This window comes from Carya illinoinensis, chromosome 15 (assembly GCF_018687715.1).
Source record: "Carya illinoinensis cultivar Pawnee chromosome 15, C.illinoinensisPawnee_v1, whole genome shotgun sequence".
Lineage (NCBI taxonomy): Eukaryota > Viridiplantae > Streptophyta > Magnoliopsida > Fagales > Juglandaceae > Carya > Carya illinoinensis.
Window position 1 is genome coordinate 8,873,397 of NC_056766.1, and position 72,089 is coordinate 8,945,485.

A 72,089-nucleotide genomic window follows, 5' to 3' on the forward strand; every position below is an offset into this window, starting at 1 on the left:
ATGATTCTAAAGTTGTTACATATTTTATCAAGTCTAACATATTCTCTGGGTTTGGAATTCCAAGAGCTTTAATAAGTGATCGGGGCACTCAGTTTTGCAATCGAACTATGGAGACTTTGCTGAGAAAGTACCATGTGACCCACAAGGTGTCAACTGCCTATCATCCACAAACTAGTGGACAAGCAGAAGTGTCAAATCAAGAGATCAAGTCCATCATTGAAAAGACGGTCAATCCAAGTAGAAAAGATTGGAGTTTGCATTTGGATGATGCCTTGTGGGCGTATAGGACTACATATAAGATGCCCATTGGTACGTCACCTTATTGGTTGGTGTTTGGAAAACCATGCCACCATCTAGTTGAGTTAGAATACAAGGCTTATCGGGCTATCAAGAGTTTCAACACAAAGACAGACGAGAGTGGAGAATATAGGAAGTTGCAATTACAAGAGTTAGAGGAAATTCGCAATGATGCCTATAAGAGTGTAAGGATTTACAAGGAAAAGACGAAAGCTATTCATGACAAGATGATCTCTAGGAAGGAGTTTAAAGTTGGTCAAAAAGTCATTCTATACCATTCACAGCTTCATTTGTTTCCAAGTAAGTTGAGTTCTCGTTGGATTGGATCTTTTGTTGTTACTAATGTTTTTCCTCATGGTGCAGTTGAAATTCAAAGTTTAACAACTTCCAAAGTATTCAACGTGAATGGCCATAGACGTAAGACTTTCTATGAAGGTTTCTAAGTAGAGAATGTGGAAAAATTGGACCTTGAGGATCTGATTTATACTAATTGAAGAAGAAAGCCTTGAGTCGAGCCAACAACAATAAATAAAGGCGCTGCTTGGGAGGCATCCCAAGAGGAGTTGGTCTTGTTATTCTCACATTTTATTTTGGCATTTTCTTTGCATTTCACCTTACATTGGGGACAATGTAAGTTTTAAGTGTGGGGAAGGGGATTTAGGTTGTGTTTTAATTTTGGTTGGGTATGTCATGAGCTAGATTCAATTAAGCTTGAAAAATTCATAACATGATTGAATAAGTAGTCTTCCAACTTAGAATTAAATAGTCTAATTATTTTCCTTGAGAATGGTAGTAAATAAATTTGGTAGACAAAAGCCGGTGAGATTTTGAGCCTTTAGACTAACACATCCATATAAGTGTCACTATTTTCTTTCATGTGAGATATTATTCCATGGATGTGTTTCTCTAGAACTTTCCTCAATTCTCTTTGAGGTCATATTGACACATGCATGTATGACCATGAACATGATTAAGGCCCTCTTCGTTATAAGCTACATAAGCCAAATAGCCTACCTTGTAATTAATTTTTCCCTTCATTTAACCCCTTTGAGCTTTATTGGTTTTTTTTTTTTTTTTTTTTTTTTTTTTTTTTTCCGTTTATTGTGAACCCACGTTACAAGCTTTAAACCTGAAAAACAATGCCTTTACCCAAGCCATAAAGCTAGTGAAGCATTGTTTATCATTATGATATGTATGGGTGTGCAAGAAATAAATGTGGGAGTGTCTGGATTTGGGGTATGGTTATGACTGGTGAAATGGAACATATTTTCATTCTCAATTCATGAGTTCCATTGTTGATGTAATTTTGGTGAAAAAAAAAGGAAGAAAGGAAGTGATGGAGGAAATTGCTTTTTATATTACAAATTGTCCATGTTCATAATTCCTCCTAAAATTCCAATAAAGGGGTTTATTTATACATGATATATACAAGGTGGAAGCTATTGTGAAGGGTCGTTCCCTGCTGCAAACGAAAAGTGTTCCTTTTGAACGATCTCTTTTTCAATGCAGGAGTTTTACATGGTTTAAATGCTTTAAAGCCAAACTGATGAAGCTTATGAATGGAGTGATTGGTTTTACAAGTCTTATATATTCGAGCTTGAGTTGATTCATTTTTACTCCACTAGTTTCGATGGCTTTTGAGCTACACTCCCAAATATTTCCCACCTTGATCCTAAACCCCGTTACAACCCGTGAAAAGTCCTTATGACTCGTGTTATGCATGTGATCTCAATGGTGGAGAATGAGAAGATATGCAAGCCTATGGTAGATCATTTCCATTGGAATAAATTTGAGCGAAACACATACCCTTCAAACACATTAGAGTCGAGTGTTTATTTCCATGAGGGTCTATGTATTTAGTTTACTCCATCTTTGAGTGAAAATGCTTACTAAGTAATTGTAAGTTGTTTAAGAATGTTTGTTCATGATATGTTATGAGTTTTGAAGAGCTTGGTTGTTCATGGTTGATGGCGTTGCAACCTTGGTGTTCTTGGGAAATTGAATTTAAGTTTTGCCTGAGGACTAGCAAAAGTTAAGTATGAGGGAATTTGATGAGAATAAAAAATGTCATATTTTTCTCCCATAATGTTTAGTATTTTATACTTATTTGGTGCCTAATGGTGAATATTCAAAGTATGAATTGATATATACTTGCATCAATGATCAATTGTAAAATTTCGATGGTGGATTTTGACTTAGATCAAGGTTTGTTCTTTTGATTGATTTCAATACTTTAATTTGAATTGTTCCATAGTTGCACTTCTTAAAATTTTTTTTTGTTATACTCAAAACCCCCTTCCTTGTTCACGTAACATAAAACTTGACTAAAACTTTCCATCGAAATGATCCTTACTTGCACTACTACGTGTATTTTTAGGACTATAGGTTTTATTTTTTGTTGCTTGCAACAACATACCATATGGAGTTTAATAATTTTTCACCAAAATTTAAGAAAATCTTGTACCTTCAGGCAACCAAACTTTCCCTAAATCTTGATATAAATCATTTGGCCAGATTGGATAAAAAAATTATATATAATAACAACTATTTAAATAAGAGCGAAAATAAATATTATATAAATCATACATACATTTTTTTTTTTTTTGGTAAATGGACGAAGGTCACCTATCCATGAGTGACCTTGCCCCAATTTTATTAAAAAAACCCCGCTTATGGCAGAGGAATACCTTGGTAACAAGCCCAGGTCACCGTTGAGTGTTCAAAGAAACCTCAGGTGCCAAAAAAATCCCAAACTAAAAAACAAAAACCCAACCCAACCAAATCACCCAACAAAAAATCATAGTCTAATATAGGGCATGCCAAGTTTGTCTAAATGAATTAATTCCCTAATCCGACCTTGCATGGAAGACACATCACAAAAATCTCAAGTTAAACCTTGGGTTCCTTGCTTTGCCAATAAATCTGCCACCATATTAGCTTCTATATAAATATGATGTAATCAAACATTAAGCTCATGACCCATGTTTTTCACTTCCTCCCAAAAATCCCAAAGGAACCGATATTTGCACACCCCCGATGCTAACCAACCCATTATAAGAGCAAAATCTGATTATACCAAAACATCCTTCAATCCCAACTATATGCATAACCGAAGTTCATCGAGAATAGGTCTACATCCCTTAATCATACCTGCATTTAACAGTAAGAACATGCATATAAAAGAAAAAAAAAATCATATTTTTTTATTTTTTTAAATATAAATAAATAATATTATATTATTTTATAATCTGACCAATTTGAATCTTGACTAGACCGATTCAATGACCTCGGGCTGAAACTGTGTTAAAAAATGTAGGGGCTAGGTCGGATCAACAATAACCAAGGCCTATGGTGCAGGCCTAATTCTCTATTCCTTTTTTTAGGCTAGGCCATAGAAGTGGCCCGTTACTTTTCTCTTATGCTGGGCCAGAGCCCACGACCCAAGGCCCTTAGTCTTTCAAAATAAAACCTCTTAGTTTTTATTTCTTTCTTCTTCGGGTTAGGCGACAATAGTGGCCCTTTATCTTTCTCTCGGGCTATGCCAGAGCCCAAGGCCCTCAACTTTAGGAAAAAACCCTAGGTTTTCTTTTATTCCTTAATAGTGCTGCACCTCACCTCAATTTCTTTTCTTCTTCCCTCAATATTCAATACACAGTCCTGCACCTCATCATCCTTAATACTAGCATGGCATCTCAACAATGGTCCTTGCCGGTAAGGAGAAGATGACATCTCATCCCCAGCCTCCTCCCGCCGTCAAGGTCCACCTCTTTTTTTTTTTTTTTTTTTTTTTTTTTTTTTTGGTTTTACAAAAAATCTCAGAGAGGAGATTCGGGCCATCAATCGAAGAGGATCTCCACAGCAGTAGTGGTGGCGTTCTTCCATCCTAGAATACCCTTGAGGGCAATCCAACCACCTCCCCGCCACCCACTGCTAACCTATATGGTAGCCTCAACTCTCTCTTAAAAGGAAAAAAGTAAAACCCAAGCAACAATTCCATCTATATCAATTCAAAATTTTACACACGTAGAACTAAAACTACAATTTTATGTATATGTGTGACATTCACGTAGCATTTTATGCATATCATATCAAGATGAGCAATTTATGTTTTTTATGCATAATATCAATACGAAACAGTCTATTTTTTTGTCTTCTAGACCGAAAAGAAATATCAAATTGAGGAACTGGCATGTACAATATTTTATCGAGATCATAAAAATCTATAAACTAATTGTAACAACCTGCTTCTACTTTCTTTTATAGTTACGAGCCTTGTTCTGCATACCGAGCATTGATGGTGTGTTTTTAAAGATATCAAGTAATTTTTAAAACAAGTCCACTATTTTAAAACTTACGAATATTTTAATTGTCCTGTAAATATTTATATAGGATATTTTCAATGTTATTGGACTAAGCTTGATTTTAAATAACACAATTATAATATTTTTGAAGAGTTTCAAAAATGTTATAATTGTGGAAAATTATTTAATTTAAATGATTTTAGCCATTTAAAAATATTACAAGATTTAAATTATGTTGAAAACTCTAGATTAATTTAAATGGTTTTATTCTCATCAAGTAATTACAAAGACTTCATCATTTTATCAATTATGAAAGAATATTATTTTCTGAACTTTAGTTTATAAAATAATATTCTATTTTAATTCCTCTTAGTGTTTTCAATTAAATTAATGTTTACACATTTTCAAATCAGTATTTAAATCATCACGTTTAGATCGTTCTGAAGATCCCAAGACAAAAGACTTGGATTAAATACCCAAGCCCCTAGCTTTTTTCCCTCATTTCCTCTCTTTCCCTCTCTCTTCTCCCTTTCTCCCAACTCAACAGAAGCCTCTCTGTCCCTCTACCTTGGCCTTCTCTCCCCCAGCCCAGCGTCGCCGCACGCCGTCCAACTTTACCACCACCATCAGTGTGTTTCCCTCATGCCGGTGAATCCAACCTCACTGGTGGTGAGTCCCACAGCAACCCCTCTCTCTCTTCTCCTTCCTCCAACCAAAATGGGTTTCACCTATTTCTACCCACCGTAGCACTGCCATAATTGGCCATTACGACCTCCGACCACCACCAACAGCTTCACCACTTTACCAGCTCCACCTCCATGGCCTTCCTTTCCCCCAACTCTCTCCCTCTCCATTGGGTTCACCTCACTCACGCACACACATCATGCATGGATTCACCATACCCATGCCGCCGTACACGGTAACCCAAGTTGCCAGCCACCACCCACAGCCTCCCTTAACCACCATGGCTCCTCCTTGCCAGCCAAGCTATCCACCTTTCTCATGCTCTCTCACACACTGACGGCCTCCCCTCCACCTCGATGCCAAATCTGCGGCCTCTAGCCACCGTACAACCACCACCTCGCCACCATAGCTCGACCGCACCTCTCTCAAGCTCCTTCAGGCCTAGCCAAGTTCCCTTATCTCTCCCTCTCTATTTCCCTTGGTTGAGACCCATGGCCCAAACTCCATGAGCCACCGTGCCTCCACCGTGTGCCACCTCGACACCACCACGAGGCCACCACTCTAGGACCACGACCAAACCTTTCCTCGCTTAGATCCACACCTATAGCCACCTCTAATAGCCTAAACAGCCACCGTATGTGGTTTAACCACCATGTACGACTCTTTCGACACCTTTGAAAGTGACGGGCAGTGAGCAATGCATAGGTTATCCCTTCGATGGACCGTTAGTTGGTTGGTTGGATTACAGACTGTGTTGTTAGTATTGTGGAGTTCGATTGTGAAATGTGGCTGTGTAGTGAAGTATTGGGCGTAATTGTGTAGTGTGTTGTAGTAGTGTTGTGTTGTGGTGTGGCGTAGTATGAAGGGAGTACATGTGGTGTGTACTCTATCACCATGTGGCGTGTATCATAATGGTGCATGGCGTAGTGTGGATGAAAGAGAGGTCATGTGGAGTGTACTCTGTGTGGTGTTGTGATGCACCGGATGGCGTGTCACAAAGGTTTTGATGGCGCAGTTGAGGAGCATAGAACGTGTTGTGTAGTGTTTGGAGCTGTGGAACAGTATCTCAGAATAGTTGTGACGTAACCCTGTCCTAATGACGGGTGTCACAATGTAGCTTGAGGTTAGGCTCAAGCTACATGACGAGATTAAGGCATAGAATGAATGAGTCTTGTCATGTAAGTATTGGGATGAACTTATAAAGGGGCCGGAAAGTAGGAAGGTCCTGTGGACTGGGTTTGAATAGAAATTTGTATCAGAGTATGGAACTTGTTTATACAAGCGGGTGTCCAACAGACTATAAGTTAATCTTAGGTGATAAAAGGTAAGGTACATGTGCATCTGGTGAGACACGTGTACCAGATGGATTTACCATATATAATGGGTAATCCATCCTAAGCATGGTTGCACAATGTTTAAGCCTTAGAGTTGGCTTAAAGTCATGTGGCATGTATGGATAGGAATAAGGATTGAGTATGGGCTAGGATACATGAAGGTAGTAATGGATATGTTGTCTAGGATTGAGATGCCTGACTTAGTTAGACTGAGTCATGCCTCAGAATGTGCTTAATAGGATAGTAAGACGAAGGTCTTAGTGTCTTAACTCTAAGGTGAAACATGGAGGTTCACTTTAAAGGATAAAATCTCAAAATAGAATGTTAAATTCGGAAAAGGTGACCCAAGTGGGTCCCAAAAAGAGGAAACGTGGTAAGGAAGACATAAAAGATGGAGGTAGTAATTGTAAATGGACTCAGAAGGTTTTAGCATAGTAAATGGTACGTAAGAATATAGGGATTGATGGATAGCATTCCAAGTTAAGTGTAGTTCTATTTCTAGTATAATTGCTTATGTACTAGATAGAGAATGATGTTGAGATTATGTGTGCATGTAGGTTGCCATCTAATAAGCACATGAATAGACTGTATGAAATGAGTATGGGATGGAGTCCAGGTAAGTCTTACGTTCATACTCTTCTAGAGTTTTCTAAATAAATGAAAATGAAAATGAAATGATTTTTCTTTATGATACTTTACGAAACGATACGAAACATGTTTTACGAAAGAACGCTAAGTATAAGTTTTCAAGTATAAGTATGTAAGGGCCCACCTTGGCAACCCTTTTTTATGCACCCCAAGTATGTAAGTGTATGCATGTGAATGGATGGTATACGTAGTAAGTACTGGATGTATTTTCACGAAATGAAATGTGAGGCTAATGCCTCATGTTTTAAGCGATGCTTTGAAGGACGCAAAGAAAGTTTTTTAAAAGGCCCCTACGAAAGATGATGATTTAAACGATGCCATGAACTGATGTTTTAAATGATGCCATGAAAGATGATGTTTAAGCTCATGCTTCTAAATAAATTTTATGAATGAACAGATTGAAGGACTGAAAGAAATGAAAAGAACTTAAAGAACTGAAATGAATGAAAGGACTAAATGCTTTAATATATGAAAATAAGTAACGGCTACATGAATGAACGGATAAAGGTACCAAAGGATTAGATTGGACAGATTGCAATGTCTAGTAAGTATTACTGGTAGTGCACCCAGTGCTAGACCCTAACGGAATGGATTCCTAACCCGTGGCCACCGGCGGAATCAAGCTCTAAAAGACCTCTAACCCTTACACATGAGGCGTAACAGTGTGCAATGACCAATGAAAGTGATAAGAAAGAATATATGCATGTTAAGAAAGAATGTATGTATGCTAAGACTCTTTAAGAAATAAAGGCAACAAGGCGTGGGGAACCGTTTTACATAAAAAAAAAAAAAACTTATTTTAAAGAAAAACCCCACCTCATAATGTTTTAAACGAATGAATGTCTATATATGATATGTATGGAATGATGACTGCATAACTAAAAGCCTATGTTATTATATTTTAACTGTATGAAATAATGCTTACGAGTCATTGACTCATTTTAGTTTTTATGCGTGCCCTCCCAGGTACAAGATGAGCACGACACATCAAGACGGACACAGCCCAAGAGGAAGATCACAGAAGCCTAGGCATAACATTTTGTGTGAAAGACTTTAATTATAAAATTTAATGTTTTCCACTGTAACCTTTTAAATTAAGAAACACGTTATATTTATAAACATGGAGTCTTTCGTATCCTGGCATGGAAGGAAAAGAAATTTCAAAACAAATAGTAACTCCAGTCTCTTTTCATAAAACCATTTTCTTAATGACCCACCACAAGGACATGCATTACACTAATGCTCTGATAACACATGTTAAATATTTTAACATGAATATTAATTATCAGATCTTTGACTTTCTTTGATCCATGATAATAAATAATAATAGTTAGAAAACATACCATCCTCTATTATAGTTTGATAATGAATCTAACCTGACTATGAAAGAATGATTACCTTAGTAACTTTATCCCAAATGTCTCACGATAGCTAGAGCACAATAATATTGTAGGTGAGAGAACCCTTTAATCTCTCAATGCTATTTATAAATTTATAGCCGTCATAAAATGTATAAACTTTGTTTTCCACTTTGATTAGATATAGAGGTATTCTTTTTTTTTTTTTAAATGACTTAATTTCATTCACTGAAATTGAAGTTACATATATGACTAATCAATACAAGAAAATCCAGATTATCAGCCAAACTACACATCTGTTAGGGGTTCCCTCGCTAATAAATTTCTTTGTGACAGACATTGTCTAAATTTCTATACCTTCTCTCCTGACAATAGTTATGAGAGAAAGCGCTCTGTTAAAGCAGAGTTAAACGACCTTTCTTCCAAAGAAGAGAAGTACACCCACGCTCCATTCTCCCAAGGAGGAGGAGTACAACCACACTCTCTCCTCCCAAGGAGAAAGAGTACAAACACCTACCTTCCTCCAAATGAGGAGTAGGACTAACACCCACCTTCCTCCAAAAGAGGAGTAGGACACTAACCTATTTCTTTTTTATTTATAAAAACTAAATTAAACCAACAATTGCAAATACAAAAAAAAATAAATAAAAACTGGCTATGGGCTGTAAGAACAAATGGACCCAACCTGAGACAAAAGGCCCAACTTGTGTGCTTGTGGGGGCCCAACCCGTTAGGGTTTCCAAAACTTCCTTCTGCCGCCGCCACCCATATTTTCTCTTTTCTTCCTCTGCATCTTCCCCCGCTGAGTCCCCTGCACCAACGCACGAGTAAGGGACTCCTCACAAAGTTCACTGAAGTTTCACCCCGGCCCTCGCCCTCATGCCGCCGTCTCTTGCCCAGCCTTACCCCAGTCCGGCATACGTGCATAGCATGCTTCGGAAATCATCGAAAAATAGTCCGGCGTAGCATGCTTCGGTTGGAGTTCTTCACAGTCCACTCACAAGCGACTTCAAAAATCATGGTCCACCCGCAAGAGACTTCGGATTGACTGGTAGCATGCTTCGAAATGGCTGGTAGCAGGCTACGGTTTTGCTAGGTCAATCTGCTCATGCCGCCTATCTCAACCATCTCGGACGTGAACAACCTTCTATTTTTCAAGATGAGAACAGAGCTCACGAGCTCATGCTGATACCCAGCTTCGGAGGCCAAACAAACACCAACACAGAAACACCACCCTAGAGTAGAGGTGGTCACTAGAACCTCTACGTGAGAGATACACCAAAAAAGCCCTTAAGCCACCATTAAAATAGCCACCTCAAGCCTTATTATTAGTACTTAACCGACCTAAACAAAGACAAGAGTAACCAGAGAGATGGGAGGGAGGGGGAGCCAAGTCTCCCACCTCCCTCTTGGGAGGACTATCGGCTTTGTTCTCTAGAGAGAGAGAGAGCAAGAGAGAAATGCAACTTTAGATATAGAGGTATTCTAGTCTCACTATGACTCATTAAATTAAGCGATAAGATTGAGCTAATCTAAACCCACTAGATATAGGTGTGTAGGACATAGAGTTTAAATAAAACACTTACACTCTGAGCTGCATTTAATGTGACTGATCTCATGGGGGATACAATCCTAACTTGACTTTCTCCCATTAATGCATCAGGACTGGAGAGAACCATCGGTTGAATTCCCTTATTTTGGGCCTCCTTTACCATTCTAGTTACAATTGTTGATATCATCTCTAGACCAAGTGTCTAGGTTTGTCTCAGGCTTAGTCCACCATTTTCCTACGGCATACCACACATATTCATCTAGAGATTGGAGAAAGGTCCTTATTCAAACATTCCAATAAGTGTAGTTGTCCTCATGAAAATATGGAGGGGCTAATAATGATGACGACATGATCTACAGGGATACAGATCACACACGAATGAGTAAACCACATTCTGATGCCAATTAAAATTACCCAAATACCCATATACAACAAAACTTCTAAATATCTACCAATTCTATCAATTAATTAGTTAACCAATATTCATGCAATTATTCAACAAGAACAATATTAACATAAAATAAATCAATTGCATAACACATAATTTAGTGATGAAAGAAAACCTTTTAAAGAACTCTTTAAAGATAACACCCTACGGGGGAGCCTACCCAGCCTACCGTTTGTCTCTACCACAGTAGCAACAGAGTCTCTGACTATATTTAAATATTGACTTCTCTACCGAAACTGAACTTTAGTGGCTGAAACAATCACACTATCTGAATCTCGGATCATGATCACACTTTTTGAGTGAAACAATATAAAAATTATCAAGAGAATTTTCTTACCAAAATAAGCATTGGAAAGTGCTCTAAAAAATCTTCAAAATTGAATCTCTGTTGCTCCGAATTAGTAGGACAGTTTAAATATATTTCTAGAAGTAATTTCTAAGTCCCAGTGAAATTTTTCCGACGGTTTGAATATGTTGTGATAGTTTTACTAATAGTTTGTTAACTGCAAGAAACTATCTCCACAGACTTGTAGCCGTTTCAAATTTAAACTCTTCAATGGATAAGAAAAGAACCTTGGGATTTGGAATTACATGTTTTGACTTAGCTAAAATACTTAATTATAAACTCCAAACAAAGTCAAAATACTTTACATTCAATAACTCACAAAATTTAAACTCATGACAATGTCTATTATCTTATTAACCCCCCCCCCCCTTTTGATGTGGTTACAAATCATCCACCCGAGGGTTTACATAAAGTCAAGAAATAATACCAAAACCCAGGTGATCAACAAAATTACCAACCTAATAAAATTAACAGTACTTACAATGAAAAAGGGAACAAAATAAATTATAACCCTAAACAAGGAAGTCCCCAAAAATCCGTATGTAATAAGACTCGAAGAATTCCCCTACCAAGGTCAGAACCTATAAAATACTTACACCGATTATAAGCACCTTCTTTAGCAAGATAATCTGCAACCATGTTGGTTTCTCTGAAAATATGACCAATGGAGCAATTTAAGTAAGAAAACAAACTATTTATATCACCCCAATAGTCCCACAAATACCATAAGTTGCATTTACCGGTCTCGATCCATCTCATAATAACTTTAGAGTCTAACTCCACCATTATGTCTCGAATATCCAATTGTTGTGCTAAATTTAAACCATCAAGTAAAGTCCTCCCTTCAGCCACATTGTGGGAAACCTACCCATAGTGAGCTGCAAATCCCTCAATCACTTGGCCACAATAATCTCTCAAGCCAGGATTTTCGTGAGAGCTTCCATTGACTTTAAGTTTATAATTACCTCTACTTGGCTTTATCCAAGCCACAACTTTCATATTTTTATTAACAACTTGAGAGATCAGACAATTTAGATCATATAAAACTTATCAAACTTACGATGCGGGGAAAAAATATCTATTAACATCAACTTAATCCACCGCACCACTCCTTTCCAATCAATTTTTTTTCCCTTCCATTTTATCATCACACCGTGCTTTACACAATGCACATGTGATAATGATAGGCAAAATTCCACGAAAATATCCTTCTTAAGAAGATGCCGATGCACGAAGCCACATAACATTTATAACAACATGCCATCTTCAGAGTTGAGGCAGTTGAACACCCAAAATACCTGCAAAATAATTCCAAACCCTAACAGCCAAGTCACCACTACAAAGAATGTGGTCAATAGATTCTTATTGTGGTAATACACAACAATGACACTTTGATACTAGAGAAATGCCTAGCTTAACAAGGATATCATCCATAGGTAACACTTATTTTTGAGCACGCCAACTAACAAATGACATTTTCTTGGGAGCAAATTTATGCCAAAGCCATAAATTTAGTAGAGAAACTTCCATCTGGATTAGTCTGCCAAATACGCACATCAGTGCCACTTGTTATCTAAACCGACGAAGCAATTATTTTCTCAACCATCTCTTTCGACACCAACGTACATAATTTAGAAACATCCCAACTGAATTAGTTAGGATTCCAGCTACTAATAAATCTTCATCTCCACTAATATCTTCCAAATTTGCAATGACTCCATCCCCAAGCCAGATGTCAAACCAAAAATTGCATTCACCATTTCTAAGCAAGATTCTTGAATTGTTTATCACTATCGGCATCACTGACATAATGCCTTTCCAAAATCTTGAGCTTGCGGAATTAGAAAGAATTGTAGGGCGCTTCTCACCCACATATTTAGGCTTAAGATTCTGAATGCCCAAGCTCCTTTCCTCAACCGGCAAGCATATATTTTTCCAAGACACCCATTTTCTTTTCTTTTTATCATCAGTCGAGCTCCAGAGAAAATTAGAGAAAATACTCTTAAGAGCTTTGAAGATACCCTTATTACATTCATAACAGATAAAACATGAATTGGCATGCTAGATAAAATATGTTTGAGAAGCGTAATTTTACCCCCAAAGGATAGAATGTTACTCTTCCAACTAGCCTTTTTTCTTTTCTTTTTTTTGAATCTTCAACAACAAAGGGTCAAATAATTTGATTGTAATCCATCCCACATGCAACAGAACAACAAGATAATTACACGACCATTTACCATCCATAAACCCCATTATCCTCAATATCTCTAATTTCCTAGCAAGCAGAAATTTAGAGGAGAAAAAGATAGAGGACTTAGCCAGACTAACTAGTTGCCCTGACATAGATTGATATGCATGTAAAGTCTTCATAATCGGCACTAGAGATCTTTTACCGCCATTTGAAAAAATCAATACATCATCAGCATAAAGCAAATGAGAAATCAAAGTACCTCCATTAGCATTAAAAGGCTTGACTTTCTCCTTTTGAAAATCATCATTAACCATCTGAGAAAGAAGCTCTTGTGATAAAATGAAAAGATATGGCGAAAGAGGATCTCCTTGTCTAATGCCACAAGAAGGTTTGAAAAAGCCCTTCATCGAACCATTAAGCATAACGGAACACATAGGAGAAGAAATACAATTAAAGATTAGGCCCTTCAAATGATCTGAAAAGCCAATCACTTCATTACTTTCATAAAAAAACTCAATTTCACCCTGTCATACGCCTTTGCCATATCAATTTTAATCATGGTATTGTCACCTCTCACTTTCATGTTATACTATGAATCATTTCTTGAGCAATAGAAATATTATCAAAAGGTTCATTGATAATATCCTAGGCATGATGAAAAAACTTGCAAAAACACCATCAGGCCCCGAACTACTATCTTGCGGAATCAACCATAGAGCCTCCTTAATTTCTATCATCTAAGGGACTCTGCATAGCAATCGATTATCGACCTCAGAAATAATAGAAGTTAAAAGGTTCATACCAGGATCCTCTAGGAAAACAGTCAACGTCAATAACTGCTGTTGGAAAAAATCTACTACCCCCTCAAGGACTGCTTCACCTGATTCAATAATGCAGCCGTCTTCAAGAGTCAGATTCTTCAATGCTTTAAATTTCTTTTTGCATCTATGAGAAGCATTGAAGAAAGCTGTTTTTTCATCCCCTTCACAAATCCACTTAATTCTTGATTTTTAACACCTCATAGTCTCCTCTCTATGCAAATATTGAATATGCTTTTGCTTGCATCTCAATTTCCATATCCTGTGAATAGTTTTGCTAAACATTATTTTCTAGTTCCAAAAGTTCCTCTTCAATGACTTTAAGATCCACATCCACTCTACTGAAGACCTCCATATTCCACTTCATCAATACTTGTTTCAATTTCTTTAACTTGCCACTGAATTTCACCATCAGACACCCTTGAATATCCTATTTCTAGCAATCATGCACCATAGCTAGGAAATCATCATGATAGCACCACATTCTTTGAAAACAAAAAGGCTTAGGACCAACACGACTGTCATGCAATAGATAACTAACCATTGGACAATGATAAGACGACGTGCAAGGAAGATACTCCATACGACCATTAGGGAAAGTCGATACGAAAATTGTGTTCACCAGTACTCTATCAAGTCGAGCTCAGATTCTTCCACCCCCTAACCTCCCATTACACCAAGAAAACCAATTGCCAGAATAAGGAATATCAACCAAACCACAAGCTTGAATACAATTATTAAATTCATCACGACCTCGGGAAGAATGACAATTACCACCAATCTTCTCTCCTTTAGACTGAATAATATTAAAATCACCTCCAAGAAACCACAGTAAGCCACCAACATCAATATCCTTAAGATAATTCCAAAGAGTACTTTGATGTTCTTGAAAACAACTGGTGTAAATAAAAGTAGTAAAAACTCGAGAATTACCATGGGAAAACTAGCTTGAGAAAGCTTGAGCCATCACCAAGTGCAGTTGGAAGTCAATTCCATCTGCCCAGAACAACCAAACTGTACTGCCCACTTCCACATTATTACAAAAATTAGGAAGATGTAACCACCATGCCCAATGGGCACACTTATTGATTGAAAGAAAATGTTCTCAAATTGCTACAACCATGGACATTATTTGTTAAGAATATGTGGCAAACTTGCCTTCGACGAACAAATCCCTCTAATATTTCAAACAAGAATATTCATCAATTAATCATGTTTATTGGAACGCGTTGTCCATTCAAGAACAACAATAGGTTTCTTCGTTTTTCAACCTCAAAATTTCTGTTTCGAAACTTCAATCTCACTATCTGAATCATAACATTTGGCTGCCAACTCTTTAATCTCATCTTCATTATCATTATCTGACAACCAATGAACTATCATCGGATGATTCAAGCAACCGTTACCCAGCATAACATTCTTGGTAACACTGTGACATACTTCACATTCAAGAGTTTCATCAATCAATTTTAAGGAACTTTTGAGCAAACCACAATCTCCTAACAATTCATCAACAACGACATTATCATCCATAGTCTCAGATTGCTCAAACCAAGATAGGAACCCAGTGCTAATAAACAATCCCAAACGCCTTCATCACATTTTTCCTTCTCACTATCATTATTTAGATGACTCACTAGAATATCCACATGATTAACATCTAGAATAAATTGATTCTTTGAAAGTAAAACACCATTAGGATCAACAAAAAATACCTCCATCATATCTTGAGATTCGGAATTGTTTTTGTTCCAAATACGTTCCAAAATAACCTCCCTCCTTGCTTTCAAATTGTCCTTCTTTCCCTCTACAGCCTTCTGAAATTTCTCTTCTACTTTTTTCTCACCCACCACTTTCCACACCTTTTTCTCCACCACCTTTCCTTCCTCTTCCTCTACTACTTTCTTCTTCCCCTTCATGATATTCTTTTCCTTGGATTTACATTGGTTTTCCACATGACCCTATTTTCGGCACCAATTGCAATATGCTGAAACATGCTCAAAAATAACTTCCTGATAGTGACTATTCTCGAGCCCAAGCAGACCAATCCAAAAATGGGATTTCAACGGCACCAAAACATCCATCTCCACACCTATTCTAGCCGCTTCCGGTCTCTTAATGCACAAGGTTGCATTATCACACTTCAAAAAGCATCCAAAACCATCTCCAAAACTTTTTAACATGGAATATTGAAAATAATTTGATGGATGTCCTAGTCACATGATCCATACGGGGACCAAAGGAGATTCATCATCTTCATTAAATATCGGGGTCCAATGGAAAAAATTGTATGGAACACCATCAACATCTAAATTTCCTCTAGCCATAACAGTCACAAAGCCATCTTCGTTTATCAGCCGAACGAGTATATTACGAGGATTACGTAATTGCCCAACCACTAGCATGGATTTTATACCCCATCTATTTTGGATAAAACCTCTAATATGATCAATAGATGGCCAGCGTCAGTGAAACTTTAGAACCATTGCAAATCGAAACAGTACCATCGATTTTGAGATTTCAGCCTGAGAAAACATAAAGAACATCTCCTCCTCAACAAATCTAGGTTCACGAACCAGAATGCCCGTGGCTAAGGTTGTGGTCAATTAACCAAAATATCTGCATAGCCTCTCTATAAACCGCCTCTAGCAACGTTCTTCAAAGGTTCTTGAATGCCTCCGCTCTCCTTCCCATTCATAGCAGACGGCTACGCCATCGAGGAAGACGACGGCTCCACTGGATTCCCCATGTAGCAAACCCTAGGCGACGCAATCTCTCTCCCTCTTCTGTTTATTTCACTAAAAGTATCTTAGTCACCTATTGCTAGCCAAACTCTTTGAAATTCACATTTTTAAGGTACATCCAACTTAATGAGTTTTTGGGAGGATCTTGCTCTTCTGGTATACAAATCTCTCCCTTAAACTATTATATAAAATTAATATATCTTCAATGGTTAGGTACTCAACTTTAAGTTTTTGTATTCAGATGGTGGCAAAAGAAAATTATTGCTTTAGTGTGATCCTGCAAAGATGCTTCATTTTGTTTGTTGATAGTATTTCCAAGATTCGTTGTATCAAAATAAATATCAATGACCAATGAGAAATCATTGTTGCCAGAAATATTTGAGGGCAACAAATTCTAGTTCTGTAAGCTTTTACATGATCTATAACAGATATATAGTAAGTATTGAATGCGAAGAAGTATTTAAAATCAAACTAATATATAAAAGACAAGAATATTCTTTGCATAGATATTATAGTCTATAATAGTATAACATAGATTATATCATGATTTAATAAACTAATTTATATCGCAACAAGAATATATCAATATTTATAAAAGAGAAACTTATAGTTCTGTAAATGTTACGTAAGTATCTTACCCAAGGGCAAAGGAACACAACGGGTAGTTAGCGTTTTGTGAAATTAAAGAGACGTAACAAGATAATTGAAAAATTGCAATATAAACTTAGCTCTTCAAGAGCTCAATATTGTTCGATTCTAGTTTCTTATATTATACAAATGATTCTCAATACACCCTTTCATAGGCATTGGAAGATAATTAATATGAAAAGGTGATACATAAATTAATGACATAAATTAATGAGATATATTAATGAATTAAGAATTCAAAGAGTTGATCTATTAATGGGCTAGAATTCTATGATGTGGAATCTAAATGGCCATCCACAAAGGCTTCAACTTTTTTTCAATTCATAACACAGTCTCATGTATTAATGCTACGAAAAAAGAAAAATGTGCCTTAACTTCGACAATATGTCACAGGATGTCATCAGTCTCGATTGCAATATTAACAGTCACCTCTACTATGATGGCATTTGATTTGAAATTGATTCTTTGAGAAGAAATATGAAGAAAGAACAATGTGCCTCAACGACCACAATATGTCATTGGATGTCGTCAGTCTCGATTGCAATATTAATAGTCACCTCTACTATATATGATGGAATTTGATTTGAAAATTAATGATTTATTCTTTGAGAAGAAATTAGAGACTCCCTATACTTATTTGTCATGACTTTTCCACGAGAAATAGATTAACATATTCTAATAAAAGTTGACACGTCATTATCTGTAATACGGAGAAAATAGTAGCTTCCAAATCCTTATTAATGATCATGAGTTGTCCACATTGATCAACGAAGAATTCTTTCCTGAGATTTAACTGCAGGAATTATTAAAGTATTCGTTTCTTTTTCTTTCATTCGTTTCTTTTCTTTCAAGCTTTTTTCTTTTTTATTATTTTTATAGTTTTTTTTTATCCTAAATAAATGTGGATTTCACATGATATCAGAGTATAAATCCTAACTTCAAATTTACGTTTAACTTTTAAGAGCAAACGATGATCTCCCACTTCTTCAATTAATACACAGTATTTCGAATTATTAGCTAGTCCCGATACATAAATAATTATGCATTTAGTGATCTCTTGAAGTGGTGGCTTCAAATAAATTAAATAAGAAATTTCTTCCTATGAGAATTTAGAAGAAATGAGTTTGTCCATTTGATTCTCTTTGTCATGGCAATATATCATGTACATCTGTGAAATGTCATTATGTTCACATTTCACGTTTGGAAAAACCTTAATAAACAGTTAGAATTTGACTTTAAATATCCCCAGCTTAGACTTCGTCGTGCATGACTATCCCAAAAGGATGAAAATATAAAATTTGCTTCCAAAATCTTTAGCACTATGTGCACTTTTACATTCAATATTCTTTCCCTCAGTTTTATATATATATCCACAAATAACCACATCATATTCATTCCGGACGACATTTTATAGCAGTAGTTGCACAGGCCTCTAATATCATGGATTCTCCAGTATTATTCCTTCTATTATCTTTGTCATTTTCTCTCTGGTTCTCATCTTCAAGCCTGGAAACCATTCATGAAGGCACATCACTTTCATTAATAGAGAAATCGGAAGACATTCTGATATCACCAGATGGAGTTTTCTCTTCTGGCTTTTATTCCGTGGGTTATAATGCCTATTGCTATGCCATATGGTTCAATAAGCCATCCCGCGGCAAGAACCTAACTGTAATCTGGATGGCAAATCGTGATGAGCCTGTTAATGGAAGGAGCTCCAAGCTCTCTCTCCTCAAATCTGGTAATCTTATCTTAACCGACGCTGGGAAGTTTACAATTTGGGAAACAAACACTCAGTCCCTCTCCTCAGTACACTTATCTCTTTACAACACCGGTAATCTTGTTCTACAGAACATGGAAGGCGTTACTTTATGGGAAAGTTTTGATTTTCCAACAGACACCCTTCTTCCCCAACAACTACTCACTAGAAACACAAGGCTCGTCTCCTCCAGAAGCCAAACCAACCACTCCTCAGGTTTTTATAAGCTCTTTTTTGATAAGGACAACCTCCTCCGCCTTCTTTATGATGGTCTTGAGGTTTCCAACGTATACTGGCCAGACCCGGGGCTCGTGAGCTGGGATGCTGGGAGGTCCACGTACAACAGCAGTCGGATCGCAGTACTTGATACATTTGGGAAATTTAGTTCTTCTGATAATTTTACTGTCATGGCAGCCGACTATGGGCCGAAGCTTCATAGAAGACTAAAAATTGATTATGATGGTGATGTTCGATTGTACAGTTGGGACGAGGAGGGGGAGACGTGGTTTGTGTCCTGGCAAGCCATTCAGAAACCTTGCAAGATTTATGGTATTTGTGGGGCAAACAGTCTTTGCAGCTATATTGTTGGTTCTGATAGGAAATGCTCTTGCCTTCCTGGATTTAAGATGAAAAATCTCACAGATTGGTCTTACGGGTGTGAGCCTGAGTTTCATCTTTCTTGCAATAGAAATGAGTCTAGCTTCCTGTTGTTACCCAGTGTTGAATTCTTTGGTTATGATTATGGGTTCTTTCCTAATTACACATTTGATCAATGTAAGAATTTATGTTTGCAACTGTGCAATTGCAAAGGATTCCAATTCAAGTTCTCCCAGGATGATGGTTTTTCAAAGTGCTTCCCCAAGACATTGTTGCTTAATGGATATCGTTCCCCAGATTTCCCCGGTGACCTCTATTTGAGACTACCTAAAAGAAATCTCTTCTCCTATGCAGATTATATACAACATTTCACACTAGTTTGCTCAAGTAAAGGTACAGTGCAACTAGATAGAACGTATAAAAGAAGCCGGGAAAATGGGATAGTAAAATTCATGCTCTGGTTTGCATGTGGAGTGGGAGGACTTGAAATCATCTGTATCTTTTTGGTGTGGTGTCTCTTGAGTCGAACTGAACAAACTTCTGATGCAGACAAACAGGGCTATCTTGTTGCTGTCACTGGGTTCAGAAGATTTACCTATGTTGAGCTCAAAAAGGCGACAAAAGATTTTAATGAGGAGATTGGAAGAGGTGCTGGAGGAATAGTGTACAAAGGGGTATTGCCTGACGATCGAGCTGTAGCAATCAAGCGTCTCAATGAACTTAACCAAGGAGAAGGTGAATTTCTAGCTGAAGTAAGCATCATTCGGAGGATTAACCACATGAACTTAATTGAGATGTGGGGGTACTGCGCAGAGGGAAAGCACAGGCTTTTGGTGTACGAGTACATGGAATATGGTTCTTTAGCCCAAAACCTGTCATCGCGTGCACTTGATTGGAAGAAAAGGTTTCACATTGCCGCAGGCACAGCAAAAGGCCTAGCCTATCTGCATGAAGAGTGCTTGGAGTGGATTTTACACTGTGATGTAAAGCCACAGAACATACTCCTAGACTCTAACTATCAACCAAAGGTGGCAGATTTTGGGTTGTCTAAACTACAAAATAGAAACTTTGAGAATGCAAGCTTCTCAAGAATAAGAGGAACCCGAGGGTACATGGCTCCAGAGTGGGTTTTCAATCTTCCTATCACCTCCAAAGTGGATGTTTATAGCTATGGAATTGTTGTATTGGAGATGGTGACAGGAAAGGGACCAACTAAAGGTGTCCATGCTACAGATTGTGGAGGGGAGATAGAACCCAAAAGGTTGGTTGCTTGGGTGAGGGAAAAAAGGAATGTAGCGACTGCAATGGCTTCTTGGCTTGAGAAGATCGTTGACCCATTACTAGGAGGCAATTATGAAAAGGATAAGATGGAAATTCTAGTAACAGTTGCTTTGCAATGTGTAGAAGAAGAGAAAAACGCAAGACCCAGCATGAGCCAAGTAGTTGAGATGCTTTTACGACAAGAAATTGATAGTCACAGTGATGGTCATGGTGTTAATCTCTAATTGGGAATGGTACCCATTCTCAACCATAACAAATTAATAGTTATTTTCATTGTAAATAATTAATTACGAATAAGTGTTTTTCAACTTGTAGTAATGAAGTTGTGTACTTGTAAACGTGATTGTGTATATTATCCAACGAAGGGTGAAATCGTGTGAATTAGTGTTTTGTATCTTTCTTTTCATTTTTTACGTCTTTCCATAGTGTTAATTGATTTGGCCTCTAGGTTGTAGTGAGTTCAGTAAGTTTAGTATGGGAGCTTGGACCATTGAGACTTTGGTCATGCTTAACTAGCTATACGTTAACTTCCAAGGATCACAAGCAAGAGATACCTCTGTAAATCCAAGGAACACTTTTTTTTCCCTAATATACAATATATCTCCCCATAAAAACCGGTATAACGTATGTTGGATCATATGTGTTAACTTTCTAGGTTAGACCTTCTCATCCTTTCAAAAAAAAAAAAAGGTTAGACCTTCTCATAAATTTGGATCATTACTATATATCTATAATGCGGCAAAACAATTTTTGTAATGCTATTGATGGAGAAGGATTGCATGACATGTTACAAGAAATGAATAAAATATTCTTACATGTATCCAAAAACATTCGTTATAGCTAGTTTCTTGATCATCACACAGTATAGCACAAAATGACAAGGACCAAGAAAAGTCCCCTCCAAAGTTCCTTCCAACTTACCACTTCTTATCATCCATGGGTGAATGCTAATGAGGTATATAATTTGAAGCACTTACCTTAAGTGGTAGATATATGAGCCACTTAAAATGTATCATATCAATAGATATGATAGTAAATGAAGTATAAGAAAGTTGTCATCGTGATGTGAACAATTTGTCATCGACCATTTGGCCATAAATAATTTGTTTTCCCTAATCGATGATAAACTTGGCCTGTAATAAACGTCCAAGCATTGCCCGATATTCGGCGCAGGCAACGCGACACCTGGGTTGCAACCTAGGCTTGAACCAGGTCAGCACCCAAACATTTCCTAGGCGCAACAAGGCCAAAATTGAAAGCATAGACACTAAGAACCTTAATATAAGATATAGAGGGATTGATCAATCCAAAAACCAAATCATAAGTGCTATATCTGTATATATACATGTTTATTCTTCTAACTTAACAACGCCAAAATAGAACTCCTTTTTGTAAGGTGATAATTGAAAGATCAATTTGGATAATTTACTCCTTAATTTGAAACTTTAATTATGACGTGCACCCATCTTTAGACTTGGACTTTTAAGTGGGAAAGAAACCTAATTACGTGAAAAATTAACATCGAATTGCCATTGTTTCTGGCCTTCAAAAACAATAACTCGAGTACTACAAGTAATTGAATAATTTGAAACCTTTGAAACAGAGATGTTGTTTCACCTAACCAAGTTTATTCCAAACTTAGTATCTAACATTGATCATGAAGAGTGCATGCACATGTTTCGAATTGAAGATTAACCAAATATCCTAACTAATTATACTTTTAAGGGATTAAATGTGCTTTTTTGAATATTCTTCATGTCATTTTTGAAATATAACAAGTCATCATCATAGTAGCAAATGACTTGTCAATTCTCTGGCATCCCATTGGACATGGTGTTGATTGTTGTTTGGAAGAAAATTAAGATATAATGCTTTATTGACAATATTTACTTGATTGGATGTTACGATCTTTGTTGAGGTTTTCCCTTCCGCAAGAAAGGAGTTCTAAAGAAGGCACCAAGTTGGAAGAATAAGATATATAGCCTTCTCTAAAATGACGACATTTGACTAGGGTCATTTCTGGTTTACTATATTAGATTAAATTAGAGGTTATTTGGATTGGAAAAACATTCTCAATCTATCTTATCTCATCTCACTATCCAAACAGCCTCGTAGCAGCCTTTTAATATCTGCATTATTGCTTGCATATATATATATATAACTTGGTAGGACCTGAAATTGGCAACTAGCTTAGACCCAATTGAGATATTATGTGCATAAATTTGGGTTTTCCACCGACTGAAGATTGAAGACTATTTGCTCAATTTAATATTGTTTAAATTTATGGGTTAACTTGTGACGATTGTGTTTGGATTTATAGAATTAATTTGTGATTTTACAAAGCATAATGGAGCTTTCAACTGGATTTAGTGGTTGGACTGTCACCTTCTCTATTAAGTAGCGTCTTTAAGTTTTATATAGAGGATGTGATAAATCGATCAAGATTTTTTAAGTTCTTAGGCCAAATTTAAAGACTTTAAATATGAGAGATAGACATATTTAGCGAGCTTAATAAACAATATTTATTGTTGCTCATATAAATTTTTCAACAGCATTAAAATTTAAATGAGTAATAAATATTATATACGATTTACTTGATGTGTATATCTCTCTTTCACTTGAGAGCTAGACACTCAAATTTATTTTTCGAACTTTGAGAAACTTTTTCTGTACTGCACACACAAAGGGATAAATTGAAGACTGAAATTATGTGCCGACATAGAAGAAAAATATATCCAAGCAGATGTGTTACAAGGTCATGCCAACTGTCATGAAGTTGGAGGCGGGGGGGCGGTTTGGGTTTTAGCATGTGGGCTGCTGCCTATTATTCTACTTACACAATACCAAGACTTTATATTGTTAAATAGATTAAGCCCTTAATTACATGGTCGTGCCAAGCTAGCTAACAAATTAATGCAGGGCAGCTCACTATTTTTTAGTCGTCGTACGTAACTGTCGTGGGTGAAGAGGTATAAGTGAGTTTGATTTTAGTCTCAATACCATATTTGTCAACGATGAAGGGTCGGTAGTAATTGGATTGATGCCTATTCTTGGTTTTGTTGGTTGGGATTTTTTTATATATTTTGAAATGATTTATTCTATTATTAAGTCTTTACACCACATACTACCGATGATGTAAATTGCTATCGAGCAAGAAAACAGATGATGTAACTTAATCAGATGATGTATGGATCACGATATACATACAACTATTTTACAATCTATTTAACATAATGTCACATTAATAAAAATAAAATTTAATTTTATAAAACTGACATTCATTTAATATAAAAATAAAATAATTATTAAACAGTTGTAACTTAATTAGTTTCCTATACCGATAATTTCACAATATCCATTATAACTTCCACGCAATCAATATTCGCTTTAAATAGTACATTAATTAAGACTTTGTATTAATTATTGATGATAACAATTAGACCAAATTTTTGTAATTTTGGTCAATAACAACGACAATGAAGTTTGGTATTTTTTTTGGGTGGAGGCTCAGTGTTTGAATTATGACAATAATAATTCTTGTAATAATTGTTATAAAATTAAAGAGAAATAGCAAATGATTCAAAGTTTGCAAAAGAGAAGTAGGAAGGTTAAAAGATTGCAATATATTTGAATTTTTAAGAGCTCAATATCATTCAATTCTCTTTCTTTTCTTGTATATTACAAGTGATCCTCAAGACATCTTTTTATAGGCAACTCCCACAATACGGAATGAGATGGAAATTTTGCAATTTGCTTTTGCTGCTAGTAATGGTATGAGATCTAATAATAAGGCTGAATTGATGGCTTTATAGCTTGGCTTTCGTAAGTGTAAGGAGTTTGGATTTAGTAATGAGATAGTTGAGATGGACTCGCTGCTGGTTATCACCTAGTTGAGGGCTTGTAGGTGCATCTTATGGTATTTGAAGGACTTTTGGGAGGAAATAAAGAATCTGATTTCGGTACTTTTTTTCTTTTCTTTTTTTATTTGGTCAAAAGGAGGGCGGCATCTCCGACACTTTATTAAGAACCTCACTTATGGTGGAGGAAAACCGTGATTATAAACACAATCAACTTATTAAAACCAACCAAACAAATTCCAACCTTACTAATAAACTTACCCGGCAAGACCAAGCCTAAACAAAATTACCGACTTTAACATAAAAAGTTCCCATCATATCCAACCTATACACCCCCCTCACATCCTGAGATAACTGGGCAACATCAGAAATAAAACATTCATCTCCCATAGCACGACCTCTAGCTAACTCATCTGCTACCTTATTTCCTTCTCTATACAAATGATTAATAGAAAAATTAAAACCCTCCAAAAGAGTTAACAATTGATCCAAAAAATTCTAGAGATACCAACATGTACAATATTTACCCATCAACCAAGAAACCACAATTAAATAACCACATTCAATATCAATGCAAAAATGCCCCAGCTAATGACAATATTTTATTCCTTTCACAACTGCACGTAACTCAGCTTCATTATTAGTAACTGGCCCAAAGAACATTGAGAAAGCAAAAATCAATTTCCCCTAATGGTCTCGCAAAATCCCTCCACCTCCACCCACACCTGGATTTCCAAAGCAACTTCTGTTTAAATTCAGTTTCAACTGACCCAAAGGAGGTCTCAGCCATCTCACAACCTGCAAAATCAAACCAGTTGTCTTTGCATATATTGGAATATCCAGATTCTGTAATACCCGCAGGTCACCACTTTCCATATTTTTTTCCTCAAAACTATCTGCAATGGTCCCCACCTAGTGTTTTATTGAAGCCCACACTTCCATCACATTTTCTGATTTTCCTTCAATCCTTGCTACACAACGACGTCTCCATAATCTCCCAACCACTATACTCGAAATTAAGCCCAACAATAAACAACTCTGTGATTGCCGCCTCGCTCTATTCGTTGAACCTGCTCCCTCCAAGTATCATTAACAAAAACTGGAATTTTAAGCTCAGCTGAGCATTTCCTCCATATTGCTTGAGCAACTCCTCTTTACACAAGATATGCTCTAAACCGTCTTCCTTGCCATTTGCACAACAATCACAGCTCAAAACCATTGGTATCCCTAATTTCCGTACCTAATCATCCACACTAAGGCAATTTAAAGTTGCTTTCCACATGCAAATGGATATTTGTTTTGGTATCCACTTGTTCTGTATCCACTTTGCCCAAAGGAATTCAGGTATTCTGATTATGATACACTCCCATGCCAATTTTGTTGAAAAACACCCATTTTTTTTCAGGTTTCTAGACTAAGATACGATTTGCCTCTCTCAAATACCCCACTTTCTCTATCACCTTATAGGCTCTTTCAGTACCCAGCAACAATTGAAGCCTATCCACATCCCAAGTATTATTCACAACAAAATCCCGACTCACGATTGACCTCTCCTCCTCCCTAACAATCAATTTATCACAAAGAGGACTTGACCCCATGAAATTATCATACCATAGAGACACCCAACCCTCTCTTATCTTCTAGAAGGAACTACTCAACAAGTCGGACAAACTAGCCATAATCTTTTCCAGAATGGCGAACCAGCACCATCACTTCTACAGAAAGAAACATAATTATTCTTGGCGTATTTCGCCCAAAAAATTTTTTCCCACAACAAATTGTAAGTCAAGACCTACCATCTGAATTTCAAAAATAAAGACCGTTGCACCTCACTCAGCTTTCGCACCCCAATCCCCCCTCCTCCACTGGCAAGCATAAGTTCTTCTAAGATCGCCACTTCCTTTTATTTTATCTTTGGTGTTCACCCCGGAAAAATTTTGAAAATAAACCATTCAGCTTTTGAATCACCATTTTAGGAACCTACAAAACTGATAGAAGGTGAATAGGCATACTAGAAAGCACATGCCTTAGTAAAATAAGCTTCCCCCCTGTGACAGTAATCGGCATTTCCAAGCTGAAATTTTCTTCCTCACACACTCCAACAATGTATCAAACTGACTAATTCTCCAATGACCATCTACTATAGGAGTTCCCAAATAAGTGAAAGTGAAACTCCCCTCTGAAAAGCCAATTTCCCTCAAAATCTCCCTATTTCGGCTATAAGATAAATGTTTTAAGAAAAAAATAGCCGATTTATCAAAGTTCATACATTGCCCCGACCAACATTGATACTGTTTCAATACACCCATCAAGCCTCCTATCGACCTTCTAGATCCATTAGCAAACACAACCACATCATCGGCATATAGGAGATGAGAAACTCTTAGGAATTGGAAGGGTGTGAGAAAGGTAAAATACAACCCTCTATCATGGCTTTATTCAGCACCCTCGACAAAACCTCCTCCATAAGAACAAATAAATATGGAGAAAAGGGATCCCCCTATCTAAGACCCCTCTTAGATTTAAAAAAAAAAAAATCCTCTATATGTTCCATTCATCATCACTGAAAACCAAAGCGAACAAAAACAATTATTCACCAATTTCTGAAAAGAATCTAGGATCTCTAGAGTAAATAGGACATGGTCAAGAAACCGCCAATCGACTCGGTCATACACCTTACTAATATCAATTTTCAACAATATATTTCTCCCCCTAATCCTCCGATGTAACAACTTTTCATTTCTTGAGTAAGAGATATACTATCAAATATGCTTCGGCCATTAACAAATGCACCTTGCTCAGGGTAAATAATCTTCCTAAGAAACCAAAAGTTTAGAGAAAACCTTATATATGATGTTACATAGACTAATAAGCCTGAACTTGTCAAAACTCTGTGGATAATTCACCTTTGGAATTAGCACAAAAGAGGAAGCTGTCTAAAATCGAGGAAGCTCACAACCCCTAAAGAACTCCACCACCGCCTCCATGACATCCACCTTCACTATATTCTAGCTTGCCAAATAAAATGCATAACCAAATCCATCAAGCCCTAGGCTAGAATCAGTACCGATCTACGAGAAAGCCAACTTTACTTCCTCCTCCAATGGTTCTAGGATAAGTTTCTATGCATCATCAGCTGAAATACCGTGAGGAAATAAATGCTTGAGATCAAGCAGCTCAACAAAACTTTCTTGCATAAGAAAAGTCTCAAAATACTTCACAACCTCCTCGTGAACCCTTTCTGCAGAGTCCAAATATCCACCATCTAGAAGCTACATTTAACAACTGAATTTCTTCTGCATTGTGCAATAACTGCATGCCTTTTTCTTTACCTGTTGAGCTAGATGCGTGTCCTCTCTCTTCAACCAAACCTCTAGTTTAGCCTTTGTAGCTAGGAAATTAGCCTTATCCTCTTCATTATAACCAGGTTGCGAGGACTTCTTAAGGACCTCCAATCTCTCTTCTAATTCTCGAATAACACCATCCACAAGACCAAACTTCTCTTTATTCTAGGTATGGAGAGATATCCTCAATCATTTCATCTTCTCGGCTAAATTAAACAAACCCGAACAAACTATAACAGGTTCCACTCAAGAGCTTGCCACCACATTCAAAAAATCCGCATGAGAAACCCATATATTTTGAAATCTAAATGGAGAAGGACCATACCACCTGAAATCAAAAAATAACTTCAATAGGAGAATGATTCAAAGTTGCCTCTTTAACAATTGAGCAGAAGCATCCCCGAATTCAGCCAAAAAAATATTGTTCACGAGCACCCTCTTAAGTTTGGCCCAACTCCTAGCCATACCAAGCTGACCATTACACCAAGATAATTATTTCCCTTCCAACTTTAAGTCAAGAAGACCACACCTATCAATACAAGCACTAAATTCCTCCATTGCCAAAGCAGGTCTCAACCTGCCTCTCTTTCTCTCCTCATCTAATCAAATATTAAAATCTCCCAAAACAACCCAAGGTAAACCCACACTAGAGATTTCACCCATGTAACAGCCTGCTAGAAATTCAATGGTAGAATTTCTATTGGCTTTAGGAATCTCGTGAAGATTCCATAAGTTTTCACGAATTAACCAATCGCATAAGCTTTAGTTTGATCACATAGTTAGTGTTATCACTCACTATGGTGTCAAAAGTGCATTTTTAATTAATTGAGGTAGTTAGAAGTGTCAAAATGTATTATAGTCTGCGCCATTAGACTCAATTGATTATTTTGGATTTTATGGCATAACAACCCATTTTCATATTTTCGAATGAAGCACTTGTTCGAAATTGTGAATTTATTTTTAGGGGCACTGAAGGGCTTAATTTTGATAAACGATTTTTACTGTAGGTTCGTATGAATATTTAGGATTTTTTGGTACTAAGTTTATTATGCACTTTTTCGGAATAAATAGTCACCTTGATAAGCGCACCAAGTGCAGTATTTTCAAAATTACAGCGTGTGGAATGTCCAAATTAGGTTAGAGAAGTTTTATTTGGACACTTGGGAAGATCTTAACCACACATGATGAATAGTATTAGACTCGGCACCATGAGGAATATTGGTGGATTTGAAGGAATCAAGGTGTGAGATCATGCCACCTAAGCAAAAACTCTATTCCATCCGACCAATTAAATTGTGCCAAACCAAAGAGAATTCACACCCTAGTAAAACACTATATGGTTGGAATCCAACTAAGAACCCAAAAGCATGGTTAAAACTGAAATCCTAAACAGTTTTGTCCAAATCCTAAAGTTGCCCTCAAATTTAATCACTTGATTAAATTACATCCACATGCTATTAATCTTTCAAATTTATGTTAGAACATAATGATCCAACCTTTTTAACCTTGGATATTTCATTGGGCCAGAAGAAATTGGTTTTGGGCTTGATAGCAACCCAAACCCTCTTAAAACTCCAAATTGAGGCTCATCCAAATTTAGGCCCATTAAGGCCCACGAAATTGGGCACCTTAGCATTGCTTTTGGCCAACGAATTTCATCCCCCACATGGCTAATCAGATGTCTTCAAGAGGGCCTAGAAGTTTCTAGAAGGAAAAAGCTAAAGGGCCACCTCACTCTTCCAAGTCTACACTTCACCATTAGGAAATATCTTGGGCTGATTTTTGTGTATTTTATTGGGTAAGAAAGGCCAACACTCAAGCCTCACTTCAGCCTCATCCTCTTCCATATCTTGTGCAAAATATCTCCAGCCCACTCACCATGAAATTTATTTTCCTTTACAATTTTCATTGAAAGAACACCAAACACTCTCTTAGACAACTTTTTGGAGTTCTTTTGCACTCCTATTTTGGGGCTCTTGTAGGTGTTTTCTCAAAACGCTACCTTCATAAAAGTTGTTCATTTTTTAGTCTAGTTTACATTGACATCTTATTTTTTCCATCTTAAGATCATTTGGTTAGTCAAATTTTGTTTAAAACCTAGAAAGGTCATTATGGGTGATAAACTATGTTATATTTTGAAGTTTTTGACCAAGCTAATGGATCAATCTTGTTTCAAAATTTTTATGGAGTATTGTTAACAAGTGTATATGATTATTGTTTTAGGATTTTTTACATGATTAAAAGTTTTGATGAAAGATTTTCTTAGATCTAGGAACTTAGAAACTGGAAGAGGAAAAACAGTTTCTGTTTTGAGAAAGTTTAAATCTTTGGTGGTTTAAGCCTATTCCAATGGCTTTGATAATTTTATTGGAGGATCCTAAGCCTCTTGTATACATGTTAGAATATTATTTTGAAGATATTTGATGTTAGTTTCAAAGATATGAAATTTTATGCAAAGAGATATTCAGATAGGCCAAAGTGTGGATGTTCTTGGCTAAATTCATGTTTTGGTTGATTTTTAACATGTGATCTGGAATTAGAAGCTTATATCTATTTTAGGACAACTTTTTAAATCATATGATGGTTTGGTTTGAAGATCACATCTTTATAAGTCATAGATCAAAAGGTTGATCAAAACAAGTTGAAACAAAAATCAATGGAATTAACATAAGGGAAGTTTGGCCCTATAGAGTTTTCATAGTTGTGATTAGTTTTAAATTTTTTTAAATTGATATTTAAGTTTAGGATAAAATTTACATGAGGCTGGTGACTTTTGGAGTTAGCATGCAAAATTCTTAAGTTATGGGTAAAATGATCATTTTCCCACATATAGAGAGCAAAATGGAAATTTTACTCTTAGTACTTTTTTCCATATTTCAAATTGTTAGTAATTAAGTTCTAACTTTTAGAATCACTATTTACAGTTTCTCGTGATCACGCTTGAGCTTTCATAAGAAACGTGGAGATCAAGGTAAATTATCTTTAAACTTACTGACAGTTTACTTTGTATGTATGCTAAGTAAAGGAACTACAGTATAGATGTGTGTGTTATCATATATTCCATGCCATGCCAAGTTATCACATATTTTTCTATTATACAAAATTTATTCTGTCATGAGTTATTCATCTGTTACACAAGATATTTTGTCACGTATTACTATACATTGCAAGTACATCATGTTAAGTATGTCATCTATTACATATATGTTATGTCATGTTCACTGTTGCAAGTATGTTATGTTAAGTATGTTTTCTGTTACATGTGAACCATGTTATGAAATATTGTCTGTTCTATGTTTATGTCATGTTACGAAATGTTTCTATCTCAAGTTAGTCATGTCTTTTGAGTTATGTTCAAGTCACGTTATGTTACATTACGGCTTCTGTCCTTTTGTATTCTAGTCACATTTCGTCTTGAGTACAGTGTGTGTATTTCAAGAACAATCAAGTGACCCTAAGTGCTAGGATGGGGTAATATCCTAGTGAAACTCTTTTGTTCACGCTGGAGTGTTTAAATAGTTGTGAAATTCCCTGAATTGATTAAATATTGTCAATAGGTAGCGAGCGGGGACCTAACTAACTGGTCACCAGAGCGCACCAGGCACTAGCGTCGATAAAGCCACATTCAGTTTCGTGGGGTCCACAGTGAGTGTGGCACAAGAAGTATGGGGCCATAGCAATTGTGGCACATACACTATGTGAGACACAGCAATTTTGACATATAGAATACATGGGGCCACAACAACTGTGGAGTATGTATTAACGCACTCACAGCTGGTCCAGATACCTGTGTTGTGATGCGGTAATCAGCAGGGACACATGGCTCTAGGGGACCCATGTAGCACCCAAGAAGTTGAGTTTAAGCAGTTAAAGAATAAATTTTAGATTAAGTTCAAGTTAAGTCAAGTTTCAGAGCAAGTCCATGTTAAGTCAAGTTTCAGATCAAGTTCATATCAAGTCAAATTCAGTTCACGTTTTAATTTAAGTTATGCCAGTTATGCTATGTTGTATGTCAAGTTATGCTATGATTGCTTATGAATTTGATTATGCATTCATGCTTTTACTGTCATGTATGCATCATTAGCCTGTGTGGAGGTTTTTTGTTAACTTGTTGAGATTTATAATCAAATCTCATTATGGTAGTCTAAACTACCATTCCCCCCGAATGGTAGATCTTGTTACAGGACCTGAAGGAGAATCGAGAACTGACCAACTGGACACAGTCGATTGAGCAACAGTGAGACGTCAATGTTAATATAGTAGTTAACTTAAATGACTACTTATACTATGGAGTTGCATCTCCAGTATCTTTTGGATCATAGCCATTTTGGACTAGTGTCGTGATCTTAGTTGTTCAATGGGTCTTTATGTATGAAGTATGTTTTAAGCATTTGGGATATTTTCAGTTTCGTGCATAGTATTGCTAAAGAAAAAATTTATCCGCTGCGAATATTGCATAATGTTATATGCATGTTAGGAACATTGCATCTTATATGTCATGAACGGAGGCAGGTAAGCTTGTGTTGCATGTTTCAACGCTTCAAATGTCTGTCCGATCCCAAACAGAATTTGGGCGTCACAACCCAAATGCTCACATAACACCCGTCGTTCAATATGGCTACATTTGGCATATACAAAAGTGACCAAAACTGACTGGTCACCTTTAGAAAATACACCAGTAATCAATTGGTTAGAAACACCAACCATGTCAAACTCAACCTCCTCTTTCCAACAAACCCATAATTTTCCTCCATTCTCCATGTTTGAACAAGTCTTTGGAAAATTAAGAGAACTAGTCTAGCTTTGTAATATTTCAATCTCTTGGAAAGGTTCCGAAACAACCAAAATAGATACATCATACTTTCTTACTAACTTCCTCAATCTCCTTTGCAATGTGCCAACACCATGAATATTCCACACTATGATCTTATCAATCATAAAGTAAGTTTTTGAGGTTGAGCCTTGGCCCTCCGAGACTTCCTAACCACTAATTCTTTCTAACCACTTGCCTCAACTTCCTTATGCAAATTTGTACTAGAGTCCGAGTTGTAATCCTTCTGAGCATCCGGAAAGTCTTCACACTCCCCTTCTAAAAGTACCACAAATCGATTAGCTTGAGCAATTTCTTTAGTCACACCTTCCACCTCTTGACCAGAGTGATCACCTTCTCCAGCAATCTCAATAATCGGCTCAGCACTTTCCCTCACCCCACTTCAACATCCACAACTATATGCCCATGCGTAATATCCCCTTCCTCCACCACGACATTCTCATCATCAACCTCCTCTTCCACTCTCCCTAAGTCTTTCAAACCATTCGTGCTTCCTTCAACCATTACATTGCCCAGATTCTGATCCTGTGTTTCAAAAATCAACTCCTTCTCATTTCCAACACCCTATCCCCTATTATTTGTAAATTATTTTTCCTTCCCACTTCCTTCCACATTTTTTCCTCTCCCTCCTTTTTTTGAGGTTTCGATCTCTCTTTTATAGCAAACTAAGCCTTTACCCTTTCTCCAACCTGACACACCACTGCAATATGCCCTTGCCTAAAACACTTTGTGCAAACCTCTCTTCCCATACACCACCTATTGCCATCGAGGTTCTTTATTACCAGCAACAAGTGGAAAACCTGATTAGTTCATCTAGCAGAGCAACCTCAACACAAAACCTTGCCCCTGTATCTCCTGTTCAGTATAACATAGCCTTATCTGTCCGAAGGAACCTCCCAAAACAAGATGCAAGAATCTTTAAGCAATCCAAGGAAACTCCCAAAACAAGAGGTGCAACGGCAACCTCGGTAGAAAGATCCATTGAGGAGCAATGGACAGCTCATTCTTTACATCAAAATTCACAGACCAAATAAAAAACCAAAATTGACATCCAGCCACAACCCTCCCTTCTCTTGCCCAAGCATGCAAGTAGTCTTTTTCATTAGTCAAATGGAGCAACACATGATAATTATCCATGAAGCTTATCATGGGAAAACCGCAACAAACCCCCAAGTCTTAATAATATGTTTTCTAAGAACATCAATCGAAGGCCTTATTGAGATGAATTTAAGAATCAAAGCATACTTCAAGTCTTTTGCAATGCGGTCCATCTTGACATAAAAAAAAATGAAACCCATCTCCCCATCAATCAACTCTGGTCTACGAGGCAAAATCCAAAATTTCACTGCTGGTAAGGGACATTGAAGCACATCTAGAATTGAATGATCCCTTCCCGGTCGAGCATTCTCACCCTTAGCCCCATCACCTTCTGCAACACCTCCATCTCCTCCAAGAACAATCACAACCTCAAAACCACCAGAACCCATCTCAAGACCCACTGGCAACAAAAGGCCACCAGAGGGGGTGAGCTAGAAACGCTGCAAGCCGCAACCCAGATCACCCAAAAATGTGATGCAAAAAACCCTAGCAAAGCAAATGATGTTTTCTAAAACTAAATTATCACCTCAGATTTAGGATGTATTTAGGGAAGCCAACACTGCAGCTAATTGCCTTGCTCGTATGGGTGGTAGCGGCTGCAATAAAGCTTGGTTCTCACTTGAAGACCTTCCAATGTGAAGCTTCAAGGAATTTTACGAACGGACAAATTTGGTTTGCCATACTTAAGACAGGTTTAATGTTTTGGTTTCATCAGATCTTGAGGGTGTCTTTTTATTATTTTGCAGGGGGTGTATAGTCTTAGGGTACACATTTTTTAAGGAATAAGTCAGGTTGAGCAAGGGATTGTATAAGGTATTCCTCCGCCAAATTTTAGGGTTCTTAATAATAATGGAGGATCTTCTCCTCCTTGAAAAAAAAAAAAAAAAGTTTTAAGATTTAGTTGCTTATGTGAATGAAAATGAAATGACACAAGGTTAAGTATGAATGTATGTTGCCATCTGACATGCATATGAATAGACTGCATGAAATGAATATGGCATGGAGTCCACGTAAGTACTTTGGTCATACTCTCCTAGAGTTTTTTAAATGATAAGTAAGTGAAAATGAAATGTTTTTCATTAACAAAAAGAAATGAAATTAAATGTTGTTATAAGAAAAATGTTATTTTTATGCAATGAAATTCTAAGAAAATATTTTCTTAGAAATGAAATGATGTTTTGAAAGTATGCCAAGGTAATAATGTTTTAAAGTATACGCATGTAATGACCTTCACTGGCAGCCCCTTATTATGCAGCCCTACATTGGCAGCCCCTTATTATGCAGCCCTACATTGGCAGCCCCTTATTATGCAACCCAAGAAAAGTTGTATGCATGTGAAATGAATGTTATATGTAGAACTTATTATCTTTTTGTTCCATAAAATGAAATGATGATGTTTATGTTTTATGTATGAAATGATGTTTTATGAAATGAAGTGGATTGATGAATGAAAAGGAATGAAAAGGACAAGACATGAATGAATGAAAGGACAGGAAATGAATGTTTTAATGTATAAAGCTAGTAACGGCTATGACTGAATGAATGATAGTACCAATGGACTGGGCAGATTGCAATGCCAGATAAGTAGTACAAATTGTACACTAAGTGCTACCTCCTAGCTGAAATGGATTTTCAACTTGTGGCCAAGGGCAGAATCCAGGCCCAAAAAACCTCTAACCTCAACACACATGGCGTAACAGTGTATTCCAGCAAATGAGAAATGATAAGAGTTAATTGGATGCATGAAATGATTTAGTTCTTTATGAAGAAATGTCAAAGATATGGGAAATGTTTTATGGGGAATGAAAATCTTTTTAAAGAAAAACCCCACCTTGTAATGTTTTCAAATGAAAGAAAATAATTTATGTAAAGTATGTAGAGGAATGATAAATGCATGAGTGAAAACCCGAGTTAGTATATTTTTGTAGTATAAAGTAAAGTTTACTAAGTATTCGACTTATTTTATATTTATGTGTGCCCCACCTAGGAACGAAATGAGGATGAAGCAACGGGACGGACATGGCCAAAGGAAAAATGTGATAGAAGCCTAGGCATGTTTTATTAAACATATGAACTCACATTTTGTAAAAGGACTATATATTTTTGTTAAATGAATTCCATTGTAAATTCTCTTTTAGATTTATGAAATAGGTTTTAAACTTTAACTATAATCTTTGATATCCTAGAGAAGAAAGGGAATGTTTAACAAAGTTCAGTAATTCCTGTCTCAATTACTAAAACTATTTGTTAAAAGTCTCACCACAAGGACGTGCATTACACATTTGAATTATCAAAAATAGTTAAATGATCTTCTGGATCTTTGTGGTCATAAAAATCATTTTGACCCATTTTTATTTTTCTTTTACAGATGGTTCATATAGGTCTCCAAATATTTATATATACGACAGGTACGTCACCAATACTCTTTCATATAACACTTATGACAATTATCTTCATATTTCTTTATAGGTTTATTCTGCAAGCCTTTGTTTTTCATCTTACTTTATCTTAGTGTGGTTTCCCTTTTGGTGGTTCATAGAAATTCTTTCTAAAGAACTTTGAGGACACTCTCCTTAATTTCTATAGCTTTTTCTACTATGTCCACGTCCATGACCCATTTTCCTTTATTATGATAAAATGAGATTCCATTCTTATTAGGGAATAGAGCATAACCGATTGAAGTAGATTGGTGATTTTCCGCTAACTAAATTTATTAAAAAATAACAACTCAAACAAATCTGATTTCATAATAAATAATGAAAATTAATTACTACAACCATATGCATAGCTCATAAAAAAATCATTTATCTTTTAGAATTCAACAATAAATAAGAAACATCTAGATGAGTTAGGTTGAATAGCCTATTAAATTATCAAAATAAGTTAGATGATCTTCTGTATGAGGGCCTAGATTATTCTTATGAGTGTTTATTTAGTGGGCCTTTTGTGTTGTTGGTTGGTGGAATTAATTGGAGTGTTAGTAGGTGATTGCTCCATCGTTCCTCTAACCCACACCTTGTTGCGATTGCTAGCTTGTGAGACCTTTGGCATGGTAGCTGCAATGCCCCCCAAGACCACTGCACCCTCAGCCCATGTCTCAGTCTTGATTCCCTTCTCTTGTCACCATTTGTCGTCACCTTCCCATTCCCCAATCCTTGCCCTGCACGGAGTTCTTCCATGGGTTTTTGGCCAAGCTTCCTCTTAACCACTTGTCCACTATTGGTCGTTGCGAATCACTCACACGTCGCACCCTCGCGTCCTTTCCCGTGACCTTAGAGAAACTTTTCCTCTAGAGCCACCACTCACCTTCCCTCCCAGCCGCGTTGCACTGGCTGCTTAACCACTTGCTCACCTTCCCCTTCCCATTCCTAACACCCTCTTCCCACGAATCAACCCAACCCATGAGATAGGAAACCTTTTAGCCGCTGCCCCACCATTCTTCGTTGTGCCCTGTCGTGGAAGTTCCTTCTCCACCTCCTTTCCGCCAGTCTCATCACCCTTAAACATTTCCCCAACTATGGGTCTCCTCTAGTCTGTCCAGATTTGCCTTCATTACCATGCGCCGCCGCTGCCAACTTGCTCTACCACACAACGCTCACACACACTCGCTAGACCCATTAGACAACGCGCTTGATCATTTAGAAATTGCCTGTTCGCACTGTAAGTAGCTCTCCAACGTGACCTTTGAGATTAGTTTGCAGTCTGAATGTGTTGAGATGGGCCTTGGGCCTAGCGAAGTGTTGGGATTGATAACTGTGTGTGGTTGTGGAAATTGGGCCATGGGCCGGATGGAGGATGGGATTGCACGTGTAGTTGGGTTTGTTAAAATGTGCACTTTGTGACTATTGTGATGATGTATATTGTCTGATGAGTGTTATTCCATGTCATCCAATATGTTTTCTACATGCATCTACATATTTACCTTTATTAATACTTGTCTTGATTGTTTAACTGTGTTGTGTTCTACCATGTGTCATGATTTGAAAACTGTGTTTTTGTGTCTTGGTAATATTTTGAGAGTGCGTGCGCATCACAACCCCATGCCAAGATGACGCATTATCTCAGTGGAGCTCATCTGGTCAGTCAGGAGCGTAAAAAATTGAGTAATGTTTTTGGTAACGCTCTTGTGTCGACTTCGTGGCCCCTCTGCTGATAGGGGCTAGAGGATGTCTGGTCACATACGTGCTGGGCATCGCTCATTACGAAGTCACATGCACGGCTGTTACCCATGGTATGACAAAGGGAGCTAGGGTGTGCGGATGGTCCCTAGGGGAGACCAAGGATCATGCGTTATAAATGATTGTGTTTTGGGTCAAAGGGGCTTTTGGCATGTGTGGTTAAAATGTGTCATTTTCAAAGGAAAAAAAAGGGTGGAAAATGGTCTTTGTTTTCTTTGCTAATATGACTGTTAATCATATTGGTGGTATAAATGTGTGTTTTAAACTCTTAGTTGTTGTTTGTTTGATTACTTACTGAGATTCAAGATCTCACTATGGTATTCCTACATACAATTCCATTTTATGAAACTGTAGGCTTTGATGTAGAGAATGGGTATGAGCAGGAAAGACCGGCCCCCCCTGAGGAGTGAAGGATTGGGACTGTACTCGTATTCGTTGTTGGACCTTGTTTCCTTTACTTTTATTTTAGCTGGATGACTGTATAATCCATTGGTAGGTTTTATTTTGGGTTGTAAAGTTTAAAACCGTCTAGTACTTAGTTTTGATTGCCTTATATCTTTCTGCTACACACATTTATCCATGTTTACACACACTTGCACTCTGTGTTGGGGTGTGTGACCTGGATGGCCATCACCCCGATGTTGCTACTCCTACCAAATCACACATGGGGGTCAAGAGCGCCACATTCTGGATTCTTATGATCTGCAAAATTCATTTCAACCTATTTTTTCTTTTATAGATGCTTTGTATAGGCCCACCAAATATTTAGATATACGTCCTATACATGACCAATGCCTTTTCATACCACATCTATGACATTTATCTTCATATTTCAGGTTTATTATGAAAACTTTTGTTTTCATCGTGCTTTATCACAGTGTGGTTTCACTTCTAGGGGTATGTAGAATTTCTATTTGAAAAAATTTGAATACACTCCCCTTGATTTCTATAACTTTTTCTACTATATCCACATCCATTATCAATGTTTCCTTTATTATGATGAAGGAAGATTCTATTCGCTTTAGGGAATGAAGAACCAATTGAACCAGACTGGAGATCTTTCATTAATTGCGTTTTGTTTTTTTCAACCACTAGTAAACACAATATTAGTTTAGAATTCCAGTGAATTTCTGCATTCCATATTGTTTGCTGTAGGAGCACATTTGAGTCATGAATACATTATTAATTTCATTTCTAACGTAACCCTGTTAGTTGCTTTTTTTTTTAACACAATTTCAATTGTGATGTTATTTCTATTTTTAAATGTAGAGTTTATCCACTAATAATCTTGCAACTTCAAGCATGAAATTACCAAAATACCCTTGTACAGTAAAACTTCTAAAGATTTTCCACTTTTATCAATTAATTAGTTAATCAATATTCATTCAATTATTCAAGAAGAACAGCATTACCATAAAATAAATCAATTGCATAACAAATAATTTGGTAACGAATGGAAACCCTTTAAGGTATTCTTTAAAGGTAAAATCCTAAATGCAACCTACCTAGAAATGTCAACTACTATTTGAAAATCTTTTACAAGCAAGTTTCAATTACAAAACATCTGTCAATTCTCACTCTTACTTGACCAGATAAACGATCTGTTTATCTCTACCACAATAGCTACCAAAACCTCAAACTGTCTTCAAATATTTACTTCTCTACTAAACTCCAATGGCTGAAATGATCACACTATCTGAACCTCGGATCACGACCACACTGTTTGAAAGAAACAATATAAAAATTCTCAATGGAACTTTCTCAACAAAATAAGCACTAGAAAGTGCTCTAAAAATCTGATCTAGAATTGAGTCTCTGTTGTTCCTAATTAGTAGGACAATTTAAATATATTTCTGGAAGCAGTTTTCAAGTTTTAGTGAAATTATGCTTACGAATTGAATATTTTGTGATGGTTTTGCTAACAGTTTGCTAACTGCAGGAAACTGGTGGTTGAGTTGAGTCATTCGATGGCTCACTCTCATCTTGCTATCTTTGTCCATTATTGGGTGGCAATTGCGAGTGTTGTATTGTCGACGTAGGTCCAATACCTATTTAGCCTCTACCCCTTCCACGTCCTCTTCCTCTTATAGTTCGCGGCATTGTCAAACAAACCAGTATAAATTTCTGGTTACTTTTGCTGCATCCAAATAATATATCAATTAGAAGTCTTGTAAAAGCTACAAGAATACTCACTTACAGAATCGGCTATAAAAAGGGTGTTGCATGCCTTTTCACCAAAACCATTTTTTTTTTTTAAAGGTGTTGTAAACACACTAATATATAAAGGGTTTTGCTACTCATCATCCTCACACACTACACATTACACATTTTTTTTAAATTTTTTAATTTTTTTTTAAATTTGGTTTTATTATTCCTAAACTAATTGAATTCGTCTACTCATCATCCATACACCACACATTTAGTAAGAGAAAAAAATTAAAAATTAAAAAATTATGTCTGGTGTGGGTATGTGGGGATGATGAGTAGAATTTTTCATATATAAATTGTCTACTACCAACCATACTACAAAAAAACTTTCTAGTAACTTTTGTATGCGTACCCAATCAGCGTTTTACTACTCAACCCTTATCAGGCCTATGAATCTCCCCTCTCAAACTATTGTGGAATAATTGTCATATATAGCTGTTACAATCTTAAATGATCCAACAAACATTAGCAAAGATATAAAACTGAATTATAGCGTACAATGTCACAATATAGTTCAATAGTTCATAAGACCTCCATGTTAAGTTATTGCAAAAATTACATCACACCTGGATTTTGGACTACCAAAACAAATCTAAACATGTTAAAATGTCGAAAAAATATTATCCAACAAATGTTTTCAAACATTATTCTTATACATTATCTAACTGGTGAAAATGATTGTTGTAGGTGTTCATAAAGTTGATCATATGAATTATGGGCTCACAAATTGAACTGATCCACCTCACTTAAATGTAAAAATCTAAATAGTGTAAAGAGCGGATGTCAAACACGTTGGTTTGGACCAATCCAAATTTAAATCATCTCATCTCATATAATTATTACAACTTTTATAAATTTTCACACAAAATATAATAAACAATTCAATTTTTTTAAATTCCAAAATAAAATTAATATTAAAAAATCATATTAGAACAATATTTTATTTAACGTTTAACAAGACATTTCATCTCATCTCATCTGAACTGTGTAACCAAACGAAGATACGTTTAGTACCAAAGATGTAAACTTCGCATCCTGGATATTGAACTCATTCCATGCCAATCTCGACATAGGACACAAGTTGGCCAATCTGATGCTTGGTCATCACCAATCAGAATGCATGTAAAATAAGCGAGAAGTTCCAACATGACAAATGTATATGCAAACGATCAAGCTGTTCTTTTTTCTCGGAGATGCAAACATCTGAGTCCAGCCGCTTAAAAATCAAGTTTAGTTTAACCACTAGGAATTTGCGCACAAATTTCTTTGATTGTTTAGGAAATTATTTTCTAACTGACCACTTGAGGGGTATCGATTACCCAGATAACATGGAGCTACAATGCAGGTGGACAAAGTTTATCTTCAATGATGATATTAAAGATGAGTGTAAAGTTAGTTTTTAGTCCTTTACAATAAGTGGATAGTCAATGTAAATAATAAGTCTAGTCTTGTCACTTTACCATGTATTTTCATTCTTTTCTTTGTATAAATAGAACACTCTTATGTATTTTACACTTATCTTTAATAGATGAACAACAAACACATGCCTCAATCAATAAAACGAATTGACAAGAGGAGTGTCTACCCAAAATACTTGAGGAATTTTCTGTTGGCTGTGCCGCACTAGGTGCAGCCATGTCCCACCATCGTTTGCTGTCTAGCTTCTCAACAGTGGTCGAGCGGTGCTTTTTGCCTTCCCAGTTCACAACTTCACACACCAAAGTAATCGGGACTTGGAAGATGGAGTGAATCCAGGTGAAATGACTGACGGATTGCACTTGATAGCCGGGGAGCCACTTGAAAATTACTGATGAGTCCCTCTAATATTTCGGTGTGCGCCAATAAATCCCGCCGAGTACATGACCCCTCAATTTCTTGTCTATTTCTTTTAACTAGTATATGCACTTAAACTCGCCGCCCATAGTTTGCCCTCTCGTGTATTTAAATTATTATTTTTAATTTTTTTTATTTAATAGATATGAAAGTAACTATTAATATATTGGTATAGTTTTTTTTACTTGGCCAAAATATTTAAATATGTTAAAAAATGTGAAAAAGAAACGAAAAAATAAAATCTATACTAATAGTCACGCCCAACTATCAAAGTTGGGTGGCACATTAGCACCATTCATGATTTTTAACATGCTTATTGTTCGCTCGAGCCTTCTTTCAAATTTGGTTCATGCGAACATCACACAACTATGAGCTTGATGGTTTGCTCGAGTGTGGTGCAAGCAAACATCACATAGATTGAATGGGTGAGTTCAGTCTGGTCCGGTCCGGAGAGGTTTTGTGGACCGGACCGGACCTATTCGGTCCAGGGTTTTCCCACCCTGGACCGAACCGAACTCCCTCAGGACCGGTCCGGTCCGGTCCGGTCGGTCCACAGTTGACTCTTTTTTTTTTTTTTTTTTTTACCTAATGACATTTTTTTTAATATGTAATAATAACTATACTATAACTAATAACTATATGTAATAATAGTAATAGTGCATGATAACTATATATGTAACTATATGTAATACTAATAACTAATACTATTAGTCTATTAGTACTAATAACTATACTAGTACTAATACTATAACTAATAACTTTATGTAATGATAGTAATACTATATGTAATACTATATTAAATAATAGTAATACTCTTATTACTAATACTCTATGTAGTTATAGTGATTTAATACTAACATATTACATATTAAGCCAACTATACTAATACTATTATAAATTTACAAATATATGATATATTATAATTTATTCTATAACTTTTATAATATGTTAATACATTAATATATATACTAGTACTATATATATATTTTTGATCGGTTATACTAGTACTATATATTATGGTTAATAGTTATACATTAAAGAATATTACTATACATTGATACTAAATATATATAGTTATAGACTTATAATGATTTAGTTATTATGAATCTATGATTAGTATAACTATTTAATTGTATTAGTATTAGACTATTAGTAATTCAATTTGGCTATATTATATTAGTAATATTAGTTATGTTGAATCAATTATTTAATATAACTATATTCTACATCATTAGTATTAATATAAATATTAGTATTAGTTATAACTATATAGCCTATATTAGAATTGAGTCTTAGACTATATAATAGACTAATAGTATTAGTACAACTATATAAGTATATTGTATAGCTATATATTAGTTTTAATTATAGTGATTAGTATAACTATATAATAGTAGACTATTAGTATAACTATATATTAGTATTAGTTATACTGTTATGGTGATTTAGTATATTATAATTTATATATTATATTTATACTATAACTCTTATAATATATTAATATATACTAGTACTATATATTATAGTTATATATTAAATAATATAATAATACATTCATACTAAATATATATAGTTATATTTCTAGTGATTTAGTTATTAACTTATTATGATTAGTATAACTATATAAATTATAATAGTATTAGACCATTAATATAGCTATATATTAGTAATATTAGTTATGGTAAATCAGTGTTTTAGTATAACTATATAAGTATTAACTATAATGATTTTTATATATTCATTAAATATAAGTATAGTGATAATTAAATTATATTAATTAAAGTGATAAATATATTATATAGCTATGCATAGTATTAATTATAGTGATTTTTTTTTTTTTTTGATAGGAAAGTATAACTTTTATTCATCAAACTCAAGCATTACAAAGATGAATCAACCCAAATAGCTTGGGAAATACAATCTGGAATTGAGTTCGACCAAATACAAATGTCATCTAAATTCCATGCAAACCGAGCCAAGCAATGAGCAACTCCATTAGCTTCTCTTCCCTTATGTTGAATGGACCAATTTGGATACCTTTGAAGCAAAGATTTAACCGCCTGAATCAATCCACCCCATAAGGTAGTAGAATACCCTTCAGTCTCCAGCTCTTGAACTGCTAACAAAGAATCTGATTCCACTTGAAGAGATGTAATGCCAAGGGACACACATAATTGCAAACCCCTTAACATAGCAAGAAGTTCAATTTCCATAGGATCAGCTATAGCAGGTTCAGATTTGCTTGCTGCAAATATAACCTTCCCTTCCTTGTCAAGCAACACAGCCCCTATACCAGCTTTACATTTATCACTAAAAAGAGCACCATCAATGTTTAACTTCAAGACACCTTCTGAAGGAGGCTGCCATTGACACTTATACTTTTGCTTGATCTTTGTGGCCTCTATTGTTGCTTTATGTTCCTGGTATAAGGTAAAAGCATGCTCCATCACTTGCTGAATTGATAGAATGTTTCCCTCATATAGACTCCGATTCCTTCTATACCAAAATCCCCATGCAAGTAGGAAAAACTTCTCTAACTCTCCTGGTCTTCTTCTCCTGATTACAGCAGTGACTAATTCTATAAGTTGCTTCCTTTCAGGTACTTGAATTAGAGAAGGGAATACCTGTGACCAACAATCAACAACAGCAGGACAATAAATCAGTGCATGAAGCAAATCTTCTTCTTCTGTTTGGCAGCAGTAACACTAGCTTCTTGTATCACTTTTCGAATCTTCAGGTTTTGAAAGGTTGGAAGAATGTTCTTACACATTCTCCATGCAAAAACTTTAACTCTTTGAGGAACATGCATCTTCCTTAAGTGCTTCCATAATAGTTTTTCATCTTCTGCTCTTGAACTTTCAGCCACATCTCCAATATGCTCCATGGTTTTGAAAAATTCATATGCACTTTTAACACTGAAAATCCCACTTGTCTCATGCTCCCATATAAGCATATCAGGTATATTATCCATGGGCAATCGAATACATAACACTTCAGCAGCTTCTCTTGGTAGCAAAATACTTCTCACTCTCTCAACATCCCAGCTATTCTGTTCTAGCATCATCAGGGAAGAAACTTTCTGTAACCCTGCTTCAGGAGGAATATCAACCACCATGGATAGCAACTTTTGTTTTGGTAACCAATAATCAGACCAAATATTAATGGATAAACCATTGCCAACCCTCCATCTACACCCTTTGAGCAAACTGTTCTTAGTATCCCAAATGCCTCTCCATACATAAGAAGGATTCACACCCAATCTTGAGTCAAAAAAACTAGATGTTGGGAAGTATCTTGCTTTAAAAATCTTATGTAAAAGGGAAGATTCTTCATGCATAATCCTCCACCCTTGCTTTGCTAGTAGGGCCTTATTAAAAATTTGAATACTTCTAAACCTCATACCTCCTTCCATCTTTGACTCACACATCCTCTTCCAACTAATCCAACTCAATTTTCTTTCATCTTGCTTCTGACCCCACCAGAAACTTGCCATTAAGCTTTCAAGCTCAGTACATAGGGACTTAGGCAACTTGAAGCAGCTTATAGTATAAGTAGGTATAGATAGAGCTACAGCTTTCAGCAACACTCCTTTCCCTCCTTGTGATAAAAGTTTTTCCTTCCACCCTTGCAATTTAGACCATACTTGATGCTTCAACACTAAAAAAGCTTCGTACTTTCCTCTTCCAATCATAGGTGGCAATCCAAGATATTTCTCATATTGCTGAAAGTGATTAACCCCCCAAAATTGCATGATCTCCCTTCTCGGGCCTGAAAGTACATTATGACTGAAAACCATTGAAGTCTTCTCTCTATTGACCTTCTGTCCAGATGCTTTCTCATAGATATCAAGTCTATGTAGCAAAACTAAGCAAGATTGCATATTAGCTCTGCAGAATAGAATGCTATCATCTGCAAACAGTAGGTGATTTAGCTTAGGAGCACCTCTACATACTTGAAAGCCTTCAATCTGATGTTGCACATTTGCCTTGTTCAGCAATGTTATGAGTCCCTCAGTACATAGTAGGAATAGATATGGGGAAATGGGATCCCCTTGTCTTAATCCACGAGTTGGTTGAATTGGTATTTTAGGTTCTCCATTAACAAGGACAGAAAAAGAGACTGTTGTAACACAAAACATCAACAATTGAATCCATTTTGGGTTGAAACCCATCTGTCTCATCACCTCCTCAAGATACTTCCATTCGATTCGATCATAGGCCTTGCTCATATCCAGCTTTAGAGACATGAATCCATCTTTACCACTCCTCTTCCTTCTTAAAAAATGCACCATTTCATATGCCACAAGAACATTATCTGTAATTAGTCTTCCTGGTACAAAAGCTGTCTGTGATGGAGAAATAACAGTAGGTGACACTGACTTTAGTCTACTGGCTAATACCTTTGAGATTAATTTATAAATGACATTACACAAACTGATGGACCTATAGTCAGAAACAAATTCTGGTAGTTTCTTCTTAGGTATCAGTGTGATATAAGTATGATTAATCTCCAAAGGGAAAGAACCAGTATTAAGAGCTTTAAGCACTGCATCAGTGACATCAGTCCCAACAATAGACCAGAATTTCTGATAAAAGATAGAGGCCATTCCATCAGGACCAAGAGCTTTGGTAGGATGCATTTCATCTAAGGCTCTCTTGACTTCCTTAGCTGTGAAAGGTACATCAAGTTGTTCTGCCATCTGAGCATCAATTCTACCATTTAGATCTTGCAAGAAATCCATATTGCCTATTTCCTCAGCTGCTGCAAAAACATTCTGAAAATACTCATTAATAACTCTATCCCTGGCCTCATTAACTTGCCACCTTCCAGTTTGATCTTTTACCCCTTTAATGAAATTCTTCTTTTTCCTTTGGGATGCTTTATGATGAAAAAATTTAGAATTCCTATCTCCTTCAGCCAACCACATAACCTTAGATCTCTGTTTCCACATTATTTCACTTCTTTGCAGCCATTGTTGGACCTCTTTTCTTGCTTGTTGAATATGCTGTCGATTCAGTGATAAAGGGTCAATTTGGTGAGCCATTTTGAGTTTTTCTTGAGCCAACCTTAAACTTCTTTGCACATTGCCAAAGCTTGCTCGATTCCAAAGTGACAGTTTTTCACTGCAATATTCAATCTTCTTCATAACTGTACTGAGTTCCTTTCTCCCTTCAACAGCTTTCCAAGCACCATCTATCACTTGCTTACATCCAGAATCTTCAATCCACATTGCCTCAAAATGAAACAATTTCCTTCTTGGTCCCTCTTGCACCTCATCTGACAGCTTTAGAATAATAGGCTTATGGTCTGAATAAGCCACTATGCCATGAATGACCACAGCCATTGGATAATAAGAGTGCCATTTCAAGTTTGAAAAACATCTATCCAGCCTCTCACTAATTGTCTGTCCCTCTTCCCTCCCATTACACCAAGTAAAAGGACTGCCTCTAAACCCCATATCATGCACTTGACACTCCTCAACCACATCTCTAAAGGCCTGTAATTGTCTTTCTGGTTTGGCTCTACCACCACTTTTCTCAACATTACTCATAATCTCATTGAAATCTCCCAAAATAATCCAACCTATATCAGGATGAACTTTTAGAGACGTCAACAAAGACCATGACTCATGCCTTCTACTCACTTCTGGTTGACCATAAAATCCAGTCAGCCACCAAGAGTCACCCACTGCATCAGTTACCTCAGTTACCTCAACATGAATATGGCACTTTGAAAAGCTTTGAATTTTGATACTATATTTCTTCTTCCAAAATAAAGCTATTCCTCCACTTCTCCCTTCACTACTTATAGCTAAACAACCAAAAAAACCCAATTTAAACTTCAACCTTTCCATAGCTCGAGAATGCATTCTAGTCTCTTGTAAAAATAAAATCTCAAGGGCTTCTTTTCTGACCAAGTCAGATAAAACTTGAATTCCCAATGGGTTCCCAAGCCCACGGGAATTCCAACTTATGATACTCATTGATCTCGGCAGGCCTGTTGAACAGCCTCTGCCGATCCCAATTGTTTATTGCCTCTTCTAGAAAGAAAATCTTGCTCAACAACATTGGATAGAGCTGTGTACTTACCTCTTTTATTTCCACTTGCAAGTACTTCAGCATCATCAGCCCCCACCAATGATCTCTTCCTCCTAGCATCTTCCTCATGTTGGATTGGCAACTGCTCAGTAGATTCATGAGAGGCTGCCCTGGCTCTTTTCTTCCAAATGCTTCTGGTACATCTTCTCTGCAGTGGTTGAGCTTGATCACATTGGGCCACATTTAGGTGGTCTCGAGATAGTTGGCCAGGCTTTGCACACTCCCCTCCAGTTGCATCAGACAGCCCAATTTCAGCCCCAAAAGGCCCATTGGAAAGCCCATTATCACATCCTTTATGTATATGATCTTCAGTAATTAACTCAGATTCAAAAATCACAGCAGGCGTTATAACATCAGAAACATCCTGTTGACTGTTACATTCAGTAACTGATGTCTTCATACCTTCCTTTATTCCTGCATGAATGCTGCCCTCATTATGGTGCAATGAATAAGAACTTCCGTTACCTATTGTAGCCTCAGCCACCACTGCACCACCACTGCACCACCATCCACCACCTTATTCTGCTCCTGCATCACCCCATTGTTCATGGCTCCCCCTTTGATGTTATGCTTCTGCAATGACTCCCATTTCTTCTTGAAACTGGACTCTGCCCGCAGCCAAGCACCAAACTGAGGAGTAGCTTGAGGTTCCAGTTGACAAATGGAATTTTCATGTATGACTCGACCACAAGTGAAACAAAATCTAGGAAGTTTCTCATACTGAATAGGACACCACACTTTAGTACCCTTCACTGTGCAGGTCCTACCTCGAGCCAAAGGTTTTTTCAGATCAATCATAATCTTGACTCTAAGGCAACTACCCCATCCTACCTCATCATGATCAACATCCACATCTAAAACACTGCCAATAGATCCACCCAACTTGACCCCATACTCCTTATTCATACCAAATAAAGGAAGATTGTGGAATTGCACCCAGAATGGTGCAGCATCAAACTTCAAGGCCTGCACTGGAGTAATGCCATCAAAAGTGATAATTACAAACAATTGGCCATCAAAGAACCATGGCCTTCCTGCTTCAATTCTTTCCTTATTAGCGTGAGTTACAAAACTCAGCACAAACACATTCCTGCCTACTTCCTTCATGACAGCAGGTTTGCTAAGCCTCCATATCCTTGCCATAGTCGACTCCACCACTTGCTTCCCCAATTGTCTATCACACCATATTTTCCCTATCAAACTCAGATCACCCTTACTCTTCACCACTGAAACATCCACATCCTCCAACACAATTGATGCATCCTCCTCCTCACTCAGCCGCAGATTAGACCACTGATTTTGCAAACCATCCATAATAGAACTAACACCACCGAGACTGGAAACACCACCTCAGGGACAAAACACCACCTCTATAATTCTCCCAAGAGAGGACCTTGAGAGAAAAACTAGAGAGGAGACATTTAGATTCTATTAATTATAGTGATTAGTATAACTATAAAATTATATAATAGTATATTAGTATTAATAGTAGACTATTAGTATAGGTCACTATAGCTATTGTTGAAGTATTAGTTATAGTGATTTAGTATAACTATATTAGTATAAGTATAACTATAGTCTATATTAGACTATTAATATTTTTTTATACCATATATAATTATATAATTAATTATATATAATTATTATATAAATAATATATATAAATAATTTTTTTTTTAATTTCTATTCGGTCCTGTCAGGTCCAGTCCGGGGTGAAAAACCCCCGGACCGGGACCGGACCGAATCCTTTCAGTCCCTTAAAAATTGGACAGGACCGGACCGGTCCCAATTCGGTCCGGTCGGTTTATCCGGTCCGGACCGTCTGATTCTCAGCCCTAGATTGAATGTGTTTTGCCTTTACTCAAGTGTGGTGCGAGCTTAGTGATTTTTTTTTATGGTTATATTTATTTTTAAAATCACAAACACAATTGGAGTCGAACTCCAACTCCAATATTATTTTATTTGTAATTTTAACCTGTTATAATATAAAGTTTGGCACAATATTATCTAGTTATAATATTTGTCATATTATAACCTGTTACGCTTGCAAGGTCTCGATAGTGGATAAATTTTGGACATGATTTGGCAATTGCAATCGATAAAACATAGGAAGTCTTCATTGATACACCCTCAAAACGCATTGTATAAGCTATTAACAAATTTATAGTACAAATAGACAGAGGCAAGTAGGTACAATTGTTTTTAAGTGTAGACAAATTAAAACTTGGACTCTCAACTTTACGAGTTACATCCCTACAATAAATCTCATGGAAAACTGCTAAAGACATAAGTTAAAGTCAACATTGTTTTCTATTTATCATGCCCACAAACATTATCTTTGGGAGCGAAAGGGTTGTCATCTGGCCCTGTTTTGTGGTCTTGCTGTGACCATCAGGGCACAAATAAAGGAGCCATCTGGAAGCAACAACCCTTCTTACATATGTAGCCAGTATTAATTAGAGAACTTTCAAATAAACCTTGCATTTGGAGTTTGTTTGAGTGATTGACATCAATAGTTGGTACTAAAACTAATTCATTATGAACATAGTGACTTAGTGAGAAAGAACAAATATACCATCCTACACCCACCTATTACTATTATCTTATTCTCTAAGAGTACTGGCATTGGCTTCATCAAATGCCCAACCAAATGCAAATTTTGCATATATATGGTTGAAAGCGTCTGCATGGAGTGGCTATAACTCCTCGACTCAAGATTTGAACTACAGTGAATCTAATTAATTCTTCAAATTTGAAGTGATACTGTTCACAGGCCAAACGAATTTTTTTATTCCAAAATGTAGAAGAACAACTCCCAAGCTACGTACTTTTTTGTTTGGTCATTGAAATCTTGATGTGTTGCTTTGAAGAAGAGAAAGTTGCAATTCGTAACTTGCAGACATTGTTTGGCAGTAGAATTGTTGACTACATGGTTGTAGTCTTCACTGGGGGGATGAGCTTAAAGATAAGTAAAAATTATTAATTAACATATTGTTAGTGTAATTGCAAAATATGGTTAATGTAATTGCAAAATATCAAATTAAATTATTAATTAACATATGGTTAGTGTAATTGCAAAATATAAAAAAATAACTTAAAAATATTATTATGAAAAAAATAATATTATATTATTATTTTGATGAATCCAATGTGAGGTTATGGTTAGGGAGGTTTTGGACTTATGAAAAACATGTACAATTTTATCAAATTTTCGAGATGGCTTTGATGAAGCCAATGCCAATACTCTAACAAAAGAGAAATACTAATGCATTATATGACACTAGAATGTCAAACAGAAAATTTCAGACGGAGGAAATTACTCAAAGCTCTAGCAGCTACAACAACTATAGCTATGTCGACCAATAGGATCGCACCACGTATGAGATTTATTTCTCTTCCAATGGATCATACCTCAAGGAATAACCCAATTTCCTTTCCCTTTCCTCCCGAATCCCTGCTCTTCCTCTCCCTTCGCTTTCTTGCTCTTCCGATTAGAAGGATCCTGAGATTCCAAGCCCCTTTCTTGTTCTTCCGATTCGAAGGCTCCCTTTCTTGTTCCCCCATCTCGTTTCAAGGGCTCCAACACAAATGCCTATCTCTAGATCTTCCTCTCCCCTCCCATCTACAAGCGATACGATCAATAAGAGTAGCTCTGTATTTCTACTATTGAAATCTCACTATTCTTGTCGTTATATAAGCTTCATTCAATCTCCCTCTTTTTGTCATAATTTTGGGTCGATTTATTTGTTAATAATCTGTTATTTGTGTTTTGATGATGTAAGTTGGCTGGGTTTCCATGTTGATGACAATTTGTTTAGGGTTTATAGCCACAGGCCCACAAACACAAACAACATGCACCTATTGTAAGTTCTACACTTGGGAGGGAGTCATCAATTTATTTGTTATTTGTGTTTGTGGCTATAATTTTGCTTTTTGTTGTGCCAAATTGTGTTAGTATAGCCAAACATTCACCTGCTTTCTATTGCGCAAAATAAATTTATTTATCATCAATTTATTTGTTATTTGTGTTTGTACTTTTTTTGAAAGTATATCATTGAATTCATTTAATAAACCGAAGTTACAAGTGTGACTTATCAATACAGGGAAAACTAGACTATAAGCCAACCTACGCATCTGCTCTGAAGCATCCCCGCACACATAGTAGCAGACATTGTCTTAACTTCGGAACCTCTCCTAAGCGAGAGAAGATAGCGCTCTGTATTAACAGAGAGGAAAGACCCCCTCCATCCTCCTAGGGAGATGGAGTACAGGACGCTGTTACTATGGACCCCAAGTCCAATAGCCAAATTCTACGATATTAATAACTAAATAGCAAACTACAATGCAAAACAAACATAAAACAAAACCCCAAGCACCGGCCTGAACCCCGACAGCACACCTACTACAGGCATAAGCTGCACGAGCCCAGAACGGCACGAGCACCCAACTCACGCACGGACAAACAGCCTCTACTATAGAGACCGATCATACAATCACCAGCCATAACATCGCCCGCCACTCTCGATCAACTCTTATCCCGGATTGTGTCCGATCAAGCAGTTCATTACCTCACTGGGGTAAAAACACTAATGGCCCCCACAACGTGGACTTTTCTCCACTTTTTCAATTTTCCATCCACTACACTGTACGTACGACTATGGCACTACAGCACATGACACCCGCATGCTCCGACAGCGCATCTTCACGTTCTCTGAGCAAAACACGTTTTGCCCCACTATCAACCATTTTGCGCAGCTACTTACAGCAAGCTTCTGAGCACCCTTAAGCCACTACGTTTTCACCTCTCGCTGAAAACACTGTTACAGCAAGCTAAGTCACCTTGGATGCCGCGGTGGATGGTGCTCTTCCCCTCTACCCACTGCTGTCGAGGGCCTTATTTTCAGTGCTATGAAATAAAATACAACACAGTACTAATAAATACAAATCTAAACGAAAGAAAAAGCCTAGAAATGAACACAGAAAAGAAAACAGAAAACTAAACAAATAAACACTGAAAAACAGCAAATGAAAACCAGCTGCATCACCCCCATTCCGACACCTTCCACGAGGATCTCCACCATGAGTACCGCATGACTTCACCCCAGAAAGCTCCTTAAAACTCCCATGCAATCCAGCGTGCCTCCCGAAAACCACCTCTGTTTTCCATGGATAAAACAGAGCCACTTGAACCCCCGTTGTAACACCCTAAAACTACATGCATACCGTAGCTGCTGAGCTCATAAAACCATGGCTCTACTCACACTGAGACCCTCCCCTTTACCACCACTCCCAGCTACGTGGATTTCCATGATGGTCCCTCTTTGAATCGAAACGCATTCACAGCCAAACACCGACGTCCAAGCCCTCCACACCATCATGTAAAGACGTCTTCATCACGTCCGAATGAAGTAAAAATGGTAAAAGGCTCCAACGACGTAAAAATGGTAGAAGGCTCCCTCTTTGTCCCAACGCCGTCAAAGCCCTCCACCTCCATCGTATAAAAAGCCTTCATCACGTCTGAATGAAAGAAAAAAAGTAGATGGCTCCGATGTCCTTAACCATGTAGTGAGGACTTTCAGGCCACCATGATCACCGCTAACCGACGCTTATTGATGAACGGAAACTAGCAGAAGACAAAAACAAAGGGATTGGAGGGAGGGGGGAGCTACGGCTCCTCCCTCCCCCCCACCCCCCCGAGGAACGGTTTGCTCCTTTTTTTTCTTTTAGAGAGAAGGAGGAGCTTCTCTCACTAACCCAAGATCCCCATTGATATTTGTGTTTGTACTTGTTGTTTGTGTTTGTGGCTATAAGTTGTTGTGATGAAACCATTTGGCAGCCATCAAATTAGCATCTTTCAGAAGGCTGCCTCAACAAAACACCCCGATAGGATCAATGTAGAACATAGAAATAAACACAAAAAAGGCAATGGAGCCATAACATAACACTAAGGGAAAAAATAGTGTGGTTAAAAGTCAAAACTAATAATGATGCACTTGACAACTGCTTCACAGTGTCCAGTAGAGCTTTTCTCACCCTTGTATTCCAAGTCCTCTAAGAGGGAAGTCAGAACTGGTGTTCTCTTAAGAAAAAAAAAAAAAGTGCTGAGAGAAGAGTAAAAACCCAAGTATAGTTGGATTGAGTGGAGTGTGGACCCCACTTGATGATACATATGAAAAGTCTACTGACAGTTGGATAGTAGATTGGCACGTCATTTGTTCAACACTTGCTTGTTTGTAATATTTGCACAACCAAGAATTCTTGTTTTGATACTCCAATGAAAATTGTGTCCCCTAACACTGTAATTAGCAAAAGGAAGAAGAAGCTAAAACAATAGTTGATGGAGACTTTGCTTTTTTTTTTGTAGCAATATGGAAAGTAGTGGAGGAGACACCATATCTAACTTACAGTCTATGAGGCCAGGAGATCAAGATGAAGACCGCTATGTTATTGAGGCATTCCCTCCAAAATGTGGACGTCAACAACCCAAAAAGTTTTGGAATGCAGTTTCTAAATTGTCCATATTATAAGGTTAAAAAACAGTGTGCATTTTTTGAATGGGTTGATCGTGAAATGGAACAACCGGATTGTTGCAAACCTTGGAATTAGCACAACGAAAAAAATGAAAGATGGCATCTAAATGTGCAAGATTAGAACATGCAAAATTTCAATCAATGAAGAAGAAGTACAAAATTGCATTGATTGCATCTTGGATTTTATTTATTGCTATGTTATTAGTTAGTCTAAATTTTTTTAGAGTCAATGATAATGTAAATCTTTTAATGCTACATTAAGATATACTTGGCTTATCAAGAGAAGTTATATTTATTTTTCGAATCAACCTATGTGGGTTTTTGTAATGGAGATAGCGGGCCATTGTGGTCGATGTTCACAGTAGCGTACACATTAGAAGATTCATCCTCTTGATATGTATCGCTTATGGTAGCATCACCTCCATCATCATCAAAGGGCAACTGTGGAATGTCATACACATTCCTATACGTTATCTTTTGTCCCACATGCCAAGATCAACCTAACTTTATGTCTTTGAGGTAGAAATCATGTGAAGCTTGGCAAGCCAATATAAAGGGATCATCTTTATATCATGTTTGAGACATATTCAGACTTGTGACATGGTCACTTACATGTATTCCTCTCCTATTATCACTGACGTCAAAGCAACGATACCCAAACAACTAGACATGCTATCATCCCATGTAGCATACCTCCAATATGTCATTTAACACACCATAGAAATCTACCATATTTCATTGGTGTTCGCCTGGAATTACCATACCACCATTTTGCGTCCTTAAATTTGTTTCACGACTCTTAGTATGAAATATAATACTATTCATTATATAACCAGTATATCATACCACCCAAGGGTCAAGTCTAAAAGCTATTGCATAAAGATTATTAGAGACTTGGGTAGGAGTCAAAGCAAGCAATGCCTGTATCTGTTGTAATGGAAATAGGGAACTAGTAAATATGAAATGCCTTTAGAGACAACATTTAAAATTAAGTAGTTAAGTAGAGCTTACTCATTTCTTGAACCACAATGGAAATTCGGCTTGATGTTTCTTATCTATGTTTCCTATGTTCTTTTGTTTTAAGAAGTGGTAATGCTTGCTACAAGGAAACTATTCTCATTTGAGGTGAAAGCAACTGACATAATGAAATTAAATGACATACTTTTAAAGTAAGACATAAAAAACTAGAATATTCAGCTTCTTACTCTTAAGTATTGAGCAATCTTTGTGCAATTGTTGAGGATGTACCATCTGGCAGTTTGGAAAAGTTTCTTATCTAATTTGATAGATGTCGATGTACCAAATGGGCGCAAATTTTGTAAGAAAACTGAGAAATCATTTGATTCAATGTTCTGGACACTAATATCAACATTTCTTTCTTCTCCTGTGAACCTAGTCTCAACATCATGTAAATACATGGATGAGAATATCAGGTATTCTATGTGAATATAAGCCTCTGCTATGGATCCTTCTGGATGGGCCTTGTTTTTCGCATATCGCTTAAATTTTCCTAAATACCTTTCAAAAGGATACATCCATCTGTATTGAACTAGTCCTACAAGTAGCAACTTGTAGGGCAAATGGATGGCAAGGTGGACCATGATGTCAAAGAAGGTGGGTGGGAATATCATCTCTAGCTTGCAAATAATGAGTTTAATATCAGACTCAAGATGCTTAACAACTTCTTTCTTACACGCTCGTGCACACAATTCTCTAAAAAATGTGCTAAGCTCCATCAATGCCAAATGTATATCATGTCTTAAGAAATTTTCGACTCCTACTGGAAGTAGCTGTTGCATGAATATGTGAGAATCATTACTTTTCAATCTAGATATCTTACAATCAATTGCATTAACACATCTAGAAATATTAGATACAAACCCATCAAAAAATTTAACACTATGTAGCCAAGCACAAAACTCTGTCCTTTCATCTCCATGCAACACGAAATAGGTATGAGGAATTGTAACTCGCTCACCATCTTGCTTCAAATGTAATTCTTTTCTTGTACGAAGCTCAGCTAAGTCTCAACGGGAATTGTCATTATCTTTTGTCTTACCTTGAATATTCATCAATGTACCCAAGATGTTATAACAAACATTCTTCTCAATATGCATCACGTCTAGGTTATGTCTTAACTTCATAGATAACCAATAAGCTAGTTTGAAGAATATACTGCTTTTGGTCCAATTTAACTCTTGGGGAGATTGTTTTCTCCTTTAGTTCATTTGCCAAAATGCACATTGCCAATGTTGCTTAGTTGTAACATTACATCATCCCAGATAGTAGTATAGGAGGTATCAGGTGATCTTCTTTATCATTGAAAAGACCTTTCTTCATTCTCTAGATGTGACCTGATGGTAGCCAATGGCAATGACCTATGTAAGAATGCTTCCGACCATATCTCAACCATAAGGAATCTGTATCCACATTGCAAGATGGATATGCCAACTTTCCTTTTGTGCTCCATCCAAAAAGTACCATATGTAGGAAAATCATTAATTGTTCACAATAAAGCAACATGTAATTGAAATCTTTGCCCCACCATGGCATCATATGTATCAACACAATTTTCCCACAAATCAATGAGTTCATCAATTAAAGGGTGTAAGTAAACATCAATTTCATTACATGTTGATTTAGGACCAGGAATGAGCAACAATAGCATAAAGAACGGATCTTTCATACATAACCATGGCGGCAAGCTATATGATACTAGAATAATAGGCCATATGTTGTACGGCTTATTCAAATTATTAAATGGGTTGAAGCCATCACTAGCAAGACTAAGCCTGACATTATGAGAATCTTCAGCAAACTAGCAATGCTCAGAATCAAATGAGGTCCATACCTCGGAGTTTAAAAGATGCCTCAATGTGTTTTAGTCCCCTACCCATTGTGATTGATGCCACCACATGGAGACTGCTATTTTCTTAGACATAAATAGTCGTTGCAATCTTGGACATAAACATCAATTTGGGGTACTGGTTGCTTATGATCATGTGTGGTAGGTGGTCATCTAGACAGCTTACACTGCGGACACTCTTGTTTGTTGGCATTTTCCTTCTAGTATAGTATGCAATTATTTGGACATGAATGTATTTTTATGTACCTAAATCCCAAGCCTCGCCAATGATCATGCCTCATTAATTGAGTTAGGCAAGAATGCATTGGGGAAAGTACTCTTCAATAGTTCTAATAGCATGTTAAAGGACTAAACACTCCAGCTGCCAATTGTTTTGATGTAGAGTAACTTCACAATGAATGACAGTTTTAAAAATTTTGTGCAACCATCATACAGTGGACGCCAGGCATCATCGACCAGAGCCTCAAAGTTTGAAAGGTTCTGGTTCGACTGAGCTAGGTCCCACATTGTGTTGAGCCATGTCTTGCTCAACACCAATGGCAGTGGTAGCATGGATGTCACCTAGCATATCATCTATGTCATCAATGTAATCATGATCGTCACTGTCATCAGAATCTTCCTCATAATCTCAGAAGTTCATAGATTCTTGCTCCCCATGAAATATCCACTTAGTGTAAGTTGGATCGATACCGATTATAAATAAATGACGTTCCACCTCACTTATTGGTTAGAACAAATTATTAGAATAGGTACGACATGGACACCTCACCTTGTTGCTGACACCCACATGAGCTCTCGCCATTATGAGGATTTGCCTAACCCCTTGGCCATATTCCTCGAACCTAAACCTATCGGTCAAATACATCCAACCTTTGTCCATCTAATTAAAATGAATGCAAGATTATTAGGAGAAATACGAATGTTTTGCTTGAGTATAGGAATAAGGGATAAGTAAAATAATGTTATACCCTATATGGAAGCAATCATACAGTAAAGTCACTTAAGTTCAGCAAGAGTTGGTTCTCAACTCCTACTACCGGAATTGGAACCTTAAAAGTTGAAATTAAACACAAACATTATCCATCAAACGAAATAGTACTGGTTGAAATCCTGTAGATAGACACCTAATAGCAACCTGCCCACCATTCCAATCTTCATATAAATACTATTTTTAAATGGACGGTTTTAGGGTTTGAAAGAAAAGGTGATGATTTATCAACTTGTGAGGTGTATTTTCAACTCCCATGGATATTTTAGCAATCAAGTTGCTGGTTGAAGGAAGCAAACAAGCAATTAAAAATGAAAAACTTGCCTTTACTTTTGTTGGGTTAAGGAGGAAGGAAGGTGTCCTTAAATTTAAAAATAAGAATTAGAATTATATGTTATAGGGTCTTCTCTGTCCAGATCATGTAAGTTAGATGGAAAATTGAAGACAAGTTGAAGATGGAAAAACCCCTCTCACAGAAGTGACAAACAGAATACATCAACCACTCTCACACCAACACAAAGAGATCTCTAAGAGAAAGAATCAGTTCCAAAACCAATGAAGCAAATAAGAAACAAAAAATTCAGCTCAATCTTGACTCGAGCAATACTTAAACATGCATGGTGGAGGCTGTTCTGCAGCCCCACCAAACAAAATGAGTTGCCTAAGCTGGAATTGTAGAGGGCTTGGGAACCCTCATACAGTTCAAGAGCTTCACCTCTTGGTGAAAACAAAGCAACCCCACTTAGTCTTTCTCACAGAAACTAAGTGTAACAATGTTAGACTGGACAGAACAAAACTTACACTGGGGTATGAAAACTGTTTCTTAGTTGATAGTAGAGGGAAAAGTGGAGGGTTAGCACTCCTATGGAAAGATTCAGTCAAGGTGGATGTGATTAATTATACCACTTGGCACATTTCAGCCCTTATAACTTCTCCCATCGATAACACAAAGTGGCAACTCACAGGCTTTTATGGCCACCCAAACTCAGCTAAAAAGTCAGAGAGTTGGCATCTCCTGATGGGTCTAAAACCAACTAGAAACCAACTAGAAGCATGCCTTGGCTATGCTTAGGGGACTTTAACGAGATCACTCACCAGAGTGAGAAAGCTGGTGCTGCAAACAGACCATACAGACAAATGGTCCAATTCAGAAATGCACTATCCTTATGCAATTTATATGACCTGGGTGACAAGTTCACATGGTCTAACAATAGAGAGGGGAGGCAATTTACAAAGGAAAGGCTTGACAGGGCCTGTGGCAACAACTCCTGGATCAACCTTTTTACAAACCATAAGGTATCCCACTTAGATTGCTCCCAATCGAATCATAAGGCAATCCTAGTGCAGACAACAAACACAAGTAACACAAGAAAGAAGAAAAGGATATTTAGGTTTGAATCAGCCTGGTCTAAGGAAGTGGAATGTGAGGACATAATCAGAAATGCCTGGAAGCTCTCCAACAGCTCAAGCAGACTACACAACACTCTACAAGGCCTCAACCACTGCCAAGGAAAACTCAAGATGTGGAGCAACAATAAGAGAAGGGATCAAGGGAAAGCATTAAAAGAAAAAACTGAATTACTTAAGCATTTACAGGAGAGAAACCAGGGCGATTTATTTGAGGAAATCAAGGAGGTTAAACAAGACATCAATTGCATAATGGATGCTGAGAACCTAAAATGGCAACAAAGAGCAAAGCAGGCATGGCTCAAAGATGGTGATAGAAACACAAAGTACTTCCACAAGTGCTCGAGCCAAAGAAAAAAGACTAATTCCATTAACAGGATCCTAACACCAGTAGGCCTCTCAACTCAAGATCCTCAAACTATTTGCCAAACCCTGCTAGATTTCTTCACAAAATTGTTCACATCCTCCCAACCTACAGGTATTGATGATTGTCTAAAACCTCTGCAAAAAGTCATTACAGAAGACATGCTCTCAACCCTTTCTGCAACTTTCACTGAAATTGAAGTCAAGGAAGCAATTTTTAGCATGAATCCTCTCGGATCTCCTGGGACAGATGGCTTCCCTGCATTAGTTTTTGAGAAATACTAGCACATAGTGGGCAACTGTGTTTCTAAGGCATCCCTTGAGGTTCTAAATGGAGGTAAATGGAACAACACCTTAAATGAGACCCTCATAGCTCTCATTCCAAAGAAACATAACCCATGCTTTGTTACAGATTTCAGACCAATAAGTTTATGCAATGTTCTTTATAAGATCATTGCAAAAACTTTGGCAAACAGGCTTAAAAAATCCTCCCTAGCATCATATCCCTTACTCAAACAGCATTTGTACCTAGAAGGCTCATAACAGATAATATCATTGCAGCTTTCGAGTCCTTACACACTATAAAGGCTAGATTGAAAGGAAAGGAGGGATATATGGCCTTAAAACTCAACATGAGCAAAGCCTATGACAGAATTGAATGGGATTTTATGGAATTTGTCATGAAGAAGATGGGTTTTCCAGTCACCTGGATAGAGCTAATAATGAAGTGTGTCTCCTCAGTTTCTTACTCACTCATTGTGAATGGGGAACCTCAACCCTCTTTCTGGCCTACCAGAGGTATAAGGCAGGGTGACCCCCTCTCACCCTACCTCTTCATCCTATGCACAGAAGCTCTAAGCTGCCTATTAAACCATGCTGAAAAGAACCACATGATCACAGGCCTACCAATCAAGAAAAATCACTTGCACATTAACCACTTATTCTTTGCAGATGACTCTCTCCTTTTTTGCAAAGCTAATTCAATTGAATGGAGCCAACTATACTCCCTGTTGGAAGCCTATGAGACAGCTTCTGGCCAGAGACTCAATAAAGACAAGACCTCCATCTTCTTTAGCTCAAACACCAGAGAACAGACTAGGGGCATTGTCACAAGTATTGCTGGAATTCGTGGAACCAATTCTATGAGAAATATCTGGGACTACCAGCACTTGTAGGAAGGGCCAGATCCCAGTCATTCAAAGGAATTCTAGACAAAGTTCAGGCAAAGCTGAACAGCTGGAAAACTAAGCTACTTTCTCAAGCAGGCAAGGAAACCTTAATCAAGGCAGTCATTCAGGCCATTCCAACCTACAGCATGGGCATTTTCAAGCTCCCAAGGCAACTTCTCAACGAGCTTAACAAACAAGTAAGAGGTTTCTGGTGTGGTCAACAGGAAAAGGAACATAAAATTCACTGGGTCTCATGGAAACAGATCATTAAATCTAAAAAATCAAGAGGATTGGGTATAAGGGACTTTGAACTTTTCAATAGTGCTCTTCTTGCAAAACAAGGATGGAGGATCATCTCCTCCCCTAATTCTCTTGCTGCCAGGGTTCTTAAAACAGAGTACTTCAAACATAGCTCCTTCCTAAATGCAAAAAGAGGTAATAATTCCTCTTTCCAATGGTAGAGTTTTGTCTCTGCTAATTCTTTGTTGAAGGAAGGACTTGTATGGCGTGTTGGTGATGGAAATTCAATAGAAATCTGGAATGACAAGTGGTTTCCTCAACCGTCAACCTTTAAGCCTCAGAGTTCAATCAGGTTTTTACTTTCAGACTCAAAAGTGGCCATGCTCATTGATAAGACCACTAACCAATGGAACTACCCACTGATTGAAGCTATTTTTGACAATACAGAAGTTGATTTTGTCAAGAGAATCCCTCTCAGTCCCTATCCCACCTCTGATAGAATGCTATGGAAAGGCACATCTACTGGTATATTCACTGTTAAGTCAGCATACTACTGGAAATCAGAGATGGAAAACCAAAAGCAAGGCCAACCCTCTACAGCCATAAAAGAAGACTTACCTTGGTCATCCATATGGCAACTCAGTGTACCAATGGCAACCAAGAATTTCCTATGGAGGGCCTGCCTGGAAGCCATTCCCACCAAAGTCAAACCTCACCAAAGGAAAGCTGCTGATGAAGACTCTTGCCCCATTTGCAAGCTCCATCCCGAGACAGCAATACATGCTCTTTGGGAGTGCCCCTTTGCCCAAGATGTGTGGAGCCAATACAGTAAGAAGATCCAAAAGTTTAGCTTTCCTTGCCTTTCTTTCAAGACTCTACTAGAAGGATGCCTAAATACCTTTGAAGAAGAAGAGATGGTAGAATTTGCTCTCATGGCTTGGAAGATTTGGAAGAGGAGGAATGAAGTTATTTTCAGCAACACTTTCTCTCACCCAAGCTCCATCATCCAAAATGTCAAACTACTCATAGTAGACCTTAACCAAACCCACCAACCTGTCCAGAAGAGCTCCTCTCTCTCAAATGTCCATCTTCCTTGGGAAGCTCCCCCACAAGGGAAACTGAAAGTTAACTAGGATGCAGGCTTGGATAAAACAAATTGCAAGATTGGAGTTGGGGCGGTGGTAAGAGATTGGGAAGGGAAGGTCCTAGCCACCATGAGAATGAATCATACTCTCGACTCCGATCCTTTTCTAGCTAAAGCTTATGCTGCCCTCCAAGGATCTATTTTCCTTAAAACACTAGGATGGCAAGATGTGGTTATGGAGGGTGATTCTCTACAAGTAGTCAACTGCCTAAAGTCCCGAGCTGAAACAAATTCTTATGCAGGCGTTTTGATCAAAGCTACAAAAGCAATCTTAGACTCCTTCACTGTATGGACAGCAAGACATGTAAAGAGGGCTTGTAATTCCGTAGCACATGCCTTATGTCAAGATGCAATAAGCATCAGTGATAGCATTACTCTGGTTGATGCTATTCCTTTTTGTATCCAAAACTTATTGAATGAATGAAAACTAGATGTTTTCCCTAAAAAAAGAAATACATCTATCATAGATTACTAAAAAGATAGTAGTGAAATTACCTGATAAGCAGGATCTTCAAACATATCACAAACTTTCTCTCATTCATTTGGTAGCATTGCTTGGAAAGGACTTTGACGCGCATTTGTCATAGTACTGAACTTCTGAGAGTGTGCATGGCATCGACATTTGTACTTCCAGAATGCATTCGACATCAGTTCCTTAACTGTTAGTCGATCTTCTAACCAGCCAAAATTTAGTTCAAACTCGGCCTTCAAAAAACTATAAACAATTACTATAAATACAAAAGTTATTTAAATTAATATGTTATACAAAATAGCTTATTACCAAGCAACGATTTTGTATGTGGTCTTTCATACCTTGGGAAATATTAGCCTAGGAAGATGTAGTAATCGGTACATACGTGCGAGTAAGGGTACCAACGTAAGAAGCAAGCGACGCTGCCGAATCCCTGGAGTCACTGGTGTGATCATCATGTATATCAACTTTAATTTTACCCACTTTCCTTACTTTCTCTATGCAGACGCCCCTCGTAATGCCTCTAACTCAATGCTGGTTTACAACAACTATATATACAATAATTAAAGCATATATTTTAATTAAACTATTTTATTTTATAGATATACAATGATAAAGTACCTTGTTCTGATTCTGGTGATGCTGGCCCACTATTGTTGGCAGGTGAATCACAAGGGGAGTTAGTAAGGGGTGGGGATGGCTCACGTGTTCTTTTGCATTTAGGAGGCATATCTGCTTGAAATTATAATAAATTATTATTCGAACAAGGTACATTATGGATTTTTATAAGAATTATACCCACAAAAATATCTATTTGAAAATAATTCAGTATCAGTTTTGATGGACCAGTTGCTCTATTCCTCAGTAGACACTTCAGTTGATTTATGTTCTTCTGACACTTCACCTTCAATTACTTCGGTTGAACATCTTCTCTGCGCAATGGGACCATGTCATATTGGCTTAGATCAAAAAATAGATTGATGCATGATTCATTTTCTTGATATGCTTCTTCGAGGTCTGGACTATCAACTTCTTCATGTGGTTCGTCTACCTCTGGAATGTAATCATATACATTTCTTGGTACAAAATTCTCGACTACCCGCCATAGATTTTCGTACTCCAGATCATCTAAATAAAAAACTTGATTTGCTTGGCAAGCGAGAATGAAAGGATTGTCCTCATATCATTTGCCAGATGTATTGACATTTATAAATATTTATCATTACGCACTCCCAACCTAGGATTTGAGACATCCCACCAATTACATTCAAACAACCAGATCATATATCCCCCCACATACTTTAATGCTATGATATCTTCCAGAATTTCATAAAAATCAATATTATCATCCCCATGGATTCCTTCGTCTATGACCCCACAATTTTGAGTTTTCCTATATCGTTCTCTGTCTACTATGTGAAATCTATATCCAGGCACCAAACATCCCGAATATTGGATGGCCCGCTTAGATGGACCACATGCCAAAGCATACACTTCTGGTGAGATTTCACCTGAATTTTCACTATATTTCGATACAACCTACATCAATAAATATTATTCTAGTTATATAAATATCATATATAAATATGATGACATCCAATGTATGAAGCTCAAAGAAATTGTACATGTTTTTTTTAGTAATACCGTATGTTCAAACCATGAGGCAAATTCTTCTTCATGCGTCTTTTCTACGTCAGTTACACCTTTCGAGCAAAGTAGTTGTATATGTTCGCTACACATGTTAATGTGAACTATTAAATTGTATCAAGTTATACTATATTATTATAAATGCACTTAAAAATACAATTGATTTAGATGATCATCACTAACCTCAAATAGTGGTCTATCTCTTCGCAATTATTCAAGACATACCATAGAGCTCTTTCAAACTCTCGCCCACATAGGTCATAGCCACCTTGTGTGTCTATGGGATGTACTTTCTGGGAAAACATGGTAAATACTGACGAAACTCCAATTTGTCCACCATCATAATTTCGATCTGGTCTCGTAAATTTAGTATCAACCCCACGGAAATACATTGAACAAAATGTATGCCACTCATTATCAATGTATGACTCTATGATCAATCCTTCCAGACGAGCCTTATTCCCCATAGATTCCTTAGGATTTTCCAGAAACTATTCAATAGGATACATCCATATATACTGAACAGGGCCAACAACTAAAGCCTCACGAGGTAGGTGCACAACCAAATGAACCATTACATCAAAGAATGAACGCGGGTAAAAACTCTCCTACTTGCACAATATCAATGCAATGTCAACTTCCATTTTTAATAAGGCATAAACTTTCGACGTTCTACTATAAATACTCCTGAAAAATCACCCTAATTCATACAAACATCTTGAATAAGCTTTCCGCACACACCAACTGTCAACAATCGCTGCAGAGATATATGGCAGTCGTGACTTTTGAGACTAGTTATCTACCAATCATGAGTTCAGACACATTTTGACATGTTCAAAGCATAACTATCAGGTAATTTGATTATCATGTCCATCTTGACTCACGACACACTGGACATGAATCAAATTATATTGCTTCCAAAAGAGAACACAATCATTCTTAAATGCGTGGATGATATTATAATCAAATCCTAACCCTTCAATTTGTTAGCTTCATAAAAATTACTAGGTACTACGTTATCCTGTGGGAGAGCCTCTTTAAATAATTCTAGCAAATATCGATAGCCTTTGCAGAAATACGACAAATAGACTTAATATGGAGCAACCTAACAATTAATGACAACTTGTTATGACGGGTGCACCCTTCGTACAGTTCTCGTTGTGCATCCTCCCACAGTCTTCCAAAGTTTTCATTTCCCTCAAATGATTGTGTGGATGTTCCTTCTCCATCCTTGGCTCCAAATACGTCTGCGCCAAGATCCCCTAACATCTCAATCATATCCTCTCCATTATCATAACTATCATCAGAACCATCAACATTTATGTTGTCCATGTTGATCTCGTTACATTCCTCCAGCTAACCAAGTCTACCTCCCCTTGTGCATACTCCGTATAGTCTCTTTACATCCCCTTTTGCATACTCCTTATAGTTTCGATCAAGTCTATCTCCCAACAACATCCAACTCTTATCCATCTATAAAAAAACTCAATTCATGGGATAAATGCTATCAAGAAACTATCACAATATACGTGTTTAATTACCATATATTTTTAAGATAGTTGGTCATATCCCATTCAAGAGACTATTATTTATATCGCATATATGCTCAGTCCAAAACTCCAATGTTAGTAAAAATTTCGACAACATTTCCCTACAATTCACCAAGTATGCTAGTCACGATAAGTCATCGACCCTATTCATGGGCCGAGAAACTTACGAACCACATACCCGAAAATTGTAAGAAAATGATAAACCAAAATTTTAATTGACTAACATGAGAATCTTACTGAATATATATGCCATATAAATGATAGAATTCCAAACTGTCCACTTTGGACAGTTCAAGAGTTGTACTCAAATATTCTTTAGGAGAATATTTGGCCACAACTCTCAAACGGGTCTAAGGTTTAACTATATGTAAAAATAACTTTAAAATCCAGCAGCTCAGTAGTAAACATAACAATTGTTATAATCACATTCCAAATCACAAATACATTGTAAAATTACATTACAAATCACTTATAAGATTATTATTTTATAAGTATATTTAAAGTATTAATAACTTTAATTAGAGCACAAAAAGTTTTAATTATACATTATAGTTTTTTAATTAAATATGTTATAAGTATATTTTAAGTATTAATAATTGTTATGTTTATTATTATTTAAGTATTAATAACTTTACTTAGAGTGCACAAAATTTTTTAATTATACATTATAGTTTTTTAATTAAATATTTTATTAGTATATTTTAAGTATTAATATTTTTTATGTTTATTATTATTTAAGTATTAATAACTTTAATTAGAGTGCACAAAGAGTTTTAATTATACATTATAGTTTTTTAATAAAATATTTTATAAGTGTATTTTAAGTATTAATAATTTTTATGTTTATTATTATTTAATTATTAATAACTTTAATTAGAGTGCACAAAGAGTTTTAATTATACATTATAGTTTTTTAATTAAATATTTTATAAGTATATTTTAAGTATTAATAATTTTAATTAGAGTGCAAAAAGATTTTTAATTATACATTATAGTTTTTTAATTAAATATTTTATAAGTATATTTTAAGCAATAATAATTGTTATTTTTATTATTATTAAGTATTAATAATTTTAATTAGAGTGCACAAAGGGTTTGATTCTATTCGAACAAATTAGTCAAATGTTCGAACAAAATTCTGTTCGAGTAAGATTTTGTTCGAACTAGGTTGGTTTAGTTCGAACTAAATTCATAGTGTTCGAATGAGACCAACCCAGAAACCAGTCACGAAACAGAGCAAAAAACATAACAACAAAATGCAATTTTCACATGCATAATGACTTATTTCAATACAATACATTGCATATGAGATTACACAAATACACTTATACCTAAATATGATTATTAAATAAAATTTAGAAAACTATAAAAACTTACCTCAAATTTTTGCAATCCAATAAAAATATGAAAGCACAATACCTATATATGCATAAAACACATTAAACCTCTCTTCTCTCTCAAGAATAAATGCAATAAACATCAATAAATGTCTACTTGAAAATCGGAATGGAAAATAACAAACAAAAACACATTACATCTTGATGCACCTCTCTTCTCTCTCAAGAATCTCTTCTCTCTCACTTGCCATGTTGTTCTCTCTCTCCACAACACTATCTCAAAGTCGTCTGGAACACTCTCTTTGTCAAACTTCAATCCAAGTGAAAATGAAATGAAGGGACCGGCTTAATAATATGTAAAGTTCCGTTCGAATGGATATTTATAGCAGTTCTAATGCGAAAATCAAAAAGCCGCAAAATTTTCCCACAAAATATGTTTTATTCGAATAGACATTATTTCGCATTCGAAAAAAAATGGAATATTCCCAAGCATATTCTAATTATTTGGCACAAAGTTTCCCTCCAAACAAAAAAAAAAATCAGTTCGAACAGACTTTATCTCTGTTTGAACGGATTTGAAATTAGTTCAAATAGAGAAATTATAGCATTATATAAGTGTATATAATACTTAAAATATTTTTATTAGTATATATTAAAACTATATACACTCATGAAGGCACATCAGTCTCAATTGAGAAACCGAAAGACATTCTGATATCACCAGATGGAGAAAATCCTGCGGCAAGAACCAGACTGTAATCAGGATGGCAAATCGTGATCAGCCCGTTAATGGAAGGCCCTCCAAGCTCTTTCTCCTCAAAGCTGGTAATCTTATCTTAACCGATTCGGGAAAATTCACAGTTTGGGCAACAAACACTCAATCACTCTCCTCAGTACACTAATCTCTCTACAACAATGATAATCTTGTTCTACAGAACATGAAAGGTATTACTTTATCGGAAAGCTTTGATTTCCCAACAAACACCCTTCTTCCCCAACAACTACTCACTAGAAGCACAAGGCTTGTCTCCTCCAGAAGCCAGACCAACTATTCCTCTGGTTTTTATAAGCTCTTTTTCGATAACGACAACCTCCTCCACCTTCTCTATGATGGTCTTGAAGTTTCCAGCATATATTGGCCAGACGTGTTCCTTCTGAGCTGGAAAGCTGGAAGGTCCACATACAACAACAGTTGGATCGCAGTGCTTGATACATTCGGAAACTTCAGTTCCTCTGACAATTTTACTTTCTTGGCAGCCAACTATGGGGCAAAGCTTCATAGAAGACTGAAAATTGATTATGATGGTGATGTTCGATTGTACAGTTGTGACACAGAGGGGGAAATGTGGTTTGTGTCCTGGCAAGCCATTCAGAAGACTTGCAAGATTTATGGTATTTGTGGGGCAAACAGCCTTTGTAGCTATACTGTTGGTTCTGGTAGGAAATGTCCATGCCTCCCGGGATATAAGATGAAAAATCTAACCGACTGGTCTGACAGATGCGAACTCGAGTTTGATCTTTCTTGCAATAGAAATGAGTTTGGCTTCTTGTCGTTACCCCAAGTTGAATTCTTTGGTTATGATTATGTTGGGAGCTGTTCGGACACAGAGATAATTCTAAATAAAGGAGAGACGAAATTTAACGTGGTTCGGCAATTGCCTACGTCCACAGCTGCTGTAATTTCACTCTCTTTCTCTCTTCTTTCTCACCCACACTCTGTCTGCATACACACACTCACCTCATCATAGCACTTCTATTTATAATACTGATTGGGAGTCGTCGATAAGAAGGTGCAGTTGAGAGAAGGTGCAGCTGCACCTTTTGAATTCGGTGCCTAATATGCCAAAGGAACAAACGGTGCATGACTCACTGTTCACAGTTTTGTCTCCACTCATAACAATCTCCCACTTGGAGACAAATGAGTCTACATATCTTCATAGCGACCATTACAGCAACTTCAAGTCATGCCTTTAAGTACGAAGGCCAACTGAAGCTATACACAGCTTCAGTTTATCAGCAGTAACTACTTTTGTGAACATGTCTGCTGGGTTCTCTGCTCCTCGAAACTTCTCAAGTATCAGCTGTCCACTATCGAGAAGAGATCGGATAAAATGGTATCGCAACTGTATGTGTTTTGTTCTGGAATGAAAGGCTGGATTCTTTGCAAGAAAAATAGCACTCTGACTATCACTGTGCAGAATACCTTTTTCATTCTTCTTTCCCAATTCTTCCAAGAATGACTGCAACCAAACCATTTCCTTCCCTGCTTCAGTTATAGCAACGTATTCCGCTTCTGTAGTTGAGAGAGCAACAATCTTCTGTAACTTAGAAGCCCACGATACAGCTGTACCACCCAGCGTATACACAAATCCAGTAGTACTTTTTCTGCTGTCAACGTCACCTGCTAAATCAGCATCTACATATCCCTGTAGTTTTAAACCTGCTTTTGTAAAGCATAGTGATGTATCTGAAGAGCCTTGTAGATATCTTAAAATCCACTTGACTGCTTCCCAATGCTGCTTTCCTGGATTACTCATGTACCTACTCACAGCTCTCACTGCTTGTGCAATATCTGGCCTTGTACAGACCATGGCGTACATAAGACTACCAATAGCAGATGCATAGGATATTCTATTCATGCATTCTTGCTCTTCCTCCGTCTTTGGCAACTGATCCTTAGTTAGTCGAAAGTGACTAGCTAAGGGTGTGCTCACTGGTTTCGTCTTGTCCATGTTAAACCTTCTGAGCACCTTCTTTACATACTCCTCCTGCGAGAGCTTGAGAGTATCATTAGACCTGTCTCTAATAATTCTCATACCAAGGATTTGTTTTGCAGCACCCAAATCCTTCATCTCAAACTGCTTTGACAACTGCTTCTTCAGTTTATTGATCTCCTCGATGCTTGACCCTGCAACGAGCATATCATCCACATACAACAGTAGGATAATATAAGAGTTGTCAAAGTTCTTCATATAGCAACAATGGTCAGCCTGCAGTCTTGTAAATCCATTACTACACATGAAGTTGTCAAACTTCCGGTACCATTGTCATGGAGCTTGTTTTAGGCCATACAAGCTCTTCTTCAGTTTGCAAACTAGATTCTCTTTTCCCTTCACTGAGAATCCTTGTGGCTGGTGCATATAGATGTCTTCTTCTAAATCACCATGAAGGAATGCAGTCTTCACATCTAACTGCTCAAGATGTAGATTCTCTACAGCCACAATTGCCAACACTAACCTGATCGTAGTCAATTTTACAACTGAGGAGAAAATGTCTGTGTAGTCGACACCTTCTTTTTGTTGAAACCCCTTCACGAACATTCTAGCTTTGTAGCGCTTGCTACCATTGTGTTCTTCCTTAATTTTGTACACCCATTTATTGTGCAAAGCCTTCTTGCCTTTTGGAAACTTAGTTAGCTCCCATGTCTGATTTGACATTAGTGACTCCATCTCATCTTGCATGGCTTTCACCCACTTGATCGAATCTTCAATTCTTAGAGCTTCATCATAACTTTCCAGTTCACCATTATCTGTTAGCAAGATGTAGTGTAGAGATGGTGAGAACCGCTGTGGTGGCCTGATTGTCCTTGAAGATCTTCGAATAACAGTGAGTGGTGTACGTTGTTCGATCTGTGTATCATCATTCTTTTGATCCTCGTTCTGATCAGTGTTGACTTGAGTAACATCAAAGTCAACGACCTCAGGTTTCTTTGACTGCTCTTCAGATTCAGCTTGTGACTTAGTTTTGTACAGAATCTGCTCATTAAATATCACATTTCTACTTCTGATGATTTTGCGATTTTTATCATCCCAAAATCGATAGCCAAATTCTTCATCACCATAACCGATGAAAAAACATTTTCTAGACTTGGCTTCTAACTTGTTACGATCAATAGAATCTATGTGAACATATGATAAACAGCC

The 72,089-nt window shown here is 36.8% G+C and overlaps 2 protein-coding genes and 1 pseudogene across 2 annotated transcripts; 2 read left to right on the forward strand and 1 right to left on the reverse strand.

Annotated features, from left to right (window-relative positions):
* The first annotated feature begins 18,809 nt into the window (after positions 1–18,809).
* LOC122297556 (putative receptor protein kinase ZmPK1) lies at positions 18,810–21,353 on the forward strand. The gene has a single exon (XM_043107665.1). It carries the CDS (start codon positions 18,810–18,812, stop codon positions 21,228–21,230), a length of 2,421 nt encoding a protein of 806 aa, XP_042963599.1. The 3' UTR covers positions 21,231–21,353.
* Positions 21,354–44,235: 22,882 nt separating this feature from the next.
* LOC122296631 lies at positions 44,236–48,209 on the reverse strand. Its single transcript, XM_043106435.1, has 4 exons — positions 47,278–48,209; positions 45,758–47,178; positions 45,078–45,442; positions 44,236–44,979 (listed from the first exon to the last, which is right to left on the reverse strand). The coding sequence occupies exons 1-4, from the start codon at positions 48,207–48,209 to the stop codon at positions 44,236–44,238; spliced, it is 3,462 nt and encodes a 1,153-aa protein (XP_042962369.1).
* A 20,715-nt stretch (positions 48,210–68,924) lies between these two features.
* LOC122296633 overlaps positions 68,925–72,089 on the forward strand; it is a 6,921-nt pseudogene continuing 3,756 nt past the window's right edge.

Excerpts from the sequence above, each read along its gene's own strand:
- LOC122296631 (XM_043106435.1), bottom strand. The coding sequence starts at position 48,209 with ATGGAAAGGTTGAAGTTTAAATTGGGTTTTTTTGGTTGTTTAGCTATA. Across the intron at positions 47,179-47,277 it reads CAGAGATCTAAGGTTATGTG|GTGGCAAGTTAATGAGGCCA; the intron begins GTTGGCTGAAGG and ends TCAAACTGGAAG. Across the intron at positions 45,443-45,757 it reads TGAGTCAAAGATGGAAGGAG|GGTTACAGAAAGTTTCTTCC; the intron begins GTATGAGGTTTA and ends CTCCTGAAGCAG.
- LOC122297556 (XM_043107665.1), top strand. The coding sequence starts at position 18,810 with ATGGATTCTCCAGTATTATTCCTTCTATTATCTTTGTCATTTTCTCTC.